The sequence below is a fragment of the Oncorhynchus gorbuscha genome, linkage group LG04, assembly GCF_021184085.1.
Source record: "Oncorhynchus gorbuscha isolate QuinsamMale2020 ecotype Even-year linkage group LG04, OgorEven_v1.0, whole genome shotgun sequence".
In the NCBI taxonomy this organism is placed as follows: Eukaryota; Metazoa; Chordata; class Actinopteri; order Salmoniformes; family Salmonidae; genus Oncorhynchus; species Oncorhynchus gorbuscha.
Window position 1 is genome coordinate 32783268 of NC_060176.1, and position 72089 is coordinate 32855356.

At 41.9% G+C, this 72089-nt stretch overlaps 1 protein-coding gene across 2 annotated transcripts; it reads left to right on the top strand.

The window, feature by feature from the left end:
- The first annotated feature begins 11882 nt into the window (after window positions 1-11882).
- LOC124033190 (ankyrin repeat domain-containing protein 34B-like) lies at window positions 11883-27980 on the top strand. Of its 2 annotated transcripts, XM_046345152.1 has the most exons (9): window positions 11883-12507; window positions 13079-13220; window positions 18869-18966; window positions 24217-24512; window positions 24840-25077; window positions 25358-25791; window positions 26089-26260; window positions 26330-27121; window positions 27388-27980. In XM_046345152.1, exons 4-8 carry the CDS (start codon window positions 24310-24312, stop codon window positions 27092-27094), a joined length of 1812 nt encoding a protein of 603 aa, XP_046201108.1. In that variant the 5' UTR covers window positions 11883-12507; window positions 13079-13220; window positions 18869-18966; window positions 24217-24309; the 3' UTR covers window positions 27095-27121; window positions 27388-27980. The 2 variants fall into 2 exon arrangements, with proteins under 2 accessions (XP_046201108.1, XP_046201107.1); XM_046345151.1 differs by having other exon boundaries at window positions 26330-27980.
- The last annotated feature ends 44109 nt before the right edge of the window (window positions 27981-72089 follow it).

Sequence of the window (72089 nt, forward strand, 5' to 3'; positions counted from 1 at the left end):
TTACCAAAATTCATAGGTTTTCCAGAAATGCTGGTTGGAAGGTTCCTGGAAACGGAAGCAGGAAATCCAAAATCGTTCAATCAGCCAATTTCCCTCAAAACTTGAGAAATCTGTGGCATTGTGTTGTGAGACTGTAATGAACACGATATGAGACAGAGAGCTGGAGTTTATTGTTAAAGGACCACAGGAGGAGGCAGGTAGCTGGGTCCAGGAGCAGGCAGAAGGTCATACACAGGGGGTCCAAAAAGGGCACACACTTAATGTATAGTGAAATCTGTTGTGAATGTATTGTAATGTTTTATAAAATGTACAACTGCCTTAATTTTGCTGGACCCCAGGATGGGGATCCGTCATAAATATAAATATGCACAAGGCACGCCTTAAAATATGTTACTGAGCCAGCGATTCTTTCTCCTCTCTTGCATTTCAAAGATGGATCATAAAAAGTCAATAGAAAACGCATGTTTCTTTTGTATTATATTTTTCCAGATCTGTGTTCAATTCTGCTACGTGAAATTCACATTTCCACAACCTTCAAAGTGTTTCCTTTCAAATGGTATCAATAATATGCATATCCTTTCTTCATGTCTTGAGCTACAGGCAGTTAGATTTGGGTATGCTATTTTAGGCGGAAATTGAACAAAAGGGTCCAATCCTTAAGTGTGTTGCAGGAAAGTAGAGGTCCAAGTCAAAAGTTGAGGAGAGTCATAGGATCTTGATCAAATCTGTAAGGAAGACAAAAAAGTGAAGAAAAAAAGTGTAAAGTGGTCCACTGTTGGCCATTGCTCCTGTCTGTTAACCATATAGTATATTTGTGGATTTGGATGTGTGCTTGGGGTCATTATCCTGCTGGAAGATCCTTTTGCGGCCAAGTGTCAGGCTCCTGACAGAGGCAACCAGGTTTTTGGCTAAAATGTCCTGGTACTTGGTAGAGTTCATGAAGCATTTGACCTTAACCTCTAGTGACTCCCCATCCGCATGAGGGAGCGTAATCATCGACTGACACTAATTAGCATAACGCAACGGACATAAATAGTCCTAGAAAATATTCCTATTCATGAAAATCACAAATGAAATATACTGAGACACAGTTTAGCCTTTTGTTAATCCCCCTGTCATCTCAGATTTTCAAAATATGCTTTACAGCCAAAGCTAGACAAGCATTTGTGTAAGTTTATCGATAGCCTAGCATAGTATTTTGTCCAGCTAGCAGCAGGTAACTTGGTCACGGAAATCAGAAAAGCAATCAAATTAAATCTTTAACCTTTGATGAGCTTCTGATGTTTTCACTCACAAGACTCCCAGTTAAATAGCCAATGTTCCTTTTTTCCAAAAATATTATTTTTGTAGGCGAAATAGCTCTGTTTGTTCTTCACGTTTGGCTGAGAAATCGCCCGGAAATTGCAGTCAATTCCAAATTAGCTCCATAATATCGACAGAAACATGTCAAACGTTGTTTATAATCAATCCTCAAGGTGTTTTTCAAATATCTATTCGATAATATATCCACCTGGACAATTAGTTTTTCAGTAGGACCGATTGGAATAATGGCTACCCTGTGATTCTCGTGTAAATACTCTGGGAGCATCAGGTGACCACTTGCGCAATGTAGCTGCTTACTGGTCTTCTTCAACATAAATGCGTAAAACTACGTCACAATGCTGTAGACACCTTGGGGAATACGGAGAAAAAGTAATCTGGTTGATAGCTCATTCACTGTTCAATAGGGACGCATTGGAACGCAGCGCTTTCAAAACATGAGGCACTTCCGGATTGGATTTTTCTCAGGCTTTCGCCTGCAACATCAGTTCTGTTATACTCACAGACAATATTTTTCAGTTTTGGAAACTTTAGAGTGTTTTCTATCCTAAAGCTGTCAATTATATGCATAGTCTATCATCTTGTCCTGACAAAATATGCTGTTTAGTACGGGAACGTTATTTTTACAAAAATGAAAATACTGCCCCCTAGTAACAAAGTAAAAGGGCCCTAGGACAAGTAGAAGCAAAACAACCCCATAACATAGATCCACACCATATTTTACAGCATGTGTGGTTCTTTTCTGCATATGCATCTTTCTTTTGGAGTCCAAACCCACCACTTGTGTGAATGGCCTACAATATACTGTAGCTCATTATTTGAACATAGATAACTGAACTATATTGTAACTGTTTATACAGTCATTTTTGCTAATCTTTATCAAGACTGTCAATAATTTCGAACACAGTGTATATTGTAGTGATTGGCAGGGCAGGGAAGTGAATCCTGGGTCGCTGGCATGAAAGGAAAACATCCTACAAATCGCACCAACAGGGTTAACACACTTGAAGGAAATTGTAATGTGGCTAATGTAGTGAGGATCACTACACTGCCTCTGAACAGGAAGGCAAACAGTGGGGCAGGGAAGCCTCTGAACAGGAAGGCAAACAGTGGGGCAGGGAAGCAAACCTGTGTTGGTGGAGTGAAAGGCAAACACCCTATGCAATAGGGTTAACCCACTTGGTGGGAATTGTAACGTGGCTCAAATAGCGAGGATCGCTGCAAAATAATACAGAGTCAGACTGAGACCATTGTGCCTTAAAGCAAATATTTTTTGTTGATGCTCTAAGGATAGTGAACACAAAAGAGAACCAATCAGACACAAGGTCATTGGTTAATCTAATCATAATTCTGTTCTTTCTTGTATCTGTAGGTATAATAGAGGATTCCTCTTTTCAGGTGACAGATCTCTATGTCTGTTCCTGGCCGGATAGTGGTGGTGCATGTTCCCAGGCGGTCGTCAGATCCACTGTCATCATCCTACACCTAATTATTATCATCAACCACATCATCCTTGTCATCCTCATCATCAAAAAAGAGTCTAAACCTTGCGTGCACCAGTTTTCCAGCAGAGGTTGGTATTTAGCCATTTTTAATAACTTGACGGGAAAGTGTGCATATTTCAACACACTTCTCAAACCATGCGTACGCACAACTTCGAGAGGTTGATCTTGAACTTCGAGAGGTTGTATTGCAAGTAAATGTTGTTATTTTGGGGGAAATTGAGGTGTTTGATGCATGGGAATTAGCATATAATAGTGGTAGGCTAAAACATTCAAACGTAGACTTAATGATAAAACAGATACATTTGCCGTTGGTAAGAAGATCGCATTGTAGCACGTTGCCTAATATATAATTATTTTCCTTTCATTATATAAGCCTAAATCATAATAATTTTGCAGGACTTATCTCACCTTTTCTGACATGACTGCGTTATTCCTGCCAAACAACAAATATTAGGCTACCATTTATCCATTGCTCATTCAATAGTCAACCATATTCAAAAGTAAATAGACTGGTACCCTATCACTGTATAGGCTACTTTTTAATCTCAGAGCCTATACCAATGCAGGAGATAGAAACACAATCATGAATAGATAAACAAAATATTAAACCACAATTCATGTTGCATAGAAGTGTGGGCTGTAGGCATTTACTCTTAAATTGTTCCATAGACAATACATCTTGTAGAATGTGCGGCCAGTGAATGGCAATCACTATATTTTTCTGTTTAATAAAGTCACATCAAAATATTAAAACATTCTGCCCATACCTCTACAGAAAAGTGATCAAATTTGCCTTTGGGATTTAGAAACTGTCATGGCTCTGTTCCAACATCTACAAATCATACAGCAAATGAGGATGTTGTTGTTTTTACCAGAAAAGCTCTTCACGAGCGACATAAATATAGTATGGCTCTGATTTCTCAATGAAAACATGTCTATATATTAGGTAATGCCTGGGAGAAAGGGGGAGAAGAGAAGGGGGATATATACACTGAACTAAAACATAAATGCAACATACAACAATTTCAACAATTTTACTGAGTCATAGTTCATATAAGGAAATCAGTCAATTGAAATAAATACATTAGGCCTTATCCTATGCATTTTACATGACTGTGCAGGGATGCAGCAATGGGTGGGAAACCAGGCCCAGAATTACCCCCCCCCCCCAATTTTTTGTTGTTGCTTTAATACAGACAGAAATCGTACTCTCAGACAATCACGCAGGTGAAGAAGACAGATGTGGATGCCCTAGGCTGGTGTGGTGGCACGTGGCACGTTGTCTGCGGTTGTGAGGCTGGTTGGATGTACGACATTGGAGACAACTTGTGGTAGAGAAATTAACATTAAATTCTCTGGCAACAGCTCTGGTGAACATTCCTGCAGTCTGCATGCCAATTACACGCTCCCTCAACTTCTGTGACATTGTGTTGTGTGACAAAACAGCACATTTTAGAGTTGCCTTTAATTGTCCCCAGGTGCACATTTGTATTGATCATGCTGTTTTAAAATCAGCTTCTTGATATGCCACACCTGTCAGGTGGATGGATTATCTTGGCTAAGGTGAAATACTCACGAACATGAATGTAAAAAAGAAATTAACAAAATTTGAGAGAAATAAGCCTATTTTATGAAAGGAACATTTCTGGGCTTATTTTTTTATTTTGGCTGTCATCAAGGCAAAGGGTGGCTACATTGAAGAATCTAAAATCTAAAATATATTTTGATTTGTTGAACACCTTTTTGGTTACTACATGATTCCATATGGGTTTCATAGTTTTGATGTCTTCACTATTTGTTATGCTGGTGAATGAGGACCCAAAAGCGACTTAACGGAAACAGAGTCTTTATTCCAGTTTAAAACAAAAAGCGATAATCCTGGATATATCTAGGTAAAAGCAAAACAGGAAAACTGAAATCCACTCGTCAGTAGAGAGGAATGACTGGAGACGCGACCACAGACTGCAGGTCGCTTCGGGAAGGCACCGGCCGTAGCTGACAATGACACCTGCTCACACGCAGCATCTGAAGAAGGTAAAACACGACAGGGCGGAACAAGGACACAGAACAGTGAACATCAAGCAAGGATCCGACAAGGACAGAAGCGGAAAACAGAGGGAGAAATAGGGACTCTAATCAGAGGGCAAAATAGGGGACAGGTGTGAAAAGAGTAAATGAGTGTTATGCAGGTGAATGAGGACCCAAAAGCGACTTGGCGAAAACAGAGTCTTTATTCCAGTAAAGGAAATATGCAATACTCCTAGACAAATCGGAGCGGTAAACAAAGCATAAAAAACTAATTCCACTCGTAGTGACGAGGACAGACTGGAGACTCGACCATAAGCTGTAGGTTGCCTCGGGAAGGCACCGACCGTAGCAGACTCAGACACCTGCTCACACGCAGCATCTGAGGGAAACACGACACGACAGGGCGAGACAAAGACACAGCACGGTGAACAATATACAAGGATCCGACAGGACAGAAATGGAAGACAAGGGGAGAAATAGGGACTCTAATCAGAGGGCAAGATACGGAACAGGTGTGAAAAGATTAGATGATTGATTAGGGGAATAGGAACAGCTGGGAGCGGGAACGGAAAGCTAGACAGAAGAGAGAGAGGGAGGGAGAGAGAAAAAAAGGAACGAACCTAATAAGACCAGCAGGGGGAAAACGAACAGAAGGGAAAGCAAAATGACAAGACAATATAAGACAAAACATGACAATGAGGTAGTTAGGAGAATGAGGAACAGCTGGGAGCAGGAACGGAACGATAGAGAGAGAGAGCGAGAGAGGGAGAGAGGGAGGGGGAGAGAGAGGGATAGCAAGAGGGAAAGAACCTAATAAGACCAGCAGAGGGAAACGAATAGAAGGGAAGCACAGAGACAAGACATGATAATAAATGACAAAACATGACAGTACCCCCCCACTCACCGAGCGCCTCCTGGCGCACTCGAGGAGGAACCCTGGCGGCAACGGAGGAAATCATCAATCAACTAACGGTCCAGCACGTCCCGAGATGGAACCCAACTCCTCTCCTCAGGACCGTAACCCTCCCAATCCACTAAGTACTGGTGACCAGGTCCCCGAGAACGCATGTCCATGATCTTCCGTACCTTGTAAATAGGTGCGCCCTCGACAAGGACGGGGGGAAGACGAACGGGGGCGCGAAGAAAAGGTTTGACACAGGAGACATGGAAGACAGGGTGGACGCGACGAAGATGTCGCGGAAGAAGCAGTCGCACAGCGACAGGATTGACGACCTGAGAGACACGGAACGGACCAATGAACCACGGAGTCAACTTGCGAGAAGCTGTCGTAAGGGGAAGGTTACGAGTGGAAAGCCACACTCTCTGACCGCGACAATACCTAGGACTCTTAATCCTACGTTTATTGGCGGCTCTCACAGTCTGCGCCCTGTAACGGCAAAGTGCAGACCTGACCCTCCTCCAGGTGCGGTCACAACGTTGGACAAAAGCCTGAGCGGAGGGAACGCTGGACTCGGCGAGCTGGGATGAGAACAGAGGAGGCTGGTACCCCAGAGAGTATAGTCTACCCCGAGGGGGAGTGGTCCCCGGAAGGAGATCAATACAACAATCATACGACCGGTGAGGAGGAAGGGAGTTGGCTCTGGACCGACTGAAGACCGTGCGCAGATCATGATATTCCTCCGGCACTCCTGTCAAATCACCAGGTTCCTCCTGAGAAGAGGGGACAGAAGAAACAGGAGGGATAGCAGACATTAAACACTTCACATGACAAGAAACGTTCCAGGATAGGATAGAATTACTAGACCAATTAATAGAAGGATTATGACATACTAGCCAGGGATGACCCAAAACAACAGGTGTAAAAGGTGAACGAAAAATCAAAAAGGAAATGGTCTCACTGTGGTTACCAGATACTGTGAGGGTTAAAGGTAGTGTCTCACATCTGATACTGGGGAGAAGACTACCATCTAAGGCGAACATGGGCGTGGGCTTCTCTAACTGTCTGAGAGGAATGTCATGTTTCCGAGCCAATGCTTCGTCCATAAAACAACCCTCAGCCCCAAAGTCTATCAAGGCACTGCAGGAAGCAGCCGAACCGGTCCAGCGTAGATGGACCGACAAAGTAGTACAGGATCTTGATGGAGAGACCTGAGTAGTAGCGCTCACCAGTAGCCCTCCGCTTACTGATGAGCTCTGCCTTTTACTGGACATGAAATGACAAAATGTCCAGCAGAACCGCAATAGAGGCAAAGGCGGTTGGTGATCCTCCGTTCCCTCTCCTTAGTCGAGATGCGAATACCTCCCAGCTGCATGGGCTCAGTCTCTGAGCCGGAGGGAGGAGATGGTTGAGATGCGGAGAGGGGGAACACCGTTAACGCGAGCTCTCTTCCACGAGCTCGGTGACGAAGATCTACCCGTCGTTCTATGCGGATGGCGAGTGCAATCAAAGAGTCCACGCTGGAAGGAACCTCCCGGGAGAGAATCTCATCTTTAACCTCAGCGTGGAGTCCCTCCAGAAAACGAGCTAGCAATGCCGGCTCGTTCCAGTCACTGGAGGCAGTAAGAGTGCGAAACTCTATAGAGTAATCCGTTATGGATCGATCACCTTGACATAGAGAAGCCAGGGCCCTGGAAGCCTCCTTACCAAAAACTGAACGATCAAAAACCCGTATCATCTCCTCTTTAAAGTTCAGATAATTGTTAGAACACTCAGCTCTTGCCTCCCAGATAGCTGTGCCCCACTCCCGAGCCCGACAAGTAAGGAGTGAAATGACGTAAGCGATCCGAGCTCTCTCTCTTGAGTATGTGTTGGGTTGGAGAGAGAACACAATATCACACTGGGTGAGAAAGGAGCGGCACTCAGTGGGCTGCCCAGAGTAACATGGTGGGTTATTAACCCTAGGTTCCGGAGACTCGGAAGACCAGGAAGTAGCTGGTGGCACGAGACGAAGACTCTGAAACTGTCCTGAGAGGTCGGAAACCTGAGCGGCCAGGGTCTCAACGGCATGACGAGCAGCAGACAATTCCTGCTCGTGTCTGCCGAGCATTGCTCCCTGGATCTCGACGGCAGTGTTGCGAGAATCCGTAGTCGCTGGGTCCATTCTTGGTCGGATCCTTCTGTTATGCTGGTGAATGAGGAACAAGGCGGAACAAGGACACAGAACAGCGAACATCAAGCAAGGATCCGACAAGGACAGAAGCGGAAAACAGAGGGAGAAATAGGGACTCTAATCAGAGGGCAAAATAGGGGACAGGTGTGAAAAGAGTAAATGAGGTAGTTAGGAGAATGAGGAACAGCTGGGAGCAGGAACAGAACGATAGAGAGAGAGGGCGAGAGAGGGAGAGAGGGAGGGGAGAGAGAGGGATAGCAAGAGGGAAAGAACCTAATAAGACCAGCAGAGGGAAACGAATAGAAGGGAAGCACAGAGACAAGACATGATAATAAATGACAAAACATGACACTATTATTCTACAATGTACAAAATAGTCCAAAAAAATAAGAAAAACCCTTGAATTAGTAGGTGTCAACTTTTGACTGGTACTGTGTGTATGTACAGTTGAAGTTGGACGTTTACATACACCTTAGCAAATTAGATATAAACTCAGTTTATCACAATTCCTGACATTTAATCCTAGAAAAATTCCATTACTTAGGTCAGTTAGGATCAACTTTATTTTAAGAATGTAAAATGTCAGAATAGTATATAGTATATTTATTTCAGCTTTTATTTCTTTCATCACATTCCCAGTGGGTCAGAAGGTTACATACACTCAATTAGTGTTTGGTAGAATTGCCTTTAAATGGTTTAACCTGGGTCAAACGTTACGGGTAACCTTCCACAAGCTTTCCACAATAAGTTGGGTGAATTTTGGCCCATTCCTCCTGACAGAGCTGGTGTAACTGAGTCAGGTTTGTAGGCCTCCTTGCTCCTTTCTCGCACACACTTTTTCAGTTCTGCCCACAAATTTTTGAGGTCAGGGCTTTGTGATGGCCACTCCAATACATTGACTTTGTTGTCCTTAAGCCATTTTGCCACAACTTTGGAAGTATGCTTGGGGTCATTGTCCATTTGGAAGACCCATTTGCAACCAAGCTTTAACTTCCTGAGTGATGTAATGAGATGTTGCTTCAATATATCCACATCATTTTCCTACCTCATGATGCCATCTATTTTGTGAAGTGCACCAGTCTCTCCTGCAGCAAAGCACCCCCACAACATGATGCTGCCACCTCCGTGCTTTACGGTTGGGATGGTGTTCTTGGGCTTGCAAGCCTCCCCCTTTTTCCTCCAAACATAACGATGGTCATTATGGCCAAACAGTTCTATTTTTGTTTTTGTGTGTGGTGATCAATACAATAGGTGGCAGATTTGTACAATTTTCTTCCTCTGTGTATCTATTTGTGTCACACGTTACAATGAAATAATGAAAGTAATTTCATTTTTTTAACCAAAACATTACTACTATGTTGCCCTAATGTTACTACTGCGTTATAATACCGAAAGACATTAAATAACCCAAACACATTAACGTTACTTCTATGCTGTCCTACCTTTGTCAGAGAGCCTACTGTGGGTGCTCACCACCTGGCATCAGACTTCAATTCAACACTCTACCTGCTGGACACAGTTGAGATGGCAGAATGGGCCAACCAGGTCTGGATGATTGGAGGCAGCTCTCTGTACAAGGTGAGAAATATTACAACTAGCCTTTAACATTGATCTAGAAAATGGTTTACTCTTCACAAGGAGACAGACACTCCTTAGACACAGGTATAGGGTCAGCTTTCTGTGCAAGATCAGAAATATAACAGGTAGCCCTCACACACTGATCTAGGATTAACTATGGACTAAGTGAGCAACACTAAATGGGGACATTGTCCTTTGGCACAGCTTACTTTCCCCAATCCTAACCCTCCATGTCCTTGTATATTTGTAATGGATAGGTGTTAGCAATAAGACAAATTCCATTTAGCTTATCAGGGAGCTTCAAGGAGGTATTGTCATATTGCCTTTCTTTTCAAACTACAAAAAGTGCAGAGAGTAGAAGTTGAAAATGAATTGGGTTACAGTCTCTCGCTGAGATTTTTCTTATATTGTTCACGCAGTGAGACACAGACAGTCAGTCAATCAATCATATAGAAAGATGCGAACTTGTGTAAATGAGTATGGTCATAAAGAAAGACACCGGTAAAGAAATGGGTTTTGACTGGGTGAAGCTGTTTACTAGAGCAGGAACTTTTTTGACAGGTTTCAGATTGGACCTCAGTAACTTGTGACGCAAGACATCATTAATGGCCTTGGTGCATTCTCCAATGTCTCGACTGCATTCTCTGCTGTCCAAAACACTTAATCGCTTTTCAATTGAGCTATTTATTTAGCAGAAAAGTTTCAACTTCAAAACACACACGCATACCCTCATACTTTATATTTCTCCCTTGGATGTTCAGTTGGTTGTCATGGAGACGTCATCGCTCAAGGATGCTTTAAGAATAGAGCACACACACTCAAACTCTTCACTTCTCCACACATTATTTAAAAGGTTAAGTTTTGAAACTAAAGACATCAATTACTTTCCCTTTATTAACCTCATAACCTTGTTATGAACACACACACACAAAACTGTCTGTGTCGATCTACAATAGAGTATTTTAGTGGAAAATAAAGAGTTTGTATTTACAGTATCAAGTGTCTCAGAGCAGGAGTGCTCCCCCTGTCAATAATCTACACTTGTACTCTTAGACAATTGACAAATACTGGTCCAGGTTTTCTAATCCCAAATGTATACTTTCAGTATATATTAGGTGTGCTGAGAGCGAAGCTATTGTTTTCAATTATTCTTTCGCACTTGTCGTAATATCTAAAATGTTTGAGTGGTAAAAAAATATACATACTTTGGCAATATTTTGTATTTATTTTGTATTTTATTATACCTTTATTTAACTAGGCAAGACAGTTAAGAACAAATTCTTATTTACAACGACGACCTACCCCGGCCAAACCCTAACCCGGACGATGCTGGGCCAGTTGTGCGCCACCCTTTGTGACTCCCAATCACAGCTGGTTGTGATACAGCCTGGAGTCAAACCAGGGTCTGTAGTGACGCCTCTAGCACTAAGATGAATATTGAAGTATAGCAACACTGCTACTCAGAAACCCCAAAACATTATATTGGCCCATAGGTGACGCTGTAATAAGAATTCAAAGTCTAAGGGTCAGCCCCTCTGTTCTGTTTGGATACAACCACAAAACTTGGTATATAACTCTTTATGATCATAAATAAACAATTTTCCTCAAGGACCCATAAAGTCCGCCATCTTGGATTTGTCATAAAATCATCATGAACAGTACATCCAATTGGCTTGAAACTCAGAATGTGTCTGTCTTTACTACGTTTAAAAAAAGCTAAGCGATAAATCAAAAGATGAGAGAAAATGGCAACTAGGTGGCGCTGTAGACGATCGTGGACAAATGAAACGATGCGAGTCTGTCAAGGCTCACGTAGAATTATGTGATTATGAGTACCAGTCGTTCCTGGTTTTGGATCTTCATCATTGATTATTTGGACAAATCTGGATTTGGCGAAGGCAATTTCCAAACCCGTGTGAGGATAAACAAATGGTTTTTAGTAGATTCCAAAGCCACAATGTCAAAATTGCATGAAAACAAAAATGTCCTTTTTGGCCATGATAAACATTGGTGAAATTAGTGGAAGGGAGGAGTTGGGCCTAGAGTTTCCGTTCGCTTCCTTCCTTTGCACAACGTTTACCACAATTGTTAATGGCATCTCCCCCAGAAGTAAAACAGGAAATTACAAATTACAAACTTTCGTGAGAAAATGTTATATCTGGGCAACTGAGATTAATAACCATTCAAAGTCAAAGGCTGTACATGAGGGAGGATGTATAATGCTTCCAGTTGTGTAAATGTAACGGATGTGAAACGGCTAGCTTAGTTAGCGGTGCGCGCTAAACGGCGTTTCAATCAGTGACGTCACTTGCTCTGAGTAGTAGTTCCCCTTGCTCAGCAAGCGATGGGTAACGATGCTTCGTGGGTGACTGTTGTTGATGTGTGCAGAGGGTCCCTGGTTCGCGCCCGGGTATGGGCGAGGGGACGGTCTAAAATACTTCGTTACCCAAAAAAACTACTTATGTACAGTATCTGCACTTTACTTTACTATTTATATTTCTGTCAACTTTTACCTCACTATATTTATTTTTTTAAGTCCACTTTTACTCCAATATGTTTCCCTTGACCTTGTTTACTCGTTACAAAATCAAACCAATCTGAAACTGGAAAAAAAATGAATCATGTTGAAAAAAAGATGCAAGCAACATCGAGTCGGCACACTCATGGGTGAAACTTGTTTTGCTAGGCAGCAGGTGACGGCATGCAGAGTTGATCCAATCCTCATCAATTTGGGCAAATCCAAGGGTCCTAGAGTGTAAACCCTATCCACCGGGAGCCTGTCACTTGCTAAACTGTAATCCACTCAGCAGCACTTTGCCCAAGCGTGTCCAAAATCACACAATCATGTCCGGCATCGCTCTACCACCATCTCCTGATGAGGACGATCATGTTTTATTTTCTTGGAATGATGGATTCATCCTACTGGATGAAATGTCTTATGTTTACCAAAAGTTCAGGAAATACTAGCGTTCAAGACCTCGCCATCGAACCTAAAACACAATTAGGTAAGTCTACTGTTAGCTTGCTAGCTGATGCTTGCGAATCCTATACCTAAATAGTTCACTGGCTAAAATGTGTCCAGATTCAGGTTTGTCAACTAATGCAATCTAACTAAACTGGCACAAGCTAACTAGGTAGCTTGTTAACAAGCTAGCTAACTGGTAGTTTTCGAATCTGGGTACATTTTAGTCAGCTAACATTAGTCTAGCCAAATACCTTTTCTCCAAACACCTGGTCAAGCTAGCTAGCTAACTACTGTTAGCTTAAGTTTTAGCTAAGCTAACAGTAGCTAGCTTAAGTTTTAGCTAACACCCAGTTAGCTAGCCATTTTATTCCTTGTGTTAGTTGATAAAGTTGTTCTTCCCTTGCTAATTACTGTAGACTTAAGTTATTGACGTATCCTACTGGCTAGATCAATAAACAGTTTTTTTCCCCTCATTGTAATATTAAATGGTCACAAACTCACACTTAACTAAAATGTATAGCTTTAAAATTAGGGTCCTATACCTTAAGTATTTGGTGATGGTAGTTATCTAGTTAAGTAACTGCCTTTCTCTTTTCCTTTTCTTAATTCAGAGAGAGCATGTACACCATCTTAAGAAGTATGTAGAACTGACAGCAAACGTACTGAAGAGAGAACATGCCCTTAAGACTCCCTCCACCATCAAGCAGAGCACATTGCTGAAGAAAGTGTTTCAAAAATCGACAAAGCTGTGAAGTATGTGGTCCAAGGGCTCCAACCATTCGTTGTTGTAGAACATGAACCGTTCAGAGAGTTTGTTCAGAATCTGCAGCCTAACTCAAAGATCTTATCAAGGCCCACACTGCGCTCCAGGATTTTTATTTAATTGTTTTTATTTCACCTTTATTTAACCAGGTAGGCTAGTTGAGAACAAGTTCTCATTTACAACTGCGAGCTGGCCAAGATAAAGCATAGCAGTGTGAACAGACAACAACACAGAGTTACACATGGAGTAAACAATAAACAAGTCAATAACACAGTAGAAAAAAGAGTCTATATACATTGTGTGCAAAAGGCATGAGGAGGTAGGTGAATAATTACAATTTTGCATATTAACACTAGAGTGATACATTATCAGATGGTCATGTGCAGGTAGAGATACTGGTGTGCAAAAGAGCAGAAAAGTAAATAAATATAAACAGTATGGGGATGAGGTAGGTAAATTGGGTGGGCTATTTACCGATGGACTATGTACAGCTGCAGTGATCGGTTAGCTGCTCAGATAGCAGGTGTTTAAAGTTGGTGAGGTAGATAAAAGTCTACAACTTCAGCGATTTTTGCAATTCGTTCCAGTCACAGGCAGCAGAGAACTGGAAGGAAAGGCGGCCAAATGAGGTGTTGGCTTTAGGGAAGATCAGTGAGATACAAGCTATTTTGTAGATGACATCGCTGAAGTCGAGGATCGGTAGGATAGTCAGTTTTACTAGGGTAAGTTTGGCGGCGTGAGTAAAGGAGGCTTTGTTGTGGAATAGAAAGCCGACTCTAGATTTTAGATTGGAGATGTTTGATATGAGTCTGGAAGGAGAGTTTATAGTCTAGCCAGATACCTAGGTACTTATAGATGTCCACATATTCTAGGTCGGAACCATCCAGGGTGGTGATGCTAGTTGGGCGTGCGGGTGCAGGCAGCGAACAGTTGAAAAGCATGCATTTGGTTTTACTAGCGTTTAAGAGCAGTTGGAGGCCATGGAAGGAGTGTTGTATGGCATTGAAGCTCGTTTGGAGGTAAGATAGCAGTGTCCAAGGAAGGGCCAGAATTATACAGAATGGTGTCGTCTGCGTAGAGGTGTATCAAGGAATCAACCGCAGCAAGAGCTACATCATTGATATATACAGAGAAAAGAGTAGGCCCAAGAATTGAACCCTGTGGCACCCCCATAGAGACTGCCAGACGACCGGACAACAATGCCCTCCGATTTGACACACTGAACTCTGTCTGCAAAGTAGTTGGTGAACCATGCAAGGCTGTCATTAGAAAATCCGAGGCCACTGAGTCTGCCGATAAGAATATGGTGATTGACAGAGTCGAAAGCCTTGGCCAGGTCGTTGAAGATGGCTGCACAGTACTGTCTTTTATCAATGGTGGTTATGATATCGTTTAGTACCTTGAGCGCGGCTGAGGTGCACCCGTGACCGGCTCGGAAACCAGATTGCACAACAGAGAAGGTACGGTGGGATTTGAGATGGTCAGTGATCTGTTTGTTGACTTGGCTTTCGAAGACCTTTGAAAGGCAGGGCAGGATGGATATAGGTCTTTAACAGTTTGGGTCCAGGGTGTCTCCCCCTTTTGAAGAGGGGGATGACTGCGGCAGTTTTTCAATACTTGGGGATCTCAGACGATATGAAAGAGAGGTTGAACAGGCTGGTAATAGGAGTTGTGACAATGGCAGCGGATAGTTTCGGAAATAGAGGGTCCAGATTGTCAGCCCAGCTGATTTGTACAGGTCCAGGTTTTGCAGCTCTTTCAGAACATCTGCTATCTGTATTTGGATAAAAGAGAAGCTGGGGAGGCTTGGGTGAGCAGCTGCGGGGAGGGGGTGGAGCGGAGGTTGGAGTAGCCATGAGGAAGGCATGGCCAGCCGTTGAGAAATGCTTGTTGAAGTTTTCGATTATCATGGATTTATCGGTGGTGACCGTGTTACCTATCCTCAGTGCAGTTGGCAGCTGGGAGCAGGTGCTCTTGTTCTCCATGGACTTTAGTGTCCCAGAACTTTTTGGAGTTAGAGCTACAGGATGCAAATTTGTGCTTGAAAAAGCTGGCTTTTGCTTTCCTGACTGACTGCATGTGTTGGTTCCTGACTTCCATGAACAGTGGCATATCGCGGGGATTATTCTATACTATTGCAGTCCGCCACAGGATGTTTTTGTGCTGGTCGAGGGCAGTCATGTCTGGAATGAACCATGGGCTATATCTGTTCTTAGTTCTGCATTTTTTGAACGGAGCATGCTTATCTAAGATGGTGAGGAAGTTACTTTTAAAGAATGACCAGGCATTCTCAACTGACGGGATGAGGTCAATATCCTTCCAGGATAACCGGGCCAGGTTGATTAGAAAGGCCTGCTCGCAGAAGTGTTTTAGGGAGCGTTTGACAGTGATGAGGTGTGGTCGTTTGACTGCGGCCCCGGAGCGGATACAGGCAATGAGGCCGTGATCGCTGAGATCCTGGTTGAAGACAGCGGAGGTGTATTTGGAGGGCCAGTTGGTCAGGATAACGTCTGAGGGTGCCCTTGTTTACAGATTTAGGGTTATAACTGGTGGGTTCTTTGATGATTTGTGTGAGATTGTGTGCATCTAGCTTAGATTGTAGGACTGCCGGGTTGTTAAGCATATCCCAGTTTAGGTCACCTAACAGAACAAACTCTGAAGCTAGATGGGGGGGCAATCAATTCACAAATGGTGTCCAGGGCACAGCTGGGAGCTGGGGGGGGGGGGTCGGTAGCAGGCGGTAACAGTGAGAGACTTATTTCTGGAGAGTAATTTTTAAAATTAGTAGTTCGAACTGTTTGGGTATGGACCTGGAAAGTATGACATTACTTTGCAGGCTATCTCTGCAGTAGACTGCAACTCCTCCCCCTTTGGCAGTTCTATCATGACGGAAAATGTTATAGTTCTTAACTGACTTGCCTAGTTAAATGAAGGTAAACTAAAAAAAATAAAAAACAAAAGGAACAGAGGAGGAGTAGAATAAGGGTACGGCTAAAGGCTAAGAACTGGCCGTCTAATGTGTTCGGAACAGAGTTAAAGGAGCATGTTTCTGGGCACGGAAGAATAGATTCCTAGGCATTGAGCGACGATGAGAGCGGTATTGTCTCTAGAGACACCATTTAAACCATGTGTGGGAGGTGGAACAAAAGGGTTAGCTGTGGCATATTGAGCAGGGCTGGAGGCTCTACAGTGAAATAAGACAATCACTAACCAAAACAGAAATGGACAAGGCATATTCACATTAGGGAGAGGCATGCATAGCTGCGTTATCATGGAGTCTAGTGAGTAGCTAGGTGGGCTGGAGACATGGCGATTCAGACAGCTAGCGGGCCGGGGCTAGCAGGCTAGCAGAATGGCCTTAGGGGGACGTCGCGACCGACAAGTCAGTTGTAGCCCCCTCGGGCGGTTATGTCGACAGACCAGTCGTGATGGATCGCCAGGGCTCAGTGTAGTATAAGGGTCCAGGCCAATTGCCAAAATAAGTACTGTAGCCCAAGAATATTGGCTGATAAACCTCTTCAGCTAACAGTCCGATATGCTCTAGACAGCTAGCAGGCCGCGGCTAGCAGGCTAGCAGATGGGCATTCAGGGGACGTCGCGACGGAGGAGCCTGTTGAAAACCCCCTACGTCGGTAGACTAGTCGTGATGGATCGGTGGGGCTCCGTATTGGCAGTAAAAGGGGTACAGGCCAATTGGCAAAATGGTTATTGTAGCCCAAGGAGTGGCCGATAGCATAGGCTAGCACCAGGCTAATTGGTGCTTGTTTCGGGACAGAGACGTAGCCACTCGGATAGCAGCTAGCTAGCTGCGATGATCCAGGTGAAAAGGTTCAGAGCACTGAGTTGAATCGTGCTGGTATGCTCTGGGTTGAATCGCGCTGTGCAGAGTCCGGTATGCTCTGGGTTGGTGCAGAGTCCGGTATGCTCTGGGTTGATTCGTGCAGTGCAGACTGGAAGGAGTTGTCTGAGATAAAGGTTAGCGGATGACCGCTAGCAGTGGCCAGCTGACTACTAGCTAGTTAGCTTCTGTTCGGGTTCCGGTTCTAAAGTAAAGAAAATAGCAGATCCATACCACATTGGGTGAGGCGGGTTGCAGGAGAGTATGTTGGAGTTCAGGTTAAAACATATTTTAAAAATATATATTAAATATATGCTAGAAAAAAATATATGTATATTTTTTGCCTATATATATATACATACATATATACACACATATGTATATATGTGTGTATATATATACATATATATATATGTGTATATATATATACACATATATACATATATGTGTATGTGTATATATATACATATATATATACACACACATATATATATACATATATGTGTATATATATACATATATACATATATGTGTATATATATACATATATATATACATATATGTGTATATATATATACATATATGTGTATATATATACATATATGTGTATATATATATACATATATGTGTATATATATATATGTGTATATATATATACACACATATATGTGTATATATATATATATATACACATATATGTATATATATATACACATATGTGTATATATATACATATATATACATACACATATATGTATATATACACATATATGTGTGTATATATATATACACATATATGTGTGTATATATATTGACATAGAGCTAGCTAGAAAGGGTCCTATTGTTGTCTTCCTGTCTACGCAGGCTGAATGCTGTGCTGACGCTTAAACAGTGTTTGCTGTTTTAGAGTTGTTCAAAAGGCTGGCTTCATTACCTTAGCCTTGAGTGTCAGGATCTGACGCTGTCTGTCTGCCGAGTCATCACACAGAACTATGAAGACTTAAACAGACAGTTCAATACCTGGGATACTCAAACAAGGGATATGACATACTGCCACACACGTGTGCACCCACGCACACAATCTCAAACACTATTGTTTAATATAACAAAGACAGAAAATGGGTATGTGCCTTTCTACCTGCGCATAACATCTACCTCAGACACATGGTCTGCACCGTCAGAATGGGAATAATAGAATGAGTTCTCATTGGCTGTCTGTCTCCTGTGTTATTTAATTTGCAGAGACCGTCATGCCCTATTAACTCGTCTCTGGCTCTCTACCAACATTCTCCTCTTCTCCAGTCACCACACTCTTTGCTCTACATCCCTGTGTCACACTCTCTCTTCTCCTTCCCTCCCTGTCTCTCTTACTTTAAAATGTAAATCTTTCTCTCTCTAGCTAGCCATTACAACTGTCACATCTGGTTTTATGTTCTCTCTCTCTCTGCTATAGTTGTCCTGTTCTCTCTTTCTCTTACTCAAAGGGCCTTTCAATCACAGGCCACAACATTTCAGCAGATAGCCTAGTGGTTAGAGCATTGGGCCAGTAACCAAAAGGTTGCTGGATCAAATCACCGAGCTGACAAGGTAAACATCTGCCCCTGAGCAAGGTGGTTAACCCACTGTTCCCTGTGCACTGAAGATGTGGATGTCAATTATGTCAGCCCCCTGCTCTGATTCAGAGTGGTTGGGTTAAATGCAGAAGGCATTTCAGTTGTACAATTGACTAGGTATCGCTCTTATTGGTCGTAACATTATATCGCTATCCTTTCCTCCCTCCTTCCCTCTTTCATTCCTCAGTGGGCATCTTTTGGTGAATTATCAACTGTTTGACCAGGATATAAAAAACAGAAGAGAATCACAGGTGATTTGAGGAGTTCATGACCACATAACTCAAGGTAAGTCATTCAGTTGAAATAACTTATGTATATGCTGTGAATACATGTGTTTAAAGATCAAACAAAAAAATGTAGACGAGTGAATAACTGAAAAGTGTTATGAGGGTGAGTTCTGTGACAGAAAAAATACGTTTCACACATTTAATTAAAACTAGTAATGAGCATGTAAGTCTTATGTGTGATAGTGAAAATAGATTGTTGTTTACATAAGAATTACATTTTCTCTATGTCATAAAGCTTTTTAAAACTCACTCATACAGCATCATTGTATAATTTGTCGCTTATAAATTCTGCCAATGTCTGTTGTTTGCGAGCTGATAGTTCACTACGCTGAATTGTGTGAAGCATTTCCTGGAAAATCTGTGAGAGATATATGGGCATCCCTCTTAAGTATTACTTTAATCAAAATTACTAATGCACAAATCAAATGTAATCATAGGAAAGTATAGTGGAGAGTAGTAGACTCTTCAACATCTCCCAACCACGTTCTATGATTGCTTTCTAATAAGGTTTCTGGTCATTATGGGAAATATTGTTTACAATAACCACCTTTCTATATAATAAAAAAATTAATTCAGTGCAAACACATAAACACCCAGCTTAGCAAATAAACACACAAATCCCCCCTTGAAGTTGCTATCAGTCTTTTGGAGGGGAGATTGAACTGTAGAGTAGAAAAACAATTAACTTCACATGGTCTAGTAGATGTCTGTTTATGAGGCATATTAAAGAACCAATGTATTCCATATTTAAATGCTCAACTAAGAAACATACACAGTACCCCTAACTTGTACCTTATTGTAAAAACAACACATAAATAACATTACTCAGATTATTGTACAGGATAATCTCAGCCGTGCAGCATCTAGGGATGAAATGTACCTTCCCTAGTGTTCAGTTGAGTCTCATTCAGAGAGTGCTTTTCTACCATCACCATCAAATTTCAATATTTCTATTATTTCTATACATACAGTAAGAACCAGACACCTGGTTATTTATTTGACTGTTACCCTACTGTATTGGGGTGTGGGTGTGTGTGTGTGTAAATAGCAAAGCAGGTGTGAGGTGTTTGTTTTATCCCACTGAGCCAGCTAAGCTTCCTCAAAGACCTTCTTTTGATAAACAATCTCAAATGACTGTAAGCTAGCTACATTGTGTTCTGTTGTCCATGTGTAGTTCTGTTTTTTTGTGTGTGTGTGCTTGTACACTGTGTGTGTACATGCTGAATAAGATGAGGTCAGCCTGCCCTACACTCTGAAAATTGCATATCACATAAATTAAACTTTATGCTAGTTGTGATGGGTGTGACCTGACCACTCACTCACTCACTCACTCACTCACTCACTCACTCACTCACTCACTCACTCACTCACTCACTCACTCAGCCACACACTTTCCATCTCCAAGACTGAATCTTAAGGTATCCAGGTATCAAACGAACCAGCATGGAAAACATTCTACAATTTCATTTAAATGAATGCATTTGGGACAGGCCCTGACTATGGAGAGCACACACCTCCTCCTGTCTGCAAACACATGCAGCCACACTCTCTGGCCCTGTACACACTCATGTTGTACTGATGTAGAATGTATTTGGCACAACAATTGTGATACAGAGTATTTTTTCACAACAATAATTACACAAGTGTTGAGAAGAAACTGCACAATGGTTGTCTTAAAGTTGTTATGTTGCAATCATAACAAAATATCATTGCATCAAATGTTGTGTTGTGCGTCGTTGTACAACCTGAGTGTGTAAGGGTTGGGTAGGTTACTTTCTAAATGTAATCTGTTAGTTACTAATTACCTGTTCAAAATGGGAATCAGTACATTTTGGATTACCCAAACTCAGTAACGAGTCGGATTGCTTTGTTACTTTCTGATTACTTTCCCCTTAAGAGGCATTAGAAGAAGACTAAAAGCATCCATTACATGCATTTAGTGTATCAGTGGTCTCTGACTTGTGGTCAGACTTGCTCAGATGGAACAAACTTAAACTTGCACCTTTTTTATGCTGAATTGAATGTCATTGAGGAAACAAAGGATGTATGCACACATGACTGTAAGTCGCTTTGGATAAAAGCGTCCGCTAAATGGCATATATTATATTATTATTATATTATTATAAAGGTGTCATAGTGTATTTTGGGCAAAAATCCTTTCTGAATTGAAAAGTAATCCAAGAACGAATCTCCTAGAATTTTAAAAGGATCTGTAATCTCACATGCAATATTTTGTGCCACGCTCTCTCTCTCTCTGTGCACTCCAAAGTCAACCTAAACTTTTCTGATTTTACTTGTCACAAGCACCGAATACATCAAGTAGTAAAGTGACTATCTGTAGATAATAAACAGCGAGTAGCAACAGCGTAAAAAAAAGCAGGTGGGGGGGTCAATGCAAATAGTCCAGGTAGCAATTCTTATGGCTTATGGGTAGAAGCTGTTAAGGAGCCTTTTGGAAAAAGACTTGGCGCTCCTGTACCGCCTTCCGTGCGGTAGCAAAGAGAACAGTCTATCACTAGGGTGTCTGGAATCTTGAACAATCTTTAGGGCCTTCCTCTGACACCGCCTGGTATATAGGTCCTGGATGGCAGAAAGCTTGGCCTTGCAGTTGGATGCCGAGCAGTTGCCATTCCAGGCGGTGATGCAACCAGTCAAGATGCTCTCGATGGTGCAGCTGTAGAACTTTTTGAGGATCTGAGGACCCAAGCCAAATCTTTTCAGTCTCCTGAGGGGGAATAGGCGTTGTAGTGTCATCTTCACGACTGTCTTGATGTGTTTGGACCATGATAGTTTGTTGGTGATGTAGACACCAAGGAACTTGAAGCTCTCGACCTGCTTCACTACAGCCCCGTCGATGTGAATGGGGGCATGCTCAGCCCTCCTTTTCCTGTAGTCCACGTTCATCTCCTTTGTCTTGATCACGTTTAGGGAGAGGTCGTTGTCCTGGCACCACACTGTCAGGTCTCTGACCTCCTCCCTATAGGCCTTTTTATTTTGTTGTTTGATAGTCATTGACATTACATTTTGTTTTAACATTGCTTTATCCATAGATTAACATCAGCCTGCAAACATTGCGAACATTGCAAACATTGCTAAAGTCTATTGCATAGACTTTAGAGAGGTTATCATATAATCAATCTGGTCAGCGGCTTGAGGGGAACAATTTAATACCACACATTTTTGGGGTTGACTATAAATCACCTGACATTGCATGAAATAAAAGGACAATCCTTTTGGTCATTAAACACAAGTCCTTGGTCCTTAGAGCTGACATTTTTCTATCACAAACTTAATTCACACTTAATTCACTGTACTCTCTCCATAGCCGTGGGAAGTAGGGGTGCTGCAAATGTTTACAATAGTACTGTGGCTCTGCCTCTCAGTCTGATACTGGGTTACACTTTATTTGGATAGTCTGAAATGCTGGTCTACAGATCAAACTGTCTGTTGTTAAAGTATGTGGTCAGGATTCGCTTTAGAATCAGGGTTAATGTTACGGTTAGGATAAGTGTTAAGTTTAGGGCTAGTGGATGGTTAGTTAAACTGCTGTTGACATTTTTGAACAACTACTCATTATCTACAAACCATCTACTTGGAACTATCCAAGTACAGTGATACTGGTTACTGCAGCAGACTATTGAAGCAGACCCTTACCCCTCCAATACAAAAGGCAGCTGAATGGATTGGACTCTGATTATTTGAAAGCGGCATAGCTTTCAGAATGCCTCATGTTATCCACCTTCCTACGCATATCTTACCTTTTGAAATGACCAAACGCACACAGCGATGATGAATACGCACACAAACAATATTTTTCTCTGTCTTTCTCTCTCTCTATAAAAGTCCAATGGATGGCAGCAACAAAAACACAAGGCCAAGCAGGCAATGGAATTTAGTGCTGCATAACGTCATACAGTCACTCTAGAAGCGGAGGGTCAGAGAGGACTAAGTTTTCTTCCTTTACAGTACATGTCTTGAAGAAAGATGTCCCTTTGTATGTACTGAAGCTGTCTTGGGCGAGAGAGGTGTGTGTGAGTGAGTGAGAGAGTTGTGTAACATACTGCGTCCGTATATTGAGTGTATGCTTGACGTCCACGTACCAAGGACAAGGTTAGGCACAAAACACATAAACAGAGCTCCTCAACAAGGACAAGGATTAGTACAGAACCACAGAAGTAAATGCATCACTTGATTACTAAGTGGGTGTTTTATTACATAACCTCTGATTTTAAGAACTATTCAAATATCATCACACCTTGAAATTAAGCATGGTTTTGTCCCAAATGACACCCTATTCCTATCACGACTCAGGATATGACTCAGATGCAGACACAGGAGGCGGATAGTTCTGTACTCAGAAAATGTATTATAAACAAAGGGGCAGGCAAAGGGCAGGTTGAGGGCATTTACATTTACATTTAAGTCATTTAGCAGACGCTCTTATCCAGAGCGACTTACAAATTGGTGCATTCACCTTATGGCAGAGGTTTGTAATCCAAGGCAGTCAACCAGGGACAGAGTGGCAGGTCAGGTCAGGCAGAGAAGTTGGAACAGGGAAGACTAGAAAACGACTAGGGAACTGGAGAAATGGGAAACATGCTGGTAAGAGTTGACAAAACAAGACGAACTGGCAACAGACAAAAATGCAGGTATAAATACACAGGGGATAATGGGTAAAAATAATAGGGGACTGATAGCTGAAACAGATCAGGGTGTCACAGCTCCCTATACAGGGTAGCATTTGGGATATAGCCTGTCTCTCTGGTCCTCCTTAGTCCTCACTTTCTCTGAGAATAAAGTGAATATATCCTAGGTGTTAGGAGCAGGAAATACTGTGTGGTCCAAGATGGTTCCATAATCTGACTTCATAATATTACCATAATCTATCCTCAAACCTTTAGAATTTTTTTTTTAAAGCGATCACATCAAAATATTCAAGCAGCGGAAAACAAAAACTCAGACCCCTTCAGTTATAGGTACACTCAATATGGCCACCGGTCTACCCAACACAGCATACTGACTTGAATGGGGAATCCTTATATAATCTACTCTAGTAATTATATTTCTATGAACACATCTGTCTATATATGTTCCCACAGGGCCATGACAAAGTTGGATCTAGAATCTCACAGATGACCCTATAAACCACAGTAACACCACCTGCATTAGTATGACCTTTCACCTTTTATTCTGCTGTAATGCTGTAGTAACACTAAGACACATTTTCTGTCCATCTGACATTCCACAGGGCATTGACAGACTTGCCTCTACACTAACGATGACTCTATAAGACACAGTACCAGTACCTGCATTAGAGAGCCACTATACCTTTGATCCTGGCATGGAGGACGTGACGGAGGTGCGTACGGATGGGAACTCTCTACTCAAGGCAGTGTTCCTGAGTCGACTGCGTCTGACACGCCTGCTGCTGGAGGGAGGGGCTTACATCAACGAGAGCAACGAGCGCGGTGAGACGCCCCTCATGGTGTCGTGCCGGACACGCCACACGGACGCACAGAGCGTGCCCAAACACAAGATGGTTCGGTAAGTAAGTCACTGGTCCATGACACCTCGTATGGGTTGGGTTAGTGTTAGGAGTAGGAGGTAAACACCACAGAGCAGGGGTGGCCCAATTGTATCCCCAATGGGCCAGTGTGTGTGCAGACTTTCACCCCAGCCGAAACAATTACACACCTGGCTTAAATAATACATTGAAGACAAAATCCTGCACCAACACCTGCTCTTCATGAATAATATTGCCCACCCCTGCCCTATCATAGAGTTGCCAAGTAAAAATACACTTGACCTCCTCTTCAGGAGTTCACTGATCCACAGAGTATTGATCAACATGACATCCATGTCCTTCCACAGGTACTTGCTGGAGAGTGGTGCTGACCCAAACATCCAGGATAAGGCCGGTAAGACTGCTCTGATGCATGCGTGTCTGGAGCAGGCCGGAGTGGATGTCCTCTCTCTGCTGCTGGGGAGTGGAGCCGACCCCAGTCTGAACGACCACTCTGGCTCCTCAACTTTGGTCTATGCTGTCAATGCTGGGGACAAGGAGGCCCTGAGAGTTCTACTGGATGCCTGCAAGGCCAAGGGCAAGGAGGTGGGGATGTGGGTTTGATTCCCACTTGGGTAGGTTTGCAAAAAAGTTTTCCAGAACTTCTGGTTGGAGGATTCCAGATTGTGTGCTTATGAACTTATGATTGCTGGAGTATTCCAACCAGGATTTCTGGAAAACCTGGGAACTTTGAGAAATTTTTGCAACCCTACTCTGGGACCAAATGTTTGCATGCTCTACTATAAGTCACCTTCGGATTAAAGCGTCTGCTAAATGGCATGTATTAAATTTGATTAGGTTTTATATTATTTATATTACATTATAGGTCATCATCATCACCACGGACAAGCTACCTTCGGGATGCCAGATGACCAAGCAGTATTTGAACGTGCCTCCACCGCCCGACCTGGAAGAGCGCATGCACTGCACCCCTGGCTCGGCCACCTGCTGCATGTCCCCCTCAGACATACAGCTCCGCACCCCTCCACAGGGTTCCCCCGCCATCACCTCCCCCCACCCAGGGAGCCCCCTCTTGGGCCTCAGAGAGCACCAGCACCACCAGGGTGGTGGAAGGGGAACCACCATCTCTAGTTCTACTGGTTCTGATTCTTCTCAGCCAGGCTCCCCAACCAGGGACCCTAACCTGTTACGAGGCCCCAGTCCTGGGGTGGTGAAGCTGCTCCATGTCCAGCGGCTCCACTCAGAGCCTTGGCTGAAGATCCCTCCATCCCTGCTGCTGCAGCAGAGCAAGGCCTCTAGGTAGGTAGCCAAGAGAAGCAGGGGTTCAAATCCCATGTCTGTCAGGGGAAAAAAAGGTTCAGAGTAGGCGGAAACCAGATGGTTGCTGGCATCAGTGAGGACACTGATGCCAGCTACCCTCTGGTTGCCGCCCACTCTGAACCTTATTTTTTTCCTGACAGACATGGGATTTGAACCCCTGATAAATGCGCCCTTGAAGGCACTTAACCCCTAAACTGCTAACATGGCACTGCACTAGTAACTGCCAATTGCTACAGCCAAATGTGTATTTTTTTGTATATGTGTGGATTGTTTCAGCCTGACCGAGGAGCTGCTGGACATCACCCCAGAGGAGGAGCTCTCCTTCTGGGTCAACAGCTTGGCCGTCTCTGGGTCCGGAAGGGCTGGGCCCGGGGTACATCCAACCCTCGCCCGTCACCAGAGCATCGACGCCAAAGACTCCACTGGGCTGCTAAGGGCCTTGGAGCAGGTAATAATAATAATAACTTATCATGTGTCTATATCATAATACATTTTTACGTATATTTTTGTATCTCAGGTGGCTGGAAGTGAGGGAGGTGGCGGAGGACAAAGGAGAGGCCTGAGTAGGAAGATGTCTTATGACAGCGCTGCAGCTTTTTCCCACCCCAACCTCTTGCACCGGGGGGACGGAGGAGGCTGCCCCAACTGTCCCTGTGGCGTTCATGAACCAGTCCTCTCAGTGGACAAATCCTCCCTAGACTGCTGCCTCCCTAACCTGGCCGTGTCCAGCCTAAAGAATGTAGTTCGCCGCCGCAACATCGGTATGGACCACTATAGCTCTGACTCCCAGTTGCCCCAGTTCGGCCACAGCAGCCACCCAGAGTGTAATGAATCCCACAGAGGCATAGGGGGTGGTGTAGGGGGAACTGAGAAGCGTAAGCTGGTCACCAGCCGGTCATCCACCCTGTCAGGCTCCAGGGAGTCCCTGGAGAGCACTGCCCAGAGAAGGGGACCCGCAAACCTGGAGAGAAGAGGCTCGGGGGCCCTGCTCCTGGATCATATCTCCCACACCCGGCCGGGATACCTGCCTCCTCTTAACCCCCACGCACCCATACCCGACATCGGGGTCAGCCCCACCTCAACCTGCCCCAGCCTGAGTGGGAGCACCAAAGCACTGAATCTGAATGGGGGTGTTGTAGCAGGGCCGGGGTCAAAGCCTCTCGTCCCCTGTGCACCTTCCTTCCACAGGGATCTGAAGTTTAAGACATTGCTGAGAAGACACTCCATGCAGACTGAGCAGATTAAACAGCTTGTCAACTTCGAGGAGCTCTTCATCCACTAAGACGAACGATGCTAGCCCGGTCCCCAGGTTTGTTCGTGCCGTCTTGCTAACCCCAGGTCTATAGTCATTGTCACGCCTTGGCAAAACTGCCCAAACAGTTTTGGGACCAGACTAGAACGCTGCATTTTCTTTGTGTGTCTGACTACTGTGTGCTCCGCTTCCTATATCAAGCTCTGTTGCTGCTGTGTGACCATAACATTGTTAACAAAGAACTTGTGCCTTCTTACCAGAAGTTTATTATTGCTCATCCCAGCTTTTTCAATGTGCTTAATTATACTTCCTTTGACAACCAGACTTGCAATTCCATCAAGCCCAGGAAGGAATAGAGGAATTACGATCGGCGCATCAGAACCATCGGTAACACAACAGCTCTTCTTTGATCAATTGATACATTTATATCCGTTTGAAATCTGAGTGCAGAAATCTCATGGTACTCCTCCTCAGGACATCTAACAACAGACAGAGATGCTTTTAACACATGGAATGAAGGAATCCCAGGCCTTGAATCCTATAAGGACAAAATAATTTACTCTTCAAAGGGAAGGGGGACTGAGTCATTCTCTGACTAAATCAATGACCGACTGAAAGCAATGGATTGGCAACACAGCACAAATACATCCGGGACAGGCTAACTCCTCTGACTGTGGAAGATCTAAGTCACTAAGGAAAACATTCATACGTGTCAGTGAGAAAAACAAACACCAAAAAAATGTAAGTAAGACCATCAGGATTCTTGAACACAAAGTGTTCAAGTAAGTTCAAGTAAGAATGTCAGAGCATTATATTTGCTGAGTGTTTTATTCAACACGGCTGTTTTGTACACCATTTGACGAGGTAGTTGTTGTATTGCCTTTCACTTGTTCTGCTAATAAACTGCTTTACTGCCCTCTCCTCTTTTCTCTATATACCAAGTCACTGGGCTCCATCAGTGGTGTAGTGGTGCCTGGAAAAGTGGGTATACTCTAATTATGCCCAAAATGTCCCAAACAGCCCGACCGGCAAAGGAAAAGGTGCCCTGTGTAAAAAATAATCTGAGAAACAGTAGAATACATCCTGAACCCTTAAAAATGATCAATCCCATATTGGTCTTTCAGTCAGTCCAACCCAAGCTGTACTGTGCAAGTAGGTCTACTAATGAAACAGAATTCACATGATTTTGTTCTTTTTTTTTTGCTTTCAAAGTCACACATTCTTAATAGAAAAACAACCAAATTTGATGTTGTAAGTACATAACAATGCTTAAAACACATCAGGAGACCACTGGTAAGGGTCATAGTTAACCTTAATTCAAGTGTGCAGGCACCTATAGCACTGTTGCTTGGTCTGTAGCACATGAGATTGAGTTTGCAAAACAAATGGCCATTGGATTGATGCAAATAATCATGACATCATTCTGCCAGGTTATAGCTACACAACATAGTTAACTGAGAAGGTTTGTGGGAAAGCCTTTCCATATACCAGAATACGGATAGGCCTCTTACTCTAGCATCGCCTTATTTTCCTGTCCCTTCATTGTTTGAAACCTGAACAATATCTCAGCTTGGATGTCAGCCCACCAGCTCAACCTCGACAAGATGGAGTGCTCTTTCTCCCGGGGAAGGCCTCCTTGTTTTCCACCTCCCAGAGTGCTAAGAACCTTGGCATGACCCTGGACAACACCCTGCCGTTGTGGATAAGTTGGAAGGGATTTGAAAGCACAAGTGGGGAGCCCAGCCAACCGAGTGTTGCATAGGCAACATCCATAGAGTACGACCTTTCATCACACAGGAAGTGGTGGAGGTACTAATCCAATTCATCATATCCCATCTGGACTACTGCAGCAGAGGTTGGCTGTGTTCATTTCTAACAAATCTCCAGATGAGCTTCAATGACATACAACACTCCTTCCATGGCCTTCAACTGCTCTTAAAATGCTAGTAAAACTAAATGCATGTTCTTCAACCGATTGCTGCCCGCACCCGACTAGCAACACTACTATGGACGGTTCTGACGTAGAATATTTGGACAACTACAAATACCTAGGTGTCTGGTTAGACTCTAAACTCTCCTTCCAGACTCACATTAAGCATCTCCAATCCAAAATTAAATCCAGAATCGGCTTCCTATTTCACAACAAACCCTCCTTCACTCATGCTGCTAAACATACCCTTGTAAAACGGACTATCCTATCAATCATTGACTTTGGCGATGTCATTTACAAAATAGCCTCCAACACTCTACTCAGCAATTTTTTAAATTTTATTTCAACTTTATTTAACCAGGTAGGCTAGTTGAGAACAAGTTCTCATTTGCAACTGCGACCTGGCCAAGAGAAAGCATAGCAGTGTGAGCAGACAACAGAGTTACACATGGAGTAAACAATTAACAAGTCAATAACACAATAGGAAGAAAAAAAAGGGGGAGTCTATATACAGTGTGTGAAAAAGGCATGAGGTAGGCGAATAATTACAATTTTGCAGATTAACACTGGAGTGATAAATGATCAGATGGTCATGTACAGGTAGAGATATTGGTGTGCAAAAGAGCAGAAAAGTAAATAAATAAAAACAGTATGGGGATGAGGTAGGTAAAAATGGGTGGGCTATTTGCCGATAGACTATGTACAGCTGCAGCGATCGGTTAGCTGCTCAGTTAGCAGATGTTTGAAGTTGGTGAGGGAGATAAAAGTCTCCAACTTCAGCGATTTTTGCAATTCGTTCCAGTCACAGGCAGCAGAGAACTGGAACGAAAGGCAGCCAAATGAGGTGTTGGCTTTAGGGATGATCAGTGAGATACACCTGCTGGAGCGCGTGCTATGGATGGGTGTTGCCATCGTGACCAGTGAACTGAGATAAGGCGGAGCTTTACCTAGCATGGACTTGTAGATGACCTGGAGCCAGTGGGTCTGGCGACGAATATGTAGCGAGGGCCAGCCGACTGGAGCGTACAAGTCGCAGTGGTGGGTGGTATCAGGTGCTTTAGTGACAAAACCGATGGCACTGTGATAAACTGCATCCAGTTTGCTGAGTAGAGTGTTGGAAGCAATTTTGTAGATGACATTGCTGAAGTCGAGGATCGGTAGGATAGTCAGTTTTACTAGGGTAAGTTTGGCGGCGTGAGTGAAGGAGGCTTTGTTGCGGAATAGAAAGCCGACTCTTGATTTGATTTTCGATTGGAGATGTTTGATATGAGTCTGGAAGGAGAGTTTACAGTCTAGCCAGACACCTGGGTACTTGTAGATGTCCACATATTCAAGGTTGGAACCATCCAGGGTGGTGATGCTGGTCAGGCGTGCGGATGCAGGCAGCGAACGGTTGAAAAGCATGCATTTGGTTTTACTAGCATTTAAGAGCAGTTGGAGGCCAAGGAATGAGTGTTGTATGGCATTGAAGCTCGTTTGGAGGTTAGATAGCACAGTGTCCAAGGACGGGCCGGAAGTATATAGAATGGTGTCGTCTGCGTAGAGGTGGATCAGGGAATCGCCCGCAGCAAGAGCAACATCATTGATATATACAGAAAAAAAGACTCGGCCAGAGGCTTGAACCCTGTGGCACCCCCATAGAGACTTCCAGAGGACCGGACAGCATGCCCTCCGATTTGACACACTGAACTCTGTCTGCAAAGTAATTGGTGAACCAGGCAAGGCAGTCATCCGAAAAACCGAGGCTACTGGGTCTGCCGATAAGAATATGGTGATTGACCGAGTCGAAAGCCTTGGCAAGGTCGATGAAGATGGCTGCACAGTACTGTCTTTTATCAATGGCGGTTATGATATCATTTAGTACCTTGAGCGTGGCTGAGGTGCACCCGTGACCGGCTCGGAAACCAGATTGCACAGCGGAGAAGGTACGGTGGGATTCGAGATGGTCAGTGACCTGTTTGTTGACTTGGCTTTCGAAGACCTTAGATAGGCAGGGCAGGATGGATATAGGTCTGTAACAGTTTGGGCCCAGGGTGTCTCCCTCTTTGAAGAGGGGGATGACTGCGGCAGCTTTCCAATCCTTGGGGATCTCAGACTATATGAAAGAGAGGTTGAACAGGCTGGTAATAGGGGTTGCGACAATGGCGGCGGATAGTTTCAGAAATAGAGGGTCCAGAGGCTTGGGCGAGTAGCTGCGGGGGGGGGCGGAGCTGTTGGCCGAGGTTGGAGTAGCCAGGCGGAAGGCATAGCCAGCCGTTGAGAAATGCTTGTTGAAGTTTTCGATAATCATGGATTTATCGGTGGTGACCGTGTTACCTAGCCTCAGTGCAGTGGGCAGCTGGGAGGAGGTGCGCTTGTTCTCCATGGACTTCAGTGTCCCAGAACCTTTTGGAGTTGGAGCTACAGGATGCAAACATCTGCCTGAAGAAGCTGGCCTTAGCTTTCCTGGGCATGGTAGAATATATTCATGGTATAATGCGCAGACAGGGGTATGGTGGGGTGCGGGTACAGCGGAGGTAAGCCCAGGCACTGGGTGATGAAGAGAGAGGTTGCATCTCTGGACATGCTGGTTGTAGTGGGTGAGGACACTGCATGTGTGGGAGGTGAACAGTGGAACTAGGAGATCCATTGTAAACTAAAACAATGATAACTAACCTGAACAACAGTATACTTGGAATATTGACATTTGAGAGAGACATACAGTAATCACTGGTGTAGAATTGGGAGAGCTAGCTAAAACAGTAGCTAAAACAATAGGTGAGACAACAACAGCTAATCAGCTAGCACAACAACAGCAGGTAAAATGGCGTAGGCTAGGCAGGGAGGGTCGGATTAACTACACACAGAGCCTGAGTGCGGCTGGGGCCGACATAAAACATAAACAAGCAGAATGGAGTACCGTGATTAATGGACAGTCTAGCATGCATCAGCTATGTAGCCAAATGATCAGTGTCCAGTGGGGCAGCGGTGGATGGGGCAGGGAAGCTGGACTGGCGAGTGTTATCCAGGTTAAAAACAGTTAGCAGTGGCTAACAATGACTAAATAGCTTGTAGCTAGTTAGCTGGTTAGCTTCTGGAGGTTCTTGAGTGTGTTCTAAAAATTCTAAAAAGTACTTTTAAACGTTAATAATCGATGAAATTGAAGACTGGTCTATCTGTTGTCAATAGAGGACGAGAGGAAACTAACGCTACTTTTCAAGTCTTGCGCAACTCTCAACAGTGCTATCCATTTTCTCCATGGCCATACTTCTTCATTGCACAAAGGAATAACCTTAACCAAATTCCAAAGACTGGTGACTATTATCCAGTGGAAGCGGTAGGAACTGAAAACAAGTGCCTAAGAAATATCGTTTCCCAATGAGAACACACTGAACAGACAGAGACCTCAAAAAAATACATTCTGAACGGTTAGTCCTCGGGGTTTTGCCTGCTACATAAGTTCTGTTATACTCACAGACATGATTCAAACCGTTTTAGAAACTTCAGAGTGTTTTCTATCCAAATCTACTAATAATATGCATATCTTATATTCCTGGCTATTTATGCAAAAGCAAAAATGCTGCCCCCTATACCTTAAGAAGTTTTAAAGACAAAAATAAGCAAACATGTTTGGTGTTCGCCAAAAGGTATGTGGGAGACTCCCCAAACATTTACATTTATTTATTCTTGGCATGAGTAGCAGGAAGTTGAAATTGGGCATGCTATTTATCCAAAAGTGAAAATGCTGTCCCCTATACCATAAGAAGTTAATGCAAACCCTGTGTCAGATTTTATAAAAGCTTTACGGAAAAAGCACACCATGGAATAATCTGAGTACAGCGCTCAGAGACCAAAACAAGCAATACAGATACCCGCCATGTTATGGGGTCAACAAAAGTCCGAAATAGCATTATAAATATTCACTTACCTTTGATGATCTTCATCAGAATGCACTCCCAGGAATCTCAGTTCCACAATAAATGTTTGATTTGTTCAATAAAGTTCATCTTTATGTCAAAATACTTCCTTTTTGTTTGCGCATTTAGGACATTAATCCAAATGCGCAGGCACTAGGTCCAGACAAAGTCAAAAAGGTTCCATTACAATTCGTAGAAACATTTCAAATTATGTATATAATCAATCTTTAGGATGTTTTTATCATGAATCTTCAATAAATGTTTCAACCGGAGAATTCCTTTGTCTTTAGAAATGAAAGGGAACGGAGCGCGCGCCAGACTGAGCACATGGCCTTCTGGCAGACCCATGACTCAATCAGCTCTCATTCTCTCCCACTTCACAGTAGAAGCCTGAAACAAGGTTCTAAAGACTGTTGACATCTAGTGGAAGCCTCCGGAAGTACAATATGACCCCATAGACACTGTATATTGGATAGGCTAAGACTTAACCTACAAACCTCAGATTTCCCACTTCCTGGTTGGAATTTCTTCTCAGGTTTTTGCCTGCCATATGAGTTCTATTATACTCACAGACATCATTCAAACTGTTTTAGAAACATCAGAGTGTTTTCTATCCAAATCAACTAATATGCATATCTTTGCATCTGGGCCTGAGTAGCAGGCAATTTACTCTTGTCACGCTTTTCATCCGGACGTGAAAATACTGCCCCCTACCCCAAGGAAATTAAACACACTTTTCTGTAGGCTACTATTTACTAGTTAACAAAAAATGATGTCTGACATATAAAATATATTCACCCCACCCAGTATTGTCATCAAAACCAGAAAGCATGTAGTTCTTGGCTCAGGCAGTGTAGTAGTGTGGGCTCAATAGCATCTCATTAGTGTGCAAGATTTTGAGAATCAACTGTACATGTGATGGAAGAGTGCACTGCACATGTGATGGAAGAATGCACTGTGCATGCAGAGGGTTGCAATTCCATTGAATTGGGGATAGTTTGAACAAAATATGCCACAAGACCTAGCATTGTGTATCCCACAAAAAAAGGTTCACTGTTATAAGCTAACTTTTTTGATGAATTTAAGCAAAACTCTCGGACTTAACTTCCTATGGAATATCTCAGAAAATTTACCGGAAAGTTTGGACCCTTTGCAACCCTAGCTTCAACGAAGAAGCAGGACCTTGGTCAGCTCAAGATGCTAGAGAGGCCAAGGTGAGTCAGCACCATGGACAGCTCTACAGGCACCAACTGGGGCTGGTGATTCAAAGCCAATATTACCCACTCCAGGTGCTGCAACCATTTGGCACCAGGAATTGGTCCCACCTGTTCCACCAGTCACTCGGACACTTGGGCAGACATGCAGAGGGTACGCCTAGACCTTAGAAGAACCGGAGTGAGTATGATAAGCACCTCGATCCGACAACAAAGAAGACACTAGGAAATGTTTGGCTCACCTGTGTCTCTCTCTTCCTTTTCTTTGCTGAAATTCACCCAATTTATTGTTGACCTAAGACAGGGAATTGTTACTTGGATTAAATGTCAGGAATTGTGAAAAACTGAGTTTAAATGTATTTGGCTAAGGTGTATGTAAACTTCCGACTTCAATTGTACGTCCACACCCCCTTAATCTATTGCCTTTTGTTAAGTGTTTTTGTTTAAAATGTTATTATGAAGATGTATAAACTTCTGATATATATACATAATTTATTGTAAACATTGATAGTGATACAGTCATGTTTGGCCTCATACAGCTAAAGTATTTCCATTAAATACTCACAGGTTGTAACAGTAGAGAGTGGTAGTTTTGTATGGCTAAGGCTTTATACTGTACAAGGAATGATGGCGAAACAACATAATAAGGAAGATAAATGTATTTACGATCAACTGGTGATTGTTAGGTTGCCCGTAAAGCCATAGGCCTATGCTACTTTCCATCCATTTGTCATGGTGTCGACCTATCAACTGAAGCTTCCTTGCAGCCTTCAGTTTTAGTCGATGATACCATACTGACCTCCACTGGCTGTGTATGGTCCATGATCCAGATTGACTTTGCATGAGTTAAAGGTCCAATGCACTGATCAGAGATACATATAATTCCACATAATTTTCAAAAATTATAACAATATAAAAGGGCATTTCATTTTGTGCATAGGTTGTGTGTGTGGCAAATGGCTTATATTTCTGATGTTGATACTCTGTCTAAACTGTATAAACTGAAATAGCTAGTTGGAGGAACAAGTCTAGTCTACATTTTATGAGTGAAATGCAAATTAGAGTAACGGTAAAAAGTAGCAATTAGAAGTCCTAGGGGCCAGGGGGGTGTCAGATATCACCAGTTTCGATCCCAGTTTTGAGAAAGCACCAGTCGTACCCAACTCACCAGTCTAGTTCGACCTCCCAGGTGGGTTTCTGTCAGACGACTACAGGGAGAGAGAAGTTGGTGATAAGGTAAGTGGCAGAAAGAAAACAGATGGATTAATCAACAGCAGCTAAGTAAAATTGAAACCATTTCATAATAAAACATCAACTGAATTGTCACATTTAGGAATAGATCCAGATGTGTCAATAAATGTGCTACTGCGGATGTGTGTAATATGATACATCTGATGGAAATAGCCTACTTTTAGTGATGTTAAACTGCAACCTGGTACAATCAGGCTCAGAAACAACCATCAATCCGTAAAAGTCAAATTGTTTCATTTTGATAGACAGGTTGGTCCAATATCTGTTACTGATCAGGAGATGGGATGGATGGAAATGGAGTGGATGGAAATGGAGTGTGGATCAGGATGGAAATGGAGTGTGTGTTTATCCCGAATGTTACCGAACTTGTCCAAAGTGGCCATATGGTGGACTGCATACCAGAATTTATTTTGAATGATTTTAACAATCAGACGAAAATACATGGATTTTGTTTTTAGTGTACTCAAGAGTTGATAACATTATTTCTTCCTTATCTGGTTAAGAAGAAAATATGATCAAAGACCAAAACACCTAACCTGAGTGACCGTGAGAGAAGACATCCAAACATGTTCAAGCTGAACAGCAAGACCATTCAAGTCTGACCCAGTGACTGCATGTGAAAGAGGTATTATATTTCCACCACTCTTGTTGTTTTGTTAAAATTATTATTCCTGCAAAATTACTGTTGTCTCTTGCCAAAATGTTGTAAAGATGTTGTGGTCATTTGGTAAAGGAAGATAATGTCAGATAACTTTTTTACAGAACACTAAACTTACAGATCTTTCCCATCAGGCACAGTTTGTAAAAAATAAAGTGATTTTTTTATACAGTAGATGAGGTTTGGGAGGAAATTTTAATTTAATTTGTATTGATTTAACCACCAGGATAGTCCACTCACTAACAATTGTCAATGCTGAACAACAACCTGATACAATTAGGCTCATAGTTCCAGTTGGTAGTAGATCGGTTCTGTGCTTACCTAGATTACCCCATTGGCTCACAGCAAAAATGTGACCCTTTTTAATTAAACTCAATTTCCTTATTGTCTGCTTGTTTTAGTCAATTACAAAACTACATTTAAGAAAAGTACAACATGTTTAAAGATTCCTTTTAAACATTGCCTGCCCCAGACCGTTCTCACTACTCACTAAAAACATGTAATATTGTAGGGCTTCCCTCGTGCCACTTTTCATGCCACTTTTCACGTGGCTGCTAAATATTGAACGACCGGAACATTAAGCTAACCAAGACCAACACAAAAAATAGACTATACAGCTACAAGTGGTGAATGGAGTTACACATGGACTATAGTAAACAAGTTAAATGTCTTACCTGTGATGAAATGTTTTCTACACACAAAGCCTATTTGGACACAGGGTCCCTACATTTCCCACTCTCCCACGTTGAATAGCTTGAAGCCACATGTCTCTTCTCGCGGGCTCTATTTCCCTACGTGGAAGCATTGCGATCCATAGGTCAGGAGTTTTGACCTGGTTACATGTACATTGAACAACAACTTTTCGGCATGTTTTGTTCTGTGTAACAAAACAAAAAAATCGACAAAGAAATTGGCTCTTTTACAATGGGGATGAATGGGAAAGAATGTTTGTTTCCCCCAATTTGTGGGAGTGGTCGAGGGAATTTCTTATTTACTTGCACATCGACTGGGAGTATATGGATTAGAAACAACAATAAATCAGTGAATCTCAATTCCGCATGAGGTTTGGGTGAATTAGAGGTTATTTGTGTGATCTGTGTTTTAACAGCTTATAATAATAATATAATAATATCTGGTAGGCCTATTGTTCTCTTGCCATGGTCTCGACGTTCAACACCCAGTTAGCAAAACTAACTGCACCAGCAAGACTTCTTCATTGCTCATTCTGCAGTATACGGGCCACGGATAAAAATTAACAAAGGCTTCAAAAAAACGTAAACGTTCAATAAACGAGTCAAGATAGAGCAGAGAAACATCTTGATTCAAAGCAACAATGTCAGTGTCTTGGTCTCAGTGTGAAGGAAGAAGACTCCCAGCCAGGCCTCTGGACTCAAGGCACGTGTATCCACAAAGTGTCTCAGAGTGGGAGATCTGTACTAGGATCAGCTTTGCCTTTTAGAAACTGCAAAGCTCTCAGTATAGTGACGCTGGTCTTTAGATGTTTTACATATTAAATTGTATAATTCCTAACTTTATCCACAACATTCTATTCAATTTTGTTGTACTCAAGTGATACAATTCCGTGTGCGAGCAGGCACGTGCTTGCTCTTATCACAACAATGGGAACGAGAATGCAAAATGGTCCAACAAAATTGAATTGTTAATTTCTCTACCAAAAGCTGCCTCCAACGTCATTTTAGAGAATATGGCAGTACATCTAACTGGCCTCACAACCGCAGGCCAGGTGTAACGACTCCAGCCCAGGACTTCCACATCTGGCTTCTTCTTGGGATCGTCTGAGACCAGCCACCCGGACAGCTGATGAAACTGAGGAGTATTTCTGTCTTCATTAAAGCCCTTTTGTGGGGGAAAACTAATTCTGATTGGCTGGGCCTGGGCCCCAAGTGGGTGGGCCTATGCCATCTGAGGCCCACCCATGGCTGCACCCCTGCCCAGTCATGTGAAATCCATAGATTAGGGCCTAATGAATTTATTTAAACTGACTGATTTGCTTATAGGAATTCATAAATTGTTGCATGTTGCATTTATATTTTTGTTCAGTACATTTGAGCTAGAAAATTACATTTAAGGTAAAATATATATTTCTGGAATTTTCATCATATTTATTTCCACGCTTTGAAAATTGGTCCCAAAGACCAGGGTTCGCACCATGGGCGACAGGACCTTTTCCACTACTGCCCCTCACCTTTGGAATGCCAGTCTCTATGGGGGTGCCACAGGGTTCAATTCTCGGGCCGACTCATTATGTTTAAGCAATCTGTCAGTCGATGACACAGTTGATGACATGGCACGCAACCATTGATGATGCATACAACGTCTGAGCAGGGCAACGCATATTGGGAACGCAACCAATATTAGCATAGGAGTTTCAGCAGAGAGGAAGAGGCAAAGCGAAACGTTTTACTCTGCCCAAAATCTGTCCACAAAATTAAGCACACGAAGTAATGAATTTTTGTATGGAGGTCAACAAGAGAGTATTGAATTTGGTCAACAAACATTGAATAGGTATTACCTACGTGAGGCTTATTTGATTGAATAGAAGTTTTGTAATCTTAGGTGCTTAAGAATGCACTGATATAAGTGGACTCGCGTCATTTTGGGAACTTCGAAAATATATATATATATATATCAGAGTTGTCACTGAGATAGATAACTCATCATGGATATAACCCGTTTTTAGCATGGACATAGCCATTGAGGGCTTCCACCATTTAAAAGTAGTCAACTGCGTGGAGATTACTATGACTTGGGAGCAAATCAGCCATTTAAGAAGAAAATTAGCTATTTTAAAATGGAGAGCCTCAATGACGCTGCCCATGCTTTGACAGTTGCTATAATAGCACAGACAAAGATGAGTCCTCTATCTCTATGGCCTGTTGTTAACATGTGTATCTGTCCTGTCATTGGCTAGTGTGGTCTTACCTGATCTCGCCTCCTCCCACCTGCCTTCCATCTTGAGGACATGTATTTCCATTGTGAAAGCAGTCGCTGGAATATCTTGTCAATATAATAGACAATCTTTTGTTTCAGACGACATCGGCAGAATGGATAATCAAAGAAATGTATAGTCTCCTCAGTGCATTTTATTTTATAATAAAGCCGGAAAATACCATTGCAGAAAATATTTTTGTTTAATTTGATCTTGCACTGATAACATTCTGTGTAAAATATTACAACTTAAGTTCTAAACCTTTCCTCCACAATTTGTTTAGTGAGCTTACTACACCCTATTTAGGAACATGTGAAATGGAGGAGAATTTGATGAAAGTTACATACCTACGTTGTTTTGCTCTCGGACGCCCAGTGCCTCACAGCACTCATCTGAAGGTCCCCTGGTACCCGTTGAAAAAATGTATGGAAGTGTTTACAGTTGAAGTCGGAAGTTTACATACACTTATGTTGGAGTCATTAAAACTTGCTTTTCAACCACTCCACAAATTTCTTGTTAACAAACTATAGTTTTGTCAAGTCGGTTAGGACATCTACTTTGTGCATGGCACAAGTAATATTTCCAACAATTGTTTATAGACAGATTATTTCACTTACAATTCATGGTATCACAATTCCAGAGAGTCAGACGTTTACATACACTAAGTTGACTGTGCCTTTAAACAGCTTGGAAAATTCCAGAAAATTATGTCATGGCTTTAGAAGCTTCTCATAGGCTAATTGACATCATTTGAGTCAATTGGAAGTGTACCTATGGATGTATTAAGGCCTACTGTCAAACTCAGTGCCTCTTGCATTGAAATTAAAATAAATCAGCCAAGACCTGGTTCATCCTTGGAAGCAATTTCCAACTGCCTGAAGGTACCACGTTCATCTGTACAAACAATAGTACACAAGTATAAACACCATGGGACCATATCCCGGGGACCACCCATACGTAGAATGTATGCACACATGACTGTAAGTCGCTTTGGATAAAAGCGTCTGCTAAATGGCATATATTATTATTATATTATTATTACCATGCAGCCATCATACCGCTCAGAAAGGAGACGCGTTCTGTCTCCGAGAGATGAATGTACTTTGGCGCGAAAAGTGCAAATCAATCCCAGAACAACAGCAAATGACCTTGTGAAGATGCTGGAGGAAACAGGTACAAAAGTATCTGTATCCACAGTAAAATGAGTCCTATATTGACATTACCTGAAAGGTCACTCAGCAAGGAAGAAGCCACTGCTCCAAAACCACCATAAAAAAGCCAGACTACGGTTTATAACTGCACTGAGGACAAATATTGTACTTTTTATAGAAATGTTCTCTAGTATGATGAAACAAAAATAGAATGTTTGGCCATAATGACCATTGTTACGTTTGGAGGAAAAGGGGGGACGCTTGCAAGCCGAAGAACACCATCTCAAACATGAAGCATGGGGGTGGCAGAATCATGTTGTGGGGGTGCTTTGCTGCAGGAGGGACTCGTGCGCTTCACAAAATAGATGGCAACATGAGCAAGGTAAATTATGTGGATATATTGAAGCAACATCTCAAGACATCTGTCAGGAAGTTAAAGCTTGATCGCAAATGGGTCTTCCAAATGGATGATGCACGCAAGCATACTTCCAAAGTTGTGGCAAAATGGCTTAAGGACAACAAAGTCAAAGTATTGGAGTGGCCATCACAAAGCCCTGACCTCAAACCTGCAGAAAATTTGTGAAGAACTGAAAAAGCGTGTGCTCATAAGGAGGCCTTACACACCTGACTCAGTTACACCATCCTTGTCAGGAGGAATGGGTCGTAATTCACCCAACTTATTGTGGGAAGCTTGTGGAAGGCTACCCAAAACGTTTGACCTAAGTTAAACAATTTAAAGGCAAAATACTAATTGAGTGTATGTAAACTTCTGATCCACTGCGAATGTGATGGGTGGGTATGATATTTTTGCCTCCAACTTTCTCACTCATAATTATTCATGATTCATTCAGGAGTATCTGTAATCATGGTAGCATCCACATTTAATGTATTAGTATTCAGAAACATATTTTATTCTTATTTACAATTAAAGTGACTCAAATGACACTACTTATTTACCCTTCATTTCTGTTGGACACAAAATCATCTGAAACACCACCAAAAACAAACAGCAAATGCATCCAACAATTGTGTAGAGTCACAAGCTTGATGTAGTCATTGCTTGCTATGAATATGAGACCAAATACTTAACTTTTTACTACTTTAATACACATAAGTGAATTTTCCCCAATACTTTTGGTCCCCTAAAATTGGGGGACTATGTAAAAAAGTGCTGTAATTTCTAAACGGTTCACCCAATATGGCTTAATTAAAGGTGACAGTCTGCACTTTAACCTCAGTCATAAAATTCAAAGTGCTGGAGTACAGACCCAAAACAACAAAAAATGTGTCACTGTCACAGTACATGTCAAAGAAGGAAACGCAAAGACAACATGTGGAGAATTGTATAGCTGGCTGCTGAACTCTCTGGCATTCTTCCTCTCTCTCCTTAGGGATGGATAGACATTTACAGAATGACTACCTGGAGGAAAATAGGGGAGAGTCATGCTTTTTCAAATTCAGACGAGGAATTTTTAGTATTTTAAAATCTAGTTCAGGGGAGGATCATGGAATTTGTAATTGATGAAATGTCAACGTTTCTCAGTGTTTTAGAATTAGTTGCTTATTAGGCTATATATCAATGTGTGATTGATATATAGATGATTGATATTCAATGTATGATTGATATACAGTGGGGCAAAAAAGTATTTAGTCAGCCACCAATTGTGCAAGTACTCCCACTTAAAAAGATGAGAGGACTGTAATTGTCATCATAGATACACTTCAACTATGACAGACAAAATTGGAGAAAAAAAATCCATAAAATCACATTGTAGGATTTTTAATCAATTTATTTGCAAATTATGGTGGAAAATAAGTATTTGGTCAATAACAAAAGTTCAAGGTCAAACGTTTTTTGTAAGTCTTCACAAGGTTTTCACACACTGTTGCTGGTATTTTCGCCCATTCCTCCATGCAGGTCTCCTCTAGAGCAGTGATGTTTTGGGGCGGTTGCTGGGCAAATTCTTATTTACAACGCTACCCCAATTGTGCGCTGCCCTATGGGATTCCCAATCATGACTGGTTGTGATACAGCCTGGATTTGAACCAGGGTGTCTGTAGTGATACCTCAAGCACTGAGAGGTAGTGCCTTAGATCACCACGCCACTCGGGATCCCAAAGATAGCTACTGGGATGGTGTGAATAAAACTAGGCTGCACTACACACTACAGTGAACATTCAAACCCTGAGCCCCGGAATGCTCTGCTATTGCTGATCGAAAAGTGTTTAGTGCACTGCTTAACCAATGGCTGGGCTGGTTAGGGCTCTGCTCTTGCGGATCAAAAACCTGTGTTGGGCTATGGTGGCAGTTCAGGAGTAGAGTTAAAGGTTTCTTCCCCCAACATGTTTTTATGAGGCCTGTTGCACACAGACTTAGCCTATAGCCTATGTTCTGTTCAGTTTGAGAAGGAGAGTTGAAGATGAGAAGGAGGACCAGAAGTCAACTTTGATAGCTTAATACCACTATAATTTATATTATTAAAAAATAAGCTCTTGCCCATGATGTATTTATCAGTTATTACCCTCACAATAAGCCAGATCCAAGTAACTTACATTGTGATGCTGAAACTTAAAGCAGCAGCACCATCTATCGGAAATGGACAGCTCATGGTTCTGAAAGTAGGTAAATTCATGTAGGCATAATTCATTTAAACCGTCTTCCTTTAATTAGACTTTACTAACAACAATACGGTGTTGTGTTGGAGCCTTTTCAAGAAATCAGGGGTAGGCCGTGTTTGACAGACAAAATTAGGCTATAGGCGGCTATATCCATAGCTTTGTCGGTCAATTTCTCCACCCACCATTCACTATTTAAATAGCCTACCTCATGTCAGTGAAGGGATGTTAAGTTAAAACCAAGACTCAAATTGAGGGAGTTTCTTTTTTATGAAAGAAAATGGCAAAAAGCACAGGCAAACCCCTTGTTAGTTTAAGATTAGGAAGAAAATAAAACTGATCTGATTATTATCTATAACAGCGCTTTGGTCCTTAATGCTTTATGCTAGAAACAAGCTCTGAAACAACGTTGAACATTCAATTCTCTGACAACAGCTCCGGTGGACATTCCTGCTGTCAGCATGCCAATTGCACGCTCCCTCAAAACTTGAGACATCTTTGGCATTGTGCTGTGACAAAACTGCACATTTTAGACTGGCCTTTTATTGTTATCCGCACAAGGTGCACCTATGTAATGATCATGACGTTTAATCAGCTTCTTGATATCCCACACCTGTGATGTGGATACATTATCTTGGCAAAGGAAAAATGCTGACTGACAGGGATGTTAACAAAATTGTGCACAAATAAACTTTGTGTGTATGGATCATTTCTGGGATCTTTTATTTCAGCTCATGAAACATGGGACCAATACTTCACATGTTGCGTTTATATTTTTGTTCAGTGTATATTTTGCTGAAGGGAAGGCCATCCATTTTCATTTCAGAGAGGTCCGATTTTCTCCATGTAACCCTTATTATAAATAGTGTTCACTCCTTCATCCTTGAAGGAATAATATACTAAATAGATTTTTTTATTTGACCATTTCAAAACATAATACAACCACACATGCGGATACAGTAAAATAGCATTAAAATCATCAATGATGACCCAAACAAGTTTAAAAACATATTTACATTGTGGTCCTCATGAAAATACATCCATAACTTCAAAATGTACAGATTATAACATGGAAACATGGAAACTGTAAAAGGAATCAAATATATTACTATGTAATGTTCAACAATTATACTTTATTTAAACCTGCGCAGTTTAAAAGCATTTTTCCCATCAACCATTTCTTAAGAGTATCTTAACTCCCTAGCTTAGGGATGGATGTTACATGGCTTGGTACACCTAGTGCTGGTACCGTATTACCGCCACACCGGTGGTCACGAGTAATGATGGCAGTCAAATTCCAGGTGACTGTTTAGTCACGGTAATTAGGCTTCTCCAAGCTCTGATGCTGCTAATGGACAATAGTAGCCAACCAAAATTGATATCTGCCTGGTACTCAGTACTCTATTGTCCCGGTCATTGAAAATCCAATCAAACACATGAGAGCCCATGTGCTCATGTTGCACAACATTTTTCATGTGGCCATCAAAGTCCATGGATGACATGTATTTTGTGACAGGTGCATGATAATGGTCCATTCTAAATCAAAACAAATTTCACACATATATTATTTAGTATATGTAAAGACAAGATTAAATCAAGAACAGTCTGTTGGCTGACAATATCAGCCTATCACTTGTGAATTATATATTTTCACTGGTGAATGATGTATGTTTTGATAAGGTTTGTATCACAACTAAAGTAGCCAAATAACTTCTTAAAATTTAGCACATTAATCCGCTTCACAACAGGTGTAGAGCCTAACTGGCATACATACGCAGCACAAATCTGGGGAAGATAATTTACACCATAAAGATGCACCTTTATAATAAAAGCTTTGCATGCATAAATCGCACTGGCGGTCACTTTTGAGAATGGTGTTTTCCCACTAATTGATTGCACTTCGGAACATTCACGCTCATAGTCTACTGCAATGTGCGCATTGCTGCGCTCATAAATAGCCTAATATTTCATTGACATTTTAAGCTAAATGTTCTGATCTGTTGAGTCAGCCGCTTTTTTGAGACTAGTGGTAGTATTAATATGGGGGATCCCCCATAGTACAAAAGTTGGCATATTCTATTCTGTGTGAGAAATAAATATCTTGTTGGCTGATGAAAAGTACATGTGGACAGTTCTTCCAATATATCGTCAATGTGTGCCTCAGAATTGGACAAGGACTGAATGGGGCTCCCGAGTGGCGCAGTGGTCTAAGAGGTGTTATTCTAGTCCATGGTTCATATCCAGGCTGCATCACATCTGGCTGTGATTGGGAGTCCCATAGGGCGGCCCACAATTGGCTCAGCATTGCCTGCATTTGGACGGGGAAGTCCGTCATTGTTAATAAGAATGTGTTCTTACCCGACATGCCTAATTACATTTTTGGTTATACCCCTGACCCATGAGATGCAAGCATAGTCATTGCAGCACTGCATCATAATGTTTACAGGGTCCTCATAGTCTCTGTATCCATGAACTTGGTTACCCTTGCCAGGAACTTTGTCTTGGAGTGAACCTTCCCAATGACATTCATTGTCTAAAACCAGACTGAATGTACTTTATAATCATGATATATGATGATATCAATATATATCAATTATCATAAATAAAAACATTTTTAAATAATACAAATGACATCATCAAAAGACTACCTTTTATGCACATATTTACACCCATTTACAAGCTGACCTATTGAAATCCTCTCAGGCTATCCCAACCAAAACCTAGGCTGCACAGAGGGAAACTAACATAACAGAAAAAGTAGAATTGGTGCTGTATGCAACAGTGTAATGTGTGTAACTATATCGATTATAATTTAAATGTTATACACCTGAATGCCACTTACCGGTTTTGATTGAATATGGTCCGGCATTTTTGTTCCAAGTGAAGTTTCCCATAACAAGCACTTGTTTACATGGATTTCACTATTTAAATGCATGCAATTGTCACTGATAATCGTAAATAAGCTCAAACTAAAATAAAACTATGTCGAAGAGGAAAACGGATCTTCTAAACTGTACCATCCGGTACCCCGGAGGAAAATGGTCAAGTCTAAAAGAGATCCTTGGGACGTCCCAAACATTCCAGTTAGCAGTAACGGAAAATAGCAGGCTACGATTCGTCAGCTCCCCATGTCAGAAGAAGCCTTTGTGCTTTTGCAAATCAGTCTGGATTAGCGTCACGACGGCAACATTATTGTCCCTGCAGCAACATTAAGGCTTCTGGTTTTCCGATTTTGCCTTCAAAATAAAAGTTTGCGACAAAACGATATTATACGAAAATGCTGTTACAAAATTATATCTACTTCGGGGGTAAATCTAAACTAAAGATAATTACTACTTTTTGTGATATAAATAATATTTTAAGTGCAGCATATTGAGAAATGATTGGATCTGAAGTAAATTAAAGTTAAGAGCATAATATTCAGACCCTACTGATCTATCACTAGAGTCTATATATGGTTCTATTTCATAGGGGACTTGAGGTCTAAATACCCAGCAACAAGTTCCACTGCACCCATTCAATTGGTCCCAATAAAACACTGGAAGCCTATAAACTATATATTGGCTTATAAGAGAGAAAACTATTCAATGTGCTGATGTAAATGTGGCATTGGGAATACTCAGTAGTGTCTGTAGAATCTATATATGGTGTTATTTCATGGAGGACTTAGGTCTAAATACCCAGCAACACATTCTACTCCACCCATTCCATTCACTGCAATGCAACACACTATAGGCCTATAAATTACATATTGGCTTACATATTGGCTTTGAGAGAAAAATATATACAAGTAAAAAGTAAAAGTGGGGTTGGAATTACTCTGTAGGATCTGTAGAAGTAAGCCTGGTTTAGTGGTAAGCCTGAACCCTCCAATATTTGCCTCATCTGACAAAACTCACTTCAGTGTATCCTCACTTATTTCGATGTCAAGCTCTCCAGTTCCATGCTGCTCATCTGATTCAGTTTTCATCTGATAAACCTTTACCACAACTTTCTTTCTCTAAGTGGTTGTAGGGTCATTCCACGAAATGAGTTCCTTTTGATATTTTAAGTAGAAATTGTGCACCAATATTGAATTTTAAAGTCCTGTTAAATTAAATGAAGTGCCCTTTAACATAGTCCAAATGGAGAATTCAATAAATCAAATTTGAATACAAAAAAACGCATGCTAAAGTGCCAATATTCAGCATTTTGACACGTCCTTCCGCCAACCCTGTGTCACTTCTAGGAAGATTTTAACCCACTTAATCCCCAAAATGTCTCTAAGTTTCACCATCGTTGTAAAGCCCTAGTTATTTTGTTGCTTGACAAAGTAATTCCTGAAGATAATTATATATTTCATGTGATTAATGATTCATTTACATCTGGCCCTCATTTTAAGGTCAAGCCTGTTGTGAGCTGAACTCTCATATTAATATGGTGAAACTATTCCTTTTTAAAATATTTATTTCAATACAAACATTGAACATCTAATAGTCAAATCATAGAGTAAAATCAGGTGATCTGGTTATACTCTTTTTGCCCATTTTCTGGTGTTATGTGGTGGAAAACTGAGTGGGTCGAGCATAACATGTCAACTCTGTTAACCTTAGATAGACAGGACAGACATTTTTCAACAAGAAAGATGTTTTAGTGAAGCTTGCTTTCAATTGCCACTTCCTGCTGCACACAACAAGCTTCCATTCCCCCTGTCTCAATGGGATTTATGGGTGATTTAAGAACAAATCGACAACCCTGTTACTTTATTTGGCACTGTCACGCCCTGGTCGAAGTATTTTGTGTTTATCTTCATGTATTGGGTCAGGCCAGGGTGTGGCATGTTTTTTTTTATTGTGGTGTGTTTTGTCTTGGGGTTTTGGTGTGTATGTAGTGGGATTGTAGCTTAGTGGGGTGTTCTAGGTAAGTCTATGGCTGTCTGAACTGGTTCTCAATCAGAGGCAGGTGTTTATCGTTTTCTCTGATTGGGAACCATATTTAGGCAGCCATATTCTTTGGTTGTGTTGTGGGTGATTGTCCTTAGTGTCCTTGTTCCTGTCTATGTTAGTTTTCACTAGTATAGGCTGTTTTGGTTTTCGTTACGTTTTGTAGTGTTTGTGTTTTAGATTCGTGTTACGTTTTTTGTTCATTAAACATGGATCGCAATCTACACGCTGCAGTTTGGTCCGACTCTCCTTCACCAAACCTAGAAAACCGTTACAGGCACTTGAAACAAATTCTTATTTACAATGACGACCTATCCAATACATCAATAAGCACCATAAACAATCATTACACAATACATATCTATCAATTACACAATACTTGAAATGCAAACAAAACACGAAGAGCAAAACACAATCATGAGAAACAAATACATACTTCAGTAAAAAAAGGTTCTCTAACATGCGCCTCTTGATAGTCCCCATCCCGGATCCGGGAGCGTAATCATCGACTGACACTAATTAGCATAACGCAACGGACATGAATATTACTCGAAAATATTCCTATTCATGAAAATCACAAGTGAAATATACTGAGACACAGCTGTCATCTCAGATTTTCAAAATATGCTTTACAGCCAAAGCTAGACAAGCATTTGTGTAAGTTTATTGATAGCCTAGCATAGCATTTTGTCCAGCTAGCAGCAGGTAACTTGGTGACGGAAATCAGAAAAGCAATCAAATTAAATCGTTTCCCTTTGATGAGCTTCTGATGTTTTCACTCACAAGACTCCCAGTTAGATAGCCAATGTTCCTTTTTTCCAAAAATATTATTTTTGTAGGTGAAATAGCTCTGTTTGTTCTTCACGTTTGGCTGGGAAATCGCCCGGAAATTGCAGTCACGAAAATGCCGAAAAATATTCCAAATTATCTCCATAATATCAACAGAAACATGGCAAACGTTGTTTATAATCTATCCTCAATGTGTTTTTCAAATATCTATTCGATAATATATCCACCGGGACAATTGGTTTATCAGTAGGACCGATTGGAAAAATGGCTACCTTTGTATTTTACGCGAGAATCACTCTGAGAGCCATCAGGTGACCGCTTACGGGTAATCTTCAACATAAACGTGTAAAACTACGTCACAATGCTGTAGACACCTTGGGGAATACGTAGAAAAAGTAATCTGGTTGATAGCCCATTCACTGCTCAATAGGGACACATTGGAACGCGGAGCTTGCAATACATGAGGCACTCCCTGATTGGATTTTTCTCAGGCTTTTGCCTGCAATATCAGTTCTGTTGTACTCACAGACAATATTTTTACAGTTTTGGAAACTTTAGTGTTTTCTATCCTAAGCTGTCAATTATATGCATATTCTAGCATCTTGTCCTAACAAAATATCCTGTTTACTTTGGGTACGTTATTTTTTCAAAAATGAAAATACTGCCCCCTAGTCACAACAAAGTATTTTTGAGTAAATCTGCTATTAGTTTTTTTGCGCAAGCCCTAGAGGCACCAAATCCACCAACTTTAAAGACTTTTGTAGATCATTCCACATGAAAAGCACAAAAAAATTAAAGCTGATTTACTGGTAACACTTTACATTAAGTTGCTCCTATATTCCCATCAGTGAAACGTCATGGAAAACAAAATTGTGAAACACTTAAAAAGTTATCCTTTTTAGATAAAAACTATACTAAATATATTCATATGCCACCAAATAATTGATTAAAACACAGTGTTTTGCAATGAAGGTCTATAGTAACTTCACTCTCTGGGGAAGCACCATTGTGCCGGAGGACAGATAGCTTCTGTCCTCCTCTGGGTACATTGACTTCAATACAAAACCTAGGAGGCTCGTAGGCCTCACCCCCTTCCATAGACCTACAAGGTAATTATGACCACTTCCGGAGGACGAGCTCCAACCAATCAAAGCTTTTTCAGTATGAACTGACATGTTGTCCATCCAATCATAGCATTAGAATCAGAGAATATACATTTACATTACATTTACATTTAAGTCATTTAGCAGACGCTCTTATCCAGAGCGACTTACAAATTGGTGCATTCACCTTATGACATCCAGTGGAACAGTCACTTTACAATAGTGCATCTAAATCTTAAAGGGGGGGGTGAGAAGGATTACTTTATCCTATCCTAGGTATTCCTTAAAGAGGTGGGGTTTCAGGTGTCTCCGGAAGGTGGTGATTGACTCCGCTGTCCTGGCGTCGTGAGGGAGTTTGTTCCACCATTGGGGAGCCAGAGCAGCGAACAGTTTTGACGGGGCTGAGCGGGAACTGTACTTCCTCAGTGGTAGGGAGGTGACCAGGCCAGAGATGGATGAACGCAGTGCCCTTGTTTGGGTGTAGGGCCTGATCAGAGCCTGGAGGTACTGAGGTGCCGTTCCCCTCACAGCTCCGTAGGCAAGCACCATGGTCTTGTAGCGGATGCGAGCTTCAACTGGAAGCCAGTGGAGAGAGCGGAGGAGCGGGGTGACGTGAGAGAACTTGGGAAGGTTGAACACCAGATGGGCTGCGGCGTTCTGGATGAGTTGTAGGGGTTTAATGGCACAGGCAGGGAGCCCAGCCAACAGCGAGTTGCAGTAATCCAGACGGGAGATGACAAGTGCCTGGATTAGGACCTGCGCCACTTCCTGTGTGAGGCAGGGTCGTACTCTGCGGATGTTGTAGAGCATGAACCTACAGGAACGGGCCACCGCCTTGATGTTAGTTGAGAACGACAGGGTGTTGTCCAGGATCACGCCAAGGTTCTTAGCGCTCTGGGAGGAGGACACAATGGAGTTGTCAACCGTGATGGCGAGATCATGGAACGGGCAGTCCTTCCCGGGAGGAAGAGCAGCTCTGTCTTGCCGAGGTTCAGCTTGAGGTGGTGATCCGTCATCCACACTGATATGTCTGCCAGACATGCAGAGATGCGATTCGCCACCTGGTCATCAGAAGGGGGAAAGGAGAAGATTAATTGTGTGTCGTCTGCATAGCAATGATAGGAGAGACCATGTGAGGTTATGACAGAGCCAAGTGACTTGGTGTATAGCGAGAATAGGAGAGGGCCTAGAACAGAGCCCTGGGGGACACCAGTGGTGAGAGCGCGTGGTGAGGAGACAGATTCTCGCCACGCCACCTGGTTGGAGCGACCTGTCAGGTAGGACGCAATCCAAGCGTGGGCCGCGCCGGAGATTCCCAACTCGGAGAGGGTGGAGAGGAGGATCTGATGGTTCACAGTATCGAAGGCAGCCGATAGGTCTAGAAGGATGAGAGCAGAGGAGAGAGAGTTAGCTTTAGCGGTGCGGAGCGCCTCCGTGATACAGAGAAGAGCAGTCTCAGTTGAATGACTAGTCTTGAAACCTGACTGATTTGGATCAAGAAGGTCATTCTGAGAGAGATAGCGGGAGAGCTGGCCAAGGACGGCATGTTCAAGAGTTTTGGAGAGAAAAGAAAGAAGGGATACTGGTCTGTAGTTGTTGACATCGGAGGGATCGAGTGTAGGTTTTTTCAGAAGGGGTGCAACTCTCGCTCTCTTGAAGACGGAAGGGACGTAGCCAGCGGTCAGGGATGAGTTGATGAGCGAGGTGAGGTAAGGGAGAAGGTCTCCGGAAATGGTCTGGAGAAGAGAGGAGGGGATAGGGTCAAGCGGGCAGGTTGTTGGGCGGCCGGCCGTCACAAGACGCGAGATTTCATCTGGAGAGAGAGGGGAGAAAGAGGTCAGAGCACAGGGTAGGGCAGTGTGAGCAGAACCAGCGGTGTCGTTTGACTTAACAAACGAGGATCGGATGTCGTCGACCTTCTTTTCAAAATGGTTGACGAAGTCATCTGCAGAGAGGGAGGAGGGGGGAGGGGGAGGAGGATTCAGGAGGGAGGAGGATTCAGGAGGGAGGAGAAGGTGGCAAAGAGCTTCCTAGGGTTAGAGGCAGAAGCTTGGAATTTAGAGTGGTAGAAAGTGGCTTTAGCAGCAGAGACAGAAGAGGAAAATGTAGAGAGGAGGGAGCGAAAGGATGCCAGGTCCGCAGGGAGGCGAGTTTTCCTCCATTTCCGCTTGGCTGCCCGGAGCCCTGTTCTGTGAGCTCGCAATGAGTCGTCGAGCCACGGAGCGGGAGGGGAGGACCGAGCCGGCCTGGAGGATAGGGGGCATAGAGAGTCAAAGGATGCAGAAAGGGAGGAGAGGAGGGTTGAGGAGGCAGAATCAGGAGATAGTTTGGAGAAGGTTTGAGCAGAGGGAAGAGATGATAGGATGGAAGAGGAGAGAGTAGCGGGGGAGAGAGAGCGAAGGTTGGGACGGCGCGATACCATCCGAGTAGGGGCAGTGTGGGAAGTGTTGGATGAGAGCGAGAGGGAAAAGGATACAAGGTAGTGGTCGGAGACTTGGAGGGGAGTTGCAATGAGGTTAGTGGAAGAACAGCATCTAGTAAAGATGAGGTCGAGCGTATTGCCTGCCTTGTGAGTAGGGGGGGAAGGTGAGAGGGTGAGGTCAAAAGAGGAGAGGAGTGGAAAGAAGGAGGCAGAGAGGAATGAGTCAAAGGTAGACGTGGGGAGGTTAAAGTCGCCCAGAACTGTGAGAGGTGAGCCGTCCTCAGGAAAGGAGCTTATCAAGGCATTAAGCTCATTGATGAACTCTCCGAGGGAACCTGGAGGGCGATAAATGATACGGATGTTAAGCTTGAAAGGGCTGGTAACTGTGACAGCATGGAATTCAAAGGAGGCGATAGACAGATGGGTAAGGGGAGAAAGAGAGAATGACCACTTGGGAGAGATGAGGATCCCGGTGCCACCACCCCGCTGACCAGAAGCTCTCGGGGTGTGCGAGAACACTTGGGCGGACGAAGAGAGAGCAGTAGGAGTGGCAGTGTTGTCTGTGGTGATCCATGTTTCCGTCAATTGGAGGGGACACACCTAGTGTTTTGTATTGGGGTTGTCCGTAGAGCATTATTGGGGGGGTTCTATTTGTTGAGATGCTTGATGAGTTGGTAACATCGTTGGATAGAGATTGAAAAGTGATAGTTGAGCATCTTTAGGATATTATTCCATTTAAATTTGTTTCTTCAAATTACAGGAGACGGAGGAGGTAGATTTCAATCGTTTTCTTGGTTTTATAACTTTATTTTTGTGTCCAGTTAGTGCAATTGTTTTCAATTTGCCTTGCCAAATTCGAGCTACCAGCTCGAGTGTGCAACTTTCACCACCAATGCTATCGCAAATGTTGATGACTTTTTGTTGCAGAACCACTTTCATTCTCTGGGGTACTCGGAAAAGGTTTGAATTAAAACCGAGGATCGACCTCTACCTGAGATCAGTTTCATGAAGAAGGATGCAAAGGTGAGGGTGTTCAATACCAATTTGTTTCAAAAGTTGATTAAGAGGGAGCCTTTAACTTCTTGCGTCGAGCCATCCCGGATCCGGGATCGTGACTACAGCCTCAAGGACATTACCATAACGCAACGTTAATTATTCATGAAAATCGCCAATGAAATGATATGCTAGCTCTCAAGCTTAGCCTTTTGTTAACAACACTGTTATCTCAGATTTTCAAAAATATGCTTCTCAACCATAGCAAAACAAGCATTTGTGTAACAGTATTGATAGCTAGCGTAGCATTTAGCATTAGCATTTAGTGTTAGCATTCAGCAGGCAACATTTTCACAAAAACCAGAAAAGCATTCAAATAAAATCATTTACCTTTGAAGAACTTCGTATGTTTTCAATGAGGAGACTCAGTTATATAGCAAATGTTCAGTTTTTCCTGAAAGATTATTTGTTTAGGTGAAATCGCTGCGTTTTGTTCATCACGTTTAGCTACGAAAAAAACCTGTATCCAGGAGTAGGTTCGTTCAGGGCACATTCACAGCCATATAAGGAGACAATGGAAAACAGAGCCTCAAAAATTCTGCTCATTTCCTGTTTGAAGTTTCATCTTGGTTTTGCCTGTAGCATCAGTTCTGTGGCACTCACAGATAATATCTTTGCAGTTTTGGAAACGTCAGAGTGTTTTCTTTCCAAAGCTGTCAATTATCTGCATAGTCGAGCATCTTTTTGTGACAAAATATTGCGCTTAAAACGGGCACATTTTTTATCCAATAATTAAATTAGCGCCCCCATAGCTTCAAGAGGTTATTAATCAAGCCGCCTGTATTGCTGTCCTTGCCTGCTTTATGGAAGTGACCTGAAGAACATTGATTGATCAGCTAAACGTCAAAACAAAAGCAGGGAGCATGTAAATGCCCACATCAAATTCAAGCTTCTGAGAAAAAGCCACATCAATCATGACGAAGGTCTGCGAATTCAAACTGCGCAACACAGCGAGAAAGTAAGAGGAAACAGAGATGTTCTCAAGCGACAAATCTACACCACTGCATTTTTGGGCATGCAATAATAGGCTTTTAGAAGACACAACAAGAGGGAAAGTTCCTCTAACAAGTGTAACTACAAGGAGTTTGCAGAGGTAATTGCACATTACGATGCTTCACTTGCTGAATATATGGAACTTTTCTGGGATGTCGAAATCTTTTTTAGGATGTCGAAATCAATTCAGAATGATTTGATAGCTTCCATCGCATCATCCATTAAAAGTTAGATTAAATTGAGAGGTAGATGCAGCGCAGTTTTTCACACGCGCTCAAGTAGGATTTCCACTTTCCTCCGGTATTTACTTAGCAAAGATGATAATGAGTAATCAGTCTTGACAGACAAGCAAATACTCATTACAAACAGTACCAGTCAAAAGTTTGGACACACCTACTTATTCAAAGGTTTTTCTTTATTTTTACTATTTTCTACACTGTAGAATAATAGTGAAGACATCAAAACTATGAAATAACACACATGGGATCATGTAGTAGCCCAAAAAGTGTTTGTTACGGATACAGTTATCCTGTGTGTGTGTGTATCCTGTGTGTGTGTTTCTTTTCTCTCCTTCTCCCCTCACAGGTGAAAACCATCACTCCCCAATCAGTCAACAATCAATCATCAATCAGAAGACACACCTCCTCCTATTTCCTGACCTATCACAGTTCCTTCCCCATGGTTTAAAAACCCCATCATTTGTTTGTTCTAAAGCTCAGCTCAGCTCAATCTCTAGCTCAGCTCAGCTCAATCTCTCTGTAAATGCCATGTCTGTAGGTCTCTGTGTTTCACTCTCGCTTTATGTCTTAACCTCTCTTTTGTTTAAGCACCTCATAGCACTTTGTCATCACCTGTGAGTATTGTTTTTGTTTATGGTGTTTGTGTTTGATTGCTGGTGGGAAAAGGGGGAAACCAAGACAAGTCGCCCATGGGCATACACTACCCGTAGGTGAACTTTGTTAAATACACTAGTTAGAACTGGGCGGACCACCCACTGTATTTTTGGTTAGTTAGTTAGCTGTTAAAGTAGGCTAGTCTAGCTTAGGGGTGTGTTTGAATACTTATTGTTTCTTTCCTTGGGTCCAGCTCAGCCCCTTTTCCTGCTCCCCCCATTACCGTGTGTTTATAAATAAACCTAGAGTTTGACGGTAGATTTCTGTTGTCGTGGTTATTTCGTGCACACTTTTACTTTGTCACAATAATAATTTGCATGAGTTATGTTACGGGTCTCATTACCATCCCCCCTAGACTGTCGGGCCAAAAGGGATTCGTAACAGTGTTAAACAGATTTTAGATTTTAGATTCTTCAAAGTAGCCAACCAGTTTCATGAGGAAGTCACCTGGAATGCATTTCAATTAAGTGTGCCTTGTTAAAAGTTAATTTGTGGAATTTATTTCCTTCTTAATGCGTTTGAGTCTATCAGCAGTGTTGACAAAGTAAGGATGTTATACAGAAGTTAGCCCTATTTGGCAAAAGAACAAGTCCATATTATGGCAAGAACAGCTCAAATGAGCAAAGAGAAACGACAGTCCATCATTATTTTAATTCTTATGGATCAAATCCCGTTAGCTGGATTGATTTGACAACATCCGGTGAAATGGCAGAGTGTGAAATTCAAAACACTAATTTGAAATATTTAACTTTCATACATTCACAAAACCTCCCCTAACCCGGACGACGGTGGACCAATTGTGCGCAGCCCTATGTGACTCCCGGTCATGGCGGTTTATGACACAGCCTGGGATCGAACTGTGATGCTGTGCTGCTGCACCACTTGGGAAGCCACTCGAAGTCAATCTTAAATGAATCATTGTTTATTAACATTTAACTGGAGAGGTTCCAACCAACTTGATGCACCACAGTACACGTCTGTCAGGAGCTCTTCCGGGGCCGTCCCATTAGATCCCTCATATACTGCTTACAGACACGTTATATAGGCATAGTTCATAGGGTTGGTTCCGGCATGTTTCTGGCACCGTCTCCTATGATAACTTATAGAACATATGCAGGTGGTAGTCCTTCAGGTGGTAGCTCCTCACGTATTTTCCCAGTTGGAGCTCGTTTATTCCGACTTCCCAGGTGTCTTGAACTCACTGAAGTCAAGTTTTCGCAGTTCCGTGTGAACAGTTGTTATGCGCGCGGCACATATCAGGCTTCATTGACAGCATGGCCAATGTTGAATGTTTATCATTTTAAATTTGGAAAAGAGCCACTTAATTTGGGACCACACAGCCACTCCACTGAATAGCAGGCTAGTGATTAGCCACTGTCACCGATTCTTTCCAAACAACTAATTGTTGAATTTGCAATTTCCAACTTGTTGTGTAATGTTTATGTCCAATAGCCGATGAGAACCAATATGTTTTATCAATAATTTATCTTCATTATTTCTATTTGAATGACAAGGATTAGAAAGGATTTGTCAGTAGATTGTCGACTTGATTCAGGATGATGACTGCTAGCTAAGATTTTGAAAGTATGTCCAATCAATGCTACTGTACATATAACATGTTTTGAAGTCATTTTATCTGTGGCCAATGACCTTGAGCCCTCTTGGATGGGCACTTCTAATGTAACTCTATGGCAGCACACAAGAAGCCTCAATTTTCTAGCTCTATCCTTAGACTTGGCGGTGACGCAGTGCCACCATGAGTGACAGAACACTGAGCCAATGTCACGCCCTGGTCGAAGTATTTTGTGTTTTTCTTCATGTATTTGGTCAGGCCAGGGTGTGACATGGGTTTTTGTATGTGGTGTGTAGCTTAGTGGGATTGTAGCTTAGTGGGGTGTTCTAGGAGAGTCTATGGCTGTCTGAAGTGGTTCTCAATCAGAGGCAGGTGTTTATCGTTGTCTCTGATTGGGAACCATATTTAGGCAGCCATATTCTTTGGTTGTATTGTGGGTGATTGTCCTGAGTGTCTTGATGTCCTTAGTCTGTGTTAGTTTGCACCAGTTAAGGCTGTTTCGGTTTTCACTACGTTTATTGTTTTGTAGAGTTTGTGTTTTGGATTCGTGTTATGTTGTGTGATTAAACATGGATCGCAATATACACGCTGTAGTTTGGTCCGACTCTCCTTCACCACATGAAAACCGTGACAGCCAATCACAGCGCAATGCTCTGTATTTTCTGCTGGCTTGCCCCACCACCACAGAAAGCACTGAGCTAGGCTGAAACACATGCATTTTGGAGCTGCCTTAGTCAAGAAAACAAAAAAGAGACCATGTTTGTATGCAGCTTTATTAACTCAATGATATATATTGTTTTACATTGTTTGCAAACTGATATGTGACACGTATTCATGCAAAACAGGCAAGCCTGTTTTTCTTTTGCTAAAAATGTGGGGTTTAAAACCCCACCTACCCTGAATAATGGTTCACCACTGATCAAGTGTAATTTAAGAACAATGTAGTTACATATTATATACTTGTAATTATCATGAACCTACCCAGGAGCAAGCAACTTAATGTAAAGTTGAACCCAGTATGGTATAATCTTGAGAATTACTATGTGGTTACAATGTAACAACGTTTGCAGAAAATATGCAATTTGGTTTAACCTTTTTAGTTACATTGTACTTACTTTTCAGTTTCTTTAATGGATTTGATAAAGATTCATATTCACACCTTTCAAATTAAATTCTCAATTTCAGACTCAAAGCAATAACTATTTGAATTAGTAAAACATACTAACACAAGGTGGTGGTAAACATAGCTAACTAGCATTTCCCCATCATTCACTAATGAGTGACTAGCTAGCTAGCCAGCTAAGCACTGGCACAATGCCAACATGTTTCCAAGTCGGTCAATAAACATTACAAAACCATCATAAAATAAATTGAACTTTTAGTTAACAATGTTATTTCACAATTTTGAGACAATTTTGAGACTTTGTACATTTGCATATTACACCCTTTATAAACATTAACAATTAACAGACAGAAACAGGAAGAGGCAAAGTGAGGACAGAGAAGAGGAGGCAAAGCGAGAGGGATAATTGGGCCCAAAATCTGTCTGTTTTTTAAATTGTAAATTATTATTATTATACATTTTTTGTCCACCAAGCGAGGAGTTCTTGTATGGAGGTCAATAAGTGAGTGTTGAATTTGGTTAACAAAACATTGAATAGCTTATTTGCTACGTGTGGCTTACAAATATATGTTTGGTATTGCTTAGGTTTTTACGAGTGTACCAATAGTAGGACACGTGACATTTGTATTTTTGTATTTATTATGGATCCCCATTGCTACTCCTACTGGGGTCCAGAAAAATTAAGGCAGTTTAAACTATTTTAAAAACATTACAATACATTCACAGATTTCAAAACACACCGTGTGCCTTCAGGCCCCTACTCCACCACTACCACATATCTACAGTACAGCATCCATGTGTACTGTGGTAGCAGAATTACAAGAGTATTTTATCATGTTTATGCACCAAATTATTGTTATATGAAATAGAGTAAGGTTCATAGAACTCTCTCTGTCTTCCTTTCCGAGTTAACTGAGAGGAGTCTTTTGATTATTGGGCTGGCAACTGTTTGAGAGATGGCTTGGTGAGGAAAACCAAACAGCTACATTCCATTCTATGATTAGTGGTGCATGTGAGACATATGTCTCCGGTCTGATTGGGCTGGCATTGTGTGTGTGACTCAAGATAGCCTGAAGGAATAGAACAGACATCTCATTGTTTGTTCTCATCCTTGCATCTGGGAAATAACACCAGAGGCATATGACCACAGGATTTGAACCCAAAGTGGCTTATGGTGCTCCCCAATCTATATGGATGGGGTGGAACCAGCCATAATTAAGCATTCTTGGTATGAGCTATATAAGAAACGGCATGATCTGTAAAAGGTAAGCCACTGTTGGGAAAACCAATCTCATTATTGCATTATTGCAATAATTCATCGATATTGAATAAAGATGATTGTTTGAAGAAATTACAAAGTCTCTCACTTGATTACAATATTCCACCACAGTACATGTGTGTTTAGTGCATATGTTATCGTGTGTGTATGCATTTGTCTGTTTGTGTTGCTTCACAGTCCCTGCTGGTCCATAAGGTGTATTTGTATCTGTTTTCTAAATCTAATTTTACTGCTTGCATCAGTTACTTGATGTGGAATAGAGTTCCATGTAGTCGTGGCTCTATGTAGTACTGTGCGTTTCTCATAGTCTGTTCTGGACGTGGGGACTGTGAAGAGACCTCTTGTGGCATCTTTGAGAAAACACTTCATATCGGAGTTGTGCCTGTTGTTCACATGTGTATATTCCTCACATTCACTAGAATGATCCCATCTGATCTTGCCTCCACCTGAATGTCTACTATTTTTTAAGACATTGATTTACATTGTTAGACATTGTCGGACAATAGAGTATCTGGTCAATATAATTGAAAGTCTGTGTTGCAGAGAAGAGTGAGAGGTCAGTGTGATTTCACTTCCTTCCTCTCACTTATACATATTTGTTTAAGAAAAACTCAGCAAACATTTAGTCAACCTTTTTGTTCACTAGTTAGTGACGGACATTGTACATTGCACATTCAAAAGAATAAGTAAAAAGAACCAGGAAGTGACATCACACTGATCTCTCACCTCTCACACTCTGCTGCCAAAATGGAAGCCACATGTGGCAGCAACCCACACCCGGAAAGAAGTTGGTGTCACGTGTGCCTATACAGTTTAGAAAGTTTGACAGCAGTTTTACATGGCGGTAATGTGTGACACTTGGCTGGGGCGTTCGTGTTGGAAATGGCAGCGAGTAGTGTGGACGAAAAATACGAAATGGAGAAAAGTTTGGAGAAGCAACAGCTGTGCTGTAATGTGAACAATATGGGTGTCAATTCTGATGATATGGAGCTGGAGGATGAGGGTCAAAGACCTGAATGGTCTGTAGTGGAAAAATATAGGAAGAAGAGATATCATGATACTGAAAGCAGTGGACCATCTAGTAAAGGAAGCATAAAGAGGGCCAAGGTAGGACGCAAGAGCAATAATGTGTTGGAGTGTAAAGTCGTGATGGTGTTTGATTAGACCACAGGGCATCATTTACACCTTATCTGACTAACCAATGCCATAGAGAAAGAGATAGGTGAAGTCAAACTAGCCCGGTTCATTGGAAAAGGTAGATTGGACATGTTTTGTGGTAGTCCGGCTCAGCAAGGGAAGATTCTGCAAATGGAAAAGCTTAATGGGATTAAAAAGATTAGAAGCCATGTCCCTGGTGCTTACACTAGGTTGAGGCCAGACATCACTGGGGTCCCAATATCTATGTCCATAGATAATATTAAATAACATGTGAAGGTAGGCAGAGTGATTCAGGTCAAAAGCTTGATCAGTAGGAAAAAGGGTCAAAGAAGTGAAAGCTTATCAGTGCTGCTGAGGTTTGTGAAGGTTTTTGCCTGGAAAAGTACAAATAGGATTCCTTAGTTTCAATGTCAGAGAATTTGTCCCATCCCCATTGCGGTGTTAGTGTTTTAAATGCCAAAGAATGGGATGTGTAATTACTCAGTGTAAAGGAAATAAAAATATGTGCCAAATATGGAGGGTAACATGATTTTGGTGAATGTGGGAGCATTGTTAAAAGTGTTATAATTGTGGGGTAGAACATAGGCAGCATTTGGTGGATTTCAGATGCAGATAGAGACTAGAGAGTCTCAGAGATATAGAATCAGTCACAATGTATCATATTTAGAGGCTGTTAAACAGACTGGTGGAACTACAGTGCGGACTACTGATGGAGCTTCCATGGCTGCTCCTGTAATAAGTGGACATACTGTCTGGGCTGGTGCTTCTGCTGGTCCTGGCATGATTTCGAGACCTGTTCAGAAATCTTGCGATCATGAATGTGCTGTGTCAAAAGACACTTTGATAGTGAATAAAGTTAACTTCATGGCTTTCATTGGTAAGGTTATGAACACGACTTGGGTTGTGGAAAGCAGAAATGCCAGGTCTAAGCTTATAGTGGATATGGCAAAATAGTTATTGGCAGTAACAGGGCCTAGCTAGCCATCTAGCTAGCTAGCTACATTAGCGAATGATGCGAAAATGCTATCTAGCGTTGTCATGAGGCTTAGAGAATGGTACAGTGTTAAAGTGAATTTCCTGCAATTATACACATTTTGCTATCATGCGCTGACTGGGGGCCCCCCTACCTCCAGCCTATTTTCTGACACAAATGCAATGATGTATACTGAAACTATCACCCAAAATGAACACATTGCGCTTCAATACAGCGGCAGTTTCAATACAGTGGCAGCTGCATTCATATAGATAATTTACATAGTCAGTAACCGTAATGAATGTTGACTGAATTATTTGTTTTCTGCTATTTAACAAAAGACAAGACCTGTTCCTATAGAAGAAGCCTATTTTAATTGTTAATTTCTTAACTTTTCAACAGCTTTTCGTCCATTCAGATGCCCAGATATATAAGTTGGGACACGATCCAAAGTACATACGCATAAATACATATATACATTTTTACGTGATTTGGGAAATCATAAATGTTGTTTTATTTGCATTAAGTGCCAATTTCAGTTTAACAAAGGCTTGCTGTCGGGCAATAAAGGCAGATTAAAGCTCTGACAGAGCCTGGCAGCAAATACAGCTGTAAATCTCTAAGAGCTTTGCACACCTTGATTGTATAATATAATATTTTATTTTTTTAATTCTTCAAATTCTGTCAAGTTGTTTATTGATCATTGCTAGAAAGTCATTTAAGTCTTGCCATAGATTTTCAAGACAATTTAAGTCAAAACTGTAACAAGGTCACTCAGGAGCATTCAATGTCATCTTGGTAAGCAACTCCAGTGTAGATTTGGCTTTGTGTTTTAGGCTATTGTCCTGCTGAAAGGTAAATTTATCTCCCAATGTCTGTTGGAAAGCAAGACTGAACCATGTTTTCCTGTAGGGTTTCTTATCCTGTCACGTCCATTGAACAAAATAAGTGTACCAAGGCGCAGCATGAGTAGAGTTCCACATATTTATTATAATGAAACTTACAAAAACAACAAAGATTTAACGAACGTGCAAATACGTAGTACACACAGGCACTAACTCTAACAATATCCCACATCGCAGGTGGGAAAAGGGACACACTAAGTATGAGCCCCAATTAGAGGCAACGGTATTCAGCTGCCTCCAACTGGGAACCAGATTCAAACACCAACATAGAACTCAAATAACTAGAAACCCCCTCCTAGTCACGCTCTGACCTATTACACCATAGAGAACCCCAAAGGCTCTCTATGGTCAGGGCGTGACAGTTTCTCCTCCCCATTCTCTGTGTTTGATTGGTGTTTTTGTATCAATTAGTTTGATTTTGATTGTGTTTCATTGACTTCAGTTTGTGTTGTCATCGTCATCTCCTATGTCATTAAATATGGGTGACGGGCTCAAAGAGTTGGTCACTAAACCTGTTCCTTAATCTGATTAACAAGACTGAGAATGTTACCTCGATTCTTGTCCCAAATATTCCACAGATTTTTTTACACTATGTTTAGTGATAACCCACTGGGCACAAGCGTCAATTCAATGTCTATTCCACATTGGTTCAACATAATTTCATTAAAATGACATGGAAACAATGTTGATTCAACCAATATGTGCCCAGGGGGAATGGGTTTTCCAATTGGAAAAGTTTTGGCAACTTCCTCCCAAAATTTGAAATATGTATTGCCATTGAAATAGCATGATAATCCCAAAATGTATTTACTCCCCCCCCCCCCCATTTTTTGTGAGTCTTAACCAGTGATGTGGAGTAGTGAAGTAGATGTAGTTCAACTAGCAATTGAATTGTATTTTCATGTAACTTGGTGGTAGTTGAACTAAATTAAAATCTTGGTCATGTATTCAGTAGTTAATTACTTTGTGCCATGTAATGGTGTAGCTAACTACAGGAACTACACACTACTTATTTTGCAAATAGAATAGAAAATACATTGGCAGGAAAAGGTATGTGAACCCTTTGGAATAACCTGGATTTCTACATAAATTGTTCATAAAATTTGATCTGATCTTCATCTAAGTCACATCAATATACTAACACAGCGGGGTTACTAATAACACACAAATTATTGTATATTTCTTGTCTATATTGAATAGATAATTTAAACATTCACAGTGTAGGTTGGGAAAAGTATGTGAACCCCTAGGCTAATGACATCTCCAAAAGTTGATTGGAGTTAGGAGTCAGCTAACTTGGAGTCCAATCAATGAGACGAGATTGGAGATGTTGGCTAGAGCTGCCCAGCTCTATAAAAAACACTCACAAAATATGAGTTTGCTATTCACAAGACGCATTGTCTGATGTGAACTATGCCTTGAACGAAAGAGATCTCAGAAGACCTAAGATTAAGAATTGATGACTTGCATAAAGCTGGAAAGGGTTACAAAAGTGTCTCAAAAAGCCTTGATGTTCATCAGTTCACGGTAAGACAAATTGTCTATAAATTGAGAAAGTTCAGCACTGTTGCTACTCTCCCTAGGAGTGGCCGTAAGGGAAAGATGACTGCAAGAGCACAGTGCAGAATTCTCAATGAGGTTAAGAAGAATCCTAGAGTGTCAGCTAAAGACTTACATAAATATTTGGAACATGTTATCTTAGAGGCACTAGGTCACTTGACCAAGGAGCTATTGAAATTTACATTTTGAAAAATTAATGTGAGATGAAAATGGACAAACTAAAGGGTGCACAATATGTATGCCCACTGAGTGTACATTCTAAACCTTGTTTGAAGTCACTTGATCACATGACCAAGGAGCTATTGAAATGTTACATTAATGTAAAATCTTGTGAGATGAAAATGGACTAACTAACGGATGTGCAATATAGAAGGGTAGTCAGTGGACATTCTGAACCTTGTTTGAGTCAAGTAGGTCACATGACCAATGAGCTATTGAAATTCAAATGGAAAAAAGTTTGTACTTTGTTTACACTCCCAAACTAATACAATGCTGCTCACATTTCCACATGTTTATTAGCTTTGGAAAGTGAATTAATGTTCAAATCGTGAAAATAAGCCCTGTGCAATGTTGTGTGCAATTCTTCCAACATAATGACACTTATTTGGAGTCTGTGGCTCAAGTGGTTTGAAAGCTATTGAGGTTTGAATGCGTGAATAACTGTCGAATATCCAACTTCAAACTGTCTTTACCTCGGTACTAATGAGACTCTCAAATATTCTGGACATTCCTCGCGAACACCTTTTTTTTCCAGCACATGGGCAGTTTTTACATCGCATGTGCTGTCACAACATTCATTTTGAAAATTCCTTCTTGGATCAGATGAAGTGTGAAACTATCATGGCCTAACTAATCAGCTGGACACCAAATCCGCATCCAACAACTATTATGCATAATTATGGAAGAACCACGTTAATGACAGCATCGTTTTAGGTGGTACAATGACTCTTTCAGTTAGAAGCATTAGAGTTTGGATTTGTGTACCCATGAAAATAGTTTTCAGCCCGTAACATAAGAGGACACAACATGTTATGTAGTTACACTGCATTTCTGTGATCTCCATACAAATACACAGTTGGAAAGCTAGATCCAGGATTCTTACATGGGTCAAGTTTAATGTCCAATTGAACAGATTCCTGCTTAATCAAGGTTTTACTGCTAACTTACAAAGCATTACACAGGCTTGCTCCTATCGATCGTTACGATTTGGTCCTGCCGTACATACCTACACTTACGTACCTCCTTATTGTCCCTAGAATTTCTAAGCAAACAGCTGGAGGTAGGGCTTTCTCCTATAGAGCTCCATTTTTATGGAATGTTCTGCCTATCCATGTGAGAGGATAGGTCCAAGTCTGTCTTTATTGAAGACTCATCTCTTCAGTAGGTCCTATGATTGAGTGTAGTTTAGCCCAGGAGTGTAAAGGTGAACGAAATGCTTCAGTCTGGTTTTAGACCCCATCATATCACTGAGACGGCACTTGTGAAGGTGGTAAATGACATTTTAATGGCATCGGACCGAGGCTCTGCATCTGTCCTCGTGCTCCTAGACCTTAGTGCTGCTTTTGATACCATCGATCACCACATTCTTTTGGAGAGATTGGAAACCCAAATTGGTCTACACGGACAAGTTCTGGCCTGTTTTAGATCTTATCTGTCGGAAAGATATCAGTTTGTCTCTGTGAATGGTTTGTCCTCTGACAAATCAACTGTAAATGTCGGTGTTCCTCAAGGTTCCGTTTTAGGACCACTATTGTTTTCACTATATATTTTACCTCTTGGGGATGTTATTCGAAAACATAATGTTAACTTTCACTGCTATGCGGTTGACACACAGCTGTACATTTCAATGAAACATGTTTGCCCAGGAGTGGGAAGGTGAACGGAAAGGCTCTGGAGCAACGAACCGCCCTTGCTGTCTCTGCCTGGCCGGTTCCCCTCTTTCCACTGGGATTCTCTGCCTCTAACCCTATTACAGGGGCTGAGTCACTGGCTTGCTGGGGTTCTCTCATGCAGTCCTTGGAAGGGGTGCATCACCTGAGTGGGTTGATTCACTGATGTGGTCATCCTGTCTGGGTTGGCGCCCCCCCTTGGGTTGTGCCATGGCGGAGATCTTTGTGGGCTATACTCAGTCTTGTCTCAGGATGGTAAGTTGGTGGTTGAAGATATCCCTCTGGTGATGTGGGGGCTGTGCTTTGGCAAAGTGGGTGAGGTTATATCCTTCCTGTTTGGCCGGGGGCTAGGGTCAGTTTGTTATATCTGGAGTACTTCTCCTGTCCTATTCGGTGTCCTGTGTGAATCTAAGTGTGCGTTCTCTAATTCTCTCCTTCTCTCTTTCTCTCTCTCTGAGGACCTGAGCCCTAGGACCATGCCCCAGGACTACCTGACATGATGACTCCTTGCTGTCCCCAGTCCACCTGGCCGTGCTGCTGCTCCAGTTTCAACTGTTCTGCCTTATTATTATTCGACCATGCTGGTCATTTATGAACATTTGAACATCTTGGCCATGTTCTGTTATAATCTCCACCTGGCACAGCCAGAAGAGGACTGGCCACCCCACATATGCTCTCTCTAATTCTCTCTTTCTTTCTCTCTCTCGGAGGACCTGAGCCCTAGGACCATGCCCCAGGACTACCTGACATGATGACTCATTGCTGTCCCCAGTCCACCTGACCGAGCTGCTGCTCCAGTTTCAACTGTTCTGCCTTATTATTATTCGACCATGCTGGTCATTTATGAACATTTGAACATCTTGGCCATGTTCTGTTATAATCTCCACCCGGCACAGCCAGAAGAGGACTGGCCACCCCACATAACCTAGAGAGGAACCAGGCTTCTTCCTAGGTTCTGGCCTTTCTAGGGAGTTTTTCTACTCCTGCATTGCTTGCTGTTTGGGGTTTTAGCCTGGGTTTCTGTACAGCACTTTGAGACATCAGCTGATGTAAGTAGGGCTTTATAAATACATTTGATTGATATAATGACAACTTACACTGCCATAAATGCAAGGCCAAAAAGTCATGTTTTATGTGACATGATTTTGGACAAATCCATGAAGACACCAATAAGGCTGTGGCAGTCACAGAATTTCTACACATAGCCTACAAGACACTGTTGCAGGAACATCTACATTTTAAAAAGTCTAATAAATCCATGTCATATAGCCCACACTTTCACAATTAATCCATTATTTATCTTAGACAGGTCTAAAGAAATATATTTTATCCAAACTATTTGAGAGAGAGCACATGCATCTATTCTGTGTTGAGCGGTTAACAAAGAAATAGGTACTCTGTAAGGACAATTTCTGTTAAACCTTACTGATGCTTGTATACTTCAAGATCTTTCTTTAAGCTTAGTTGCTTAGGCATAAATGTTTATATTGTTAAAGAAGCTAGATCACATAAGATAAATGTGTGTGCATTAGTATAGGCCTGTTTTAACGTGTGTGTGTGTAGTATAGGAACCTACCTAGGGAAGTAGGTCCCCATTGTCTGATCTGGGCCCACAGCCAAGAGCTGACCAGAGCGACCAATGGTATCCTGTTAGTCAGAAGAGAATGAACTGATTACTCTTAATCTACTGAAAACAGAGCAAAGTGTTGTATCCTGGACACCAGTGATAAAGATGTTGTCCTGGTATTAGCTTGTTGCTGGGTGAAAGATTCATGATTGTGTATGTGTGGGTGTGAAACCATCTATCATCTTGGCAGACAGCAAAAGGCGCTTGCTGGCTAATGTATGAGGAACTAGTGATTTTCCTGTTGCTCTGACACCTATTGTCCTTTGTTCTCACTAGAAGATTAGAATAACCAGCAGTTGCTACAGGACGAGACAACCAAATTCTGTACCTTTTATCCCAGTTTAGTCCTTTTTCTCCACGCACATACAAAGATCATGTGTTTTGTATATGTTTGCATAAGACAGCCTGACTATATAAGGTTCCTGCATTTCTAGTGTCATTTGGGCTCTCGGCCTTCCACCTCAGAGTGGAGGACTGACCAGCTGCATTATTGCAATTCTTATTAAATAAAGGTTGATTGTTCCTCATTAATTAGAATTTCCATGACAAGTGGCGACCCTTCGTGTAGGACAGAGGGTATTTTTTTCCAAGCTTAAAACGATAAACATTCAACATTGGCCATGCTGTCAATCCAGCATGACTTCTGCCGCTCTCAAAACAACTGGAAACTCAGAATTGGGAAATCTCAGACTTCAGTATGTTCAAGACAACTGTGAACTCAGAAAATACGAGCTCCAACTGGGAAAATACAATTTATAATTATAATTCCCTTCACCCTAAGTACTGTGTTCTCCGAAGCACCTCTCACTCACATGGCTCTCCATAATGTGATCAGGTCTTTCTCACAGGCTACAAGTGAAGGCAAACACATCGGGGATGCAACTGCGCATGTCCTTATCCATGTGCAATTTGAAGATATTGGAAGAACTGTCCACATTTACTTTCGTCAGCAAACAAGATGAGTAGGCCTAACGAACAGCAAAAGCACTAGACTATGTCAATCTACCATACCCCATAGTACAAAAGTTTACCTATGCTAATTATGCAACTGTTCTTCTGTGCAAGAGAAAAATATTCCAAACCTACTCTGGGAGAGTTGTGGGATGTGATAGATCCCAAATTAAAACAACCACTCACATCAATAAAACATGTAAAAGCAATCTTCCCCAACCTTGACACTCATCCGCGCCCTATGTATGCCTGTTTGGCTCTTCCCCAATTATAAAGCGGATTAATGTGCTTAATTTTAAGGAGTTATTTGGCCGCTTTAGTTTTGATACAAACCTTATCAAAACATATAGGCCTATGGGCTAGGCTACATGAGGTGTGTGACTATGATTTGAAAAAGTCGCAAAAAAAGGCATGCACTATACCTTGCTTACTGCACAAGCTGGGTGTCATTCACAAGTGATAATACATAATCCACAAGTGATAGGATAAAATTGCCAACCATCAGACTATTCTTGATTTAATGTTGTCTTTACATATACTAGATAATATATGTGTGAAATTAGTTTTGAATTCCAATGGACCACTATCATGCACCTGTCTTGGAACAGGGGCATGGGGAAAAAGTGTCAACTACGCACTTAAATAGTGAATGGACTACGCTTTTCCCGTTATTCATTTTCATGCCAGCCATGTAGGCTATACTCTTGTTGTAAAGAGAAGCAACGTGTTTAATATTAGGAAAGTTGATAAATAGTAGGCCTAGCCTATAGAAAGCTGATGGGACCCGCTTTTGTTTTATTTGATTTTTGTTCTTTTTTTATTTAACCTTTATTTAAATTGGCATGTCAGTTAAGAACACCTCACTAGGGTATGCTAGCGTCTCACCTGGCCAGCATCCAGTGAAATTGCAGAACACTAAATTTAACACAGAAATACTCATAGCAATTCATAAAACATACAAGTGTTATACATTGGTTTAAAGATGACCTTCTTGTTAATCCAACCACGGTGTCAGATTTCAAAAAGGCTTTACGGCAAAAGCATACCATGCGATTATCTGAGAACAGCGCCCAGCAGACAAATCATTACAAACAGTAACCAGCCAAGTAGAGGAGTTGCACAACTTAGAAATAGAGAGAGAAATAATCACTTATCTTTGATGATCTTCATATGGTTGACCTCACAAGACTCCCATTTACTCAAATGTTTGTTTTGTATGATAAAGTCCATGTTTATATCCAAAAACCTCTGTTTTGTTCACGTTTTTATTCAGTAATCCACAGGCAGACAAAAAATCCAAATAGTATCCGTAATGTTCATAGAAATATGTCAAACTATGTTTATAATCAATCATCAGGTTGTTTTTAGTCATAATAATCAATAATATTTCAACCGGACAACGTCGTCAATATAAAAGGTAAACAAAAAAGGCGCGCTCTTAGTCGCGCGCATGAAAAAGCTCTGGGGCACTGAATGGTCCACTCATTCAGAGTGATCTTACTGTCAGGATTTGGCCAGGGTTGTTCCGGTTTTTGGTCACTAGATGCCCCCATTGTGCCTTTTGACCTTTTGTTTTCCCTTGATCCCCATTATTATTTGCACCTGTGCCTCGTTTCCCCTGATTGTATTTAAACCCTTTGTTTTACTCAGTTCTTTGCTCTGTGTTTGTATGTTAGCACCCAGCCCTAGTACTCTGTGAGCGCTTGTTGATCCCGGTGGACTCTCTTGTGGAGTTCTGTTTTTTGTTCTTGTTTGTTTGTTTTTGAGTATCCTTTTGAGGCTTTTTGTGCTGTGCCTTCCACCTTGTGGATTTGCCTTTTTGTCTTGGAGTATTGCCTTTGTTCTTGTGGAATTCCTTTTGAGGTTGTGGAGTTACATGTTTTTCTGAAGAACTTCACTTTTTACTTCATTAAATACACCGTCTCAAGTACTGCTGTGTCTGCCTCATCTTCTGGGTTCTGCTGACTATTCGTGGCTCAGTTGGTTTAGTGACTATCTCTCACTCCGGAGACCCGGGTTCGTAACTGGGTCCTGACACTTACTCCCTCATTTTTCAGAATACAGGCCTAAAACAATTTCTAAAGACTGTTGACATCTAGTGGAAGCCACAGGAAGTGCAATTTGAGTCCTAAGTCAATGGATACTGTAATGGCATTCAATAGAAAACTACAAACATAAAACAAATCCCACTTCCTGGATGGATTCTTCTCAGGTTTTCGCCTGCCAAATCAGTTCTGTTATACTCGCAGACATTATCTTAACCATTTTGGAACTTTAGAGTGTTTTCTATCTAAATGTACCAATTTTTGCATATCCTAGCCTCTGAGCCTGAGTAGCAGGTAGTTTACTTTGGGCACGCTTTTCATCCGGAAGTGAAAATAGTGCCCCCTACCCTAGTGATGTTTTAAGAACAAATTCTTATTTACACCGGCCAAACCCCGGACGATGCTGGGCCAATTTTGTGTGGCCCTATGGGACTCCCAATCACGGCCGGTTGTGATTCAGCCTGGATTCGAACCAGGGTGTATGTAGTGACACTTCAAGCACTGAGATGCAGTGCCATAGACCACTGCACCACTCGGGAGCCCATCACTTGTAGTGCATGGGCTCAAATGAAGTGTTTTATTAGAGTTTCAATCCCATTTGTATTGATGGCTGAGTGATTTAGATATATATAATAATAATATATGCCATTTAGCAGACGCTTTTATCCAAAGCGACTTACAGTCATGTGTACATACATTCTACGTATGGGTGGTCCCGGGGATCGAACCCACGCCATGCTCTACCAACTGAGCTACAGAAGGACTACCATTTAGAGGGACAATAGAGTGCTGAGTACCAGGCAGTTAGCACATTTGGTAGGATACTAATGACCATCAGCAGCATCAGAGCTTGGAGAAGCCTAATAACGTGAGCGGTCACGTGGAATTTGACTGCCATCATGACTCATGACCGCCGGTGTGGCAGTAATTAGGGTCAACATAACAGCCCTAGACACCAACCACGATAAAGGGTTAAACACAGGTTTTTAATCAACTTGTGAATTTGATTGAATATAGCTATGATCCCCCTTACTGTATATCTTAATATAATGATATGAGTAAAATTTGTAGAATATTATTATTAATGACTTATCAACAGCCGTAACAGGCTGTCCAGTGTAGGTAATCTTCACTGGTAGACTAGTTTATAGAAAGACCCATATACCGGGTGGGCGCGTGGATGAACAGGACAACAAAAGTGGCCTCCTGGAAACAAATGTGCAAACTTTAGAAGAGGAACTGGACCAGCAAGAAACACTGAATGAGACCAAACATCATGAGAATACTGTCCCTAAATCCATGGTCAGTTCTTTCGATTCATCCAGGACATGTTTGCTAAGCTGTGGAAAAACACAAGCAATTCATTACAATCAGACAGTCACTGAAAGAAAAAAGAATAAAGTCTGAACTCTGATTCCCTGCAGTGCTGTGGGTATGGAATGGAACACAGAGGATGGAGTTCACAAGCACCAATGAAGCCCTGAATAGGCTGCAGGAAACCTGTCCAGTTGAATGAGAGGAAGAAGCAGAAAAAAGTGAAAGCACACTAGGCTACATACAGTGATGCCCAAGACCAGCTTATCTTACATTGAGACAATATTATTTCCCTCTTCCCCAATACAATCTAGACTCTATTTTCCCCATGTAACTGTTCCTCTCTAGAAAGTAACGACATAAATAGCCAATGCCTGAATGCCTATCGACACGTCTGGAGGAAAACTGGCACCATCCCTTCGGGGAAGCATGGTGGTGGTAGATGTTTCTCAGCGGCAGGGACTGGGAGACTAGTCAGCATTGAGGGAAAGATGAACAGAGAAAAGTACAGAGAGATCTTTGATGAAAACCTGCTCCAGAGTGCTCAGGACCTCAGACTGGGGCAAAGGTTTACCTTCCAACAGGACAATGACCCTAAGCACACAGCCAAGACAATGCAGGAGTGACTTCGGGATAAGTCTCTGAATGTCTTTGAGTGGCCCAGCCAGAGCCCAGACTCTGGAGAAACCTGAAAATAGCTGCGCAGCGACGCTCCCCATCCAACCTGACAGAGCTTGGGAGGATCCGTAAAAAAGAATGGGACAAACTCCCCAAATACAGGTGTGCC

Coding starts and splice junctions, on each gene's coding strand:
- LOC124033190 (XM_046345151.1), top strand. CDS start 24,310: ATGGAGGACGTGACGGAGGTGCGTACGGATGGGAACTCTCTACTCAAG. Junction 25,078..25,357: donor GCAAGGCCAAGGGCAAGGAG/GTGGGGATGTGG, acceptor ATTACATTATAG/GTCATCATCATCACCACGGA. Junction 26,261..26,329: donor TGCTAAGGGCCTTGGAGCAG/GTAATAATAATA, acceptor TTTGTATCTCAG/GTGGCTGGAAGTGAGGGAGG.